At 43.6% G+C, this 72089-nt stretch overlaps 2 protein-coding genes and 1 pseudogene across 2 annotated transcripts; 2 read left to right on the forward strand and 1 right to left on the reverse strand.

Annotated features, from left to right (window-relative positions):
- Positions 1-34195: 34195 nt before the first annotated feature.
- On the reverse strand, positions 34196-34585 carry LOC136510784 (uncharacterized mitochondrial protein AtMg00810-like). Its single transcript, XM_066505123.1, has one exon. The coding sequence runs from the start codon at positions 34583-34585 to the stop codon at positions 34196-34198; it is 390 nt and encodes a 129-aa protein (XP_066361220.1).
- A 3427-nt stretch (positions 34586-38012) lies between these two features.
- LOC136510785 (scarecrow-like protein 3) lies at positions 38013-38902 on the forward strand. Its single transcript, XM_066505124.1, has 2 exons — positions 38013-38037; positions 38256-38902. Exons 1-2 carry the CDS (start codon positions 38013-38015, stop codon positions 38900-38902), a joined length of 672 nt encoding a protein of 223 aa, XP_066361221.1.
- Positions 38903-42021: 3119 nt separating this feature from the next.
- LOC136513270 (uncharacterized) lies at positions 42022-45309 on the forward strand (annotated as a pseudogene).
- Positions 45310-72089: the final 26780 nt, after the last annotated feature.

Genomic DNA, 72089 nt, shown 5'->3' on the forward strand with positions numbered 1-72089 from the left:
AAGACCCCTCACAATCACCAGAGTCGGCCACGAACAATCACCAACACGTGTCGAAGCTCCTCCGCTGCTCCAAGCCATCTAGGTGGCGGCAACCACCAAGAAAAACAAGAAATACGCAGCCACAACGAATCCCAAGTGCCACTAGATGCAATCACTCACGCAAATGCACTAGGAATCACTCTCAATCCAACTATAATGATGAATTCAATGATGGAGATGAGTGGAAGGTATTTGCTTAGGCTCATAAAGGTGTTAAGTATGTCAAAGTGCTAAGAGCCTGAGCCCTAAGCCGGTACCTTTCTATTTATAAAGCCCCAAGACTCAAAGAGTCGTTGGGCACTCTCAGGTTGACCGGACGCACTAATCGGACACAGCCCAGCATCCGGACGGCCATCGTTCGGTCGCTCCGATGGCCGCCATGTGCCCCTGTTTAAACCTCAGTGATTGGATGCCAATGGTCACTTAACATTCAACGCACAGTCAAACAACCGCCTGGACACACTGTTCCAACGCACCTGATGCAGAGCCACGTCATGTCCGTTCGATTCTAGTAAGAGTCCAGAGATGTTTTTCGTCGACCAGACGTGTCAGGTCACGAGTGACCGGATGTGCCAAGGAGTCCGGTCAGCTCCCCGCGTCTCTGCATGTGAGAACCCTATCGACATCAGCGTACGTCAGCCATGACTTGATGCGGCCACTATGTGTCCGGCCACACGCTGACCCCTGCGTCCAGTGCCGGTCCTAGGATTTCGAGGGTCCTCTGGCAAACTCGTCGCTACGGCCCCTCTAGATCATGTATACAATCTGATCTTAAAATATATATATAGATGCTAATTGTACTTGCAAAACAAAAACAAATCCATTGATATGTACAGGCACAACACTGCTAGAAGCAAAACAACTTATGTATAGCCACGACAATTGTTTCTTAGGTAACATTCCAAAATTCTACACCACATCAGAGTACTAGAAGTCTGAAATACAATACAAATAATTAATTTAGATTAAAACAAACAAGGAAAAACTACCTAGGGCCTAGACTCTAATGAACTAATTGGCTGAAATTCAATAAAAATAATTAATTTGGATTAAAAGTGAACAAGGAAAAAAATACCTAGGGTCTGGACTCTAATGAACTGATCGACTGATCAGGATCACAAAACCGCAAGAAGTCATTGTTGATGAGCCTGGAGCAGTGGAGCCTAGCCGCCGTCGGCCCACCACCGTGTCCGTGTCTCCATTGCGGCATGACTCTTCCTCTCCGAGTTGCGGTCTCGCGGACGTACGTCACGGTTTCTCGGCTACTCGCGTGGCCACATGGGGAAGCTGCAAAGAAGAGAAAGGCCAACGTTTGCTAATGGATTCTGGACTATAGGGTTTGGGGGATTGTATACCTAGGCTTAGGCCCCTCCCTTGCCTGGGCCCTCGGCCGTCGCACCCCATGCCCCTCCCTTAGGGCCGGCACTGCCTATGTCCGCTTGCCTAAAGAAGTGACCTGACGCGCCGATGGCAGCGTCCGGTCGCTCCTCGCCCTTCTCGGCCGTAGCGCCCCACTTCTCTATAATTGACCGGACGTGCCAGGATGAGTCCGGTCACCCCAAAGCCAGCGTTCGGTCATGGAATATCTCCTCCTTTTCTTTTTCTAAGTTCACAACCACTTAGCCCTTGCTTTTAACTTGCTAACCACAAAGTGTAGAATTTGTGTGCACGTGTGTTAGCATTTTTTAAAGCATTTTTACAAGGGTCAAAGTTAGCACACTAGGTTCCTAAATGCATATGCAAGAATCATGTCACCTAGTGGCACTCGATAAACCATTTAGCCAAAGATCTCTCTTCTTTATAGTACAGCTATCGATCCTAAGTCACGCACACCCTCTATGGTGTCTTGAGTGCAAAACAAAAACATATCTTATACCTTTGCCTTGATTTTCATGGTTTTTGTTTTTCTCTTTCTTCTTTTTCAAGTTGAAGCTTGATCATTTTTATTTCATGTCCACCTTCATCACCATGGACCTCTCACTTGCTTCACCACTTGGATTGAACCACCTTATCTAATTCATACACTTAGATCAAAGGTTAGTCCTAGGTTTCATCAATTATCCAAAACCAAACTAGGGCTTTCACCAGGGTCCGGTCCTAGACCGATGTCTCCTTTTCTTTTTCTATCTCCTCAAACACTATACCCTTGCTTCCAAGTTACTAACCACAAAGTGTACCACTTATGTGCCCGTGTGTTAGCAATTTTTAAAATATTTTTCAAGGGTTAATTTTTAGCACACTAGGTCCCTAAATGCATATGCAAGAATCATGACACCTAGTGGCTATTGATCCTTTATAGTATGGCTATTGATCCTAAACACACTCATATCCTCTATAGTGTCTTGAGTGCCAAAACAAAAACCTATTTGATACATTTGCCTTGATCAACACTTGGTTTTTGTTTTTCTCTTTCTTCTTTCCAAGTTGGAGCACTTGATCTTCTCTTTTAGTCACCACCATCACCATGACCATTATCTAGCTCCACCACTTGGTGTGTACAACCCTATCTCAATCACAACACTAGATGACAAGGGTTAGTACACTAGGTTTCATCAATTATCCAAAACCAAACTAGGGCTTTCAACAGGAGTGCTCCAACATCGTGCGCCTCTGGTTGATTCTTCTGCAGTGCGTGCACTTTCTGTTTGCTGAACAAGCACAGGCAGGCTACTCCTTCTTGACCTGCAGCAAGTGCTTTGCATGTTCCTGATTTGGTTTTCCAAATTCTTGAATTGTCACCTTCAAGCTACAGAGCCTAATTGTTGCTTGCTCTTTTAGCTAGTCTCATTCATGTACAAGTGATTTTTGGTGCTGTGTTGCTACTTGATTTTCTAGGTGAATTTTCTATCCAAGCTGCTTGAATTTCTGACTCGAATTTCGGGTACCTAATTCATGTACCGTTTGCGTGTTTGAGCTCCGATTTGAGTTTTGCTTTGTGCATTGGTCTTCCACCGATTCAAGGAACCTATCTAGGTACTCTCGTCACCAGTTGGCTTAGGTCTTTTAGATTCGGGAACTTGTTTCTTCTCTATAGGAGTGGGGTATCTCATTTTCTGTCCTTTCGATCAGCAACTGTGTCTTGATCTGTATGGTTGTTTGTGGTGTATCGTTGTGTTCTTAGGGAACATCCACTCAATCATTTGGATCATGGACATCACGGTGTTTGACTCATGTGTTTGGCAGTGATTTTGGGACAGCGGCCAAAAGTTTCACGAGAAATTTTATGTCTCCCATTCAATCCCCCCTGGTCGCCGTTTTCGGTCCTTCATGTTCACCAGCAAGTTGAAGCCCATGACGCCAACGAAGGAGGTGGCTAGGGAGACGTTCATCATACTAGAAAAGGAAGCGCCCTTTCGGGCACCCTACAAGCGTCCTATCGGGAAGCATTAATATAAAATACATGGAAAAACTCGTATAGATATATATATATATTATTGATAATAATTTATGGTCTTTGTAGACCATATATGATTTCTGTCTATCCATACAAATTTTTTTTCATAACTCCTAAACTACAGAGACTAAAAAAACAGCAAAAGCCACACTAAAAAACATAACTCCTAAACTACAGAGCCTAAAATCATGAAATTTCATGAGCAGAAGGATAAAGGAAATATCTATGACTTTGGTAATCAAGGGTTTCGCAAACTCGACCTCTAACAAAGCCAAAAGGCATGACCTATCTATACTGCTCAGTCTGAAAATCCAGATTTGTGTGCTGCGCTTGATCTGACTTAATAACGACTTAGATCTTCGATTATCCAAATATAAACTTTTCAAAAACCTTGGATGAGGAGGGGAAAAGGGTAGGGATACTCACCTAGGGTTTTCTCGTGGGACTAACAGCCAGGAAGCAGAGGGGAAAAGTGAATCTATCACCCCTTGTTGATCATCTCTCCACATGCCCGTTCCATTCAAGCAACTAAGAGGGGCCATTGAGGAGAGAGAGAGTATGTAAGAGAGGAAGCGTATAGGATAGAGAGGGGTGGCCAAGGGAGGCTGAACCATGAGGGAAGGGGAAAAAGGGAAGAAGAAGAAGAGTCATGGTTGATTACACTTCACAAAGACCAAGGAGGTTTATGCATTCATGATCCAAATATCAAGAACATTGTTGTACTCAGTAAATGGCTTGGTAAACTCCACACAACTGATGGCACTTGGCAAAAGTTAAACCACAACGACAAATATCTAGGGTCGAAGTCTTTGGCCTAATTAGAGTGAAAATTAGTGGATTCCACTTATCAATATCCATGCCACCATAGTGCTACAAGACCTAAACATGCCACCATTGCACAAGTGCTCAATTGCTCCCCACCAAATTAACCTCTCTTGGTGTAGGGATCTCATAGGTCCCAAGTTAGCAACATGAAACCAACTGTTACCATACATCACTAGTATAGAATTAAGACAAGAGCAGGCCACATATGTTTCATTGAAATTTAAACCTAAGTGGAGAGTTCTCCGATAAATCACATTACTTAGCATTACTGCATGCAGACATACCTAATATCAACAAGTGAATATGGAAATTGAAAACCCCACTGAAGATCAAAATCTTTCTCTAGTATCTATCTGGTATCTACGCTAGGGAATAGTGTTGTTGAAAGGAAATCTAGCCAAACATAATTGACAAGAGAGTCAAAAATATTGCTTTTGCCAAAAATATTAAACAATTAGGCACAGTGCTAACATATGTAGTCTTGGGTCTATCTAAACCTCATAAAGTGTCACATATCTAAACCTCATAAAGTGTCACATATATGTCATGTGTTTTTTCATGCAAAATACACATGGTGCGTTCTCAAAGGTTCAAACCCATGACCTCTTGTCTTGCATGAGCCCTATTAACCATAATGTCACACAGTTACTTGTGATAAAGTATCAGATGCTATTCATTTGTAATAACTTCTATGAATTTTTTTATTGAATATTTAGGGCATATACAATCTAAAAATCAACTATAAAGTTTTAGATCACATCAAGTCCTACAACTTTGGTATGGACATATCTCCGTTCGATGTCACTTGAAAAAATTCAAAACTTTTAATTTAAAACCCAAGAACTTATATTCGTTGGGCCCCTAAATGATCTCAGATAAAAAAAGATTCTGTTGTAAAGTTCAAAACCTCGTTCGCTTCTACAATTTTGGTATAATTTTGTTTCTGCCACGAGCGCTTGGCAACACCAACTTCCCCCTAGAAAACGATTTTGATCACAGGTGGTCCGTTAGCTGTGTCCCTCAAATAGTATTTCTAGGGGCGGTCAAGTGGCATTCATCTATGAAAACAAACACCTCTAAAAGTTTTTTTTTGTAGAAGTGAATCGACATACAATCATTGCACATGTATTTTGCATAGGTGCATATACCCATTTATGGACAACTAAACAGCATTACTAAAAGCATCCCTCTGGTCTTGAGCCAACGCCTTTCAACTAATATTTGTATGCTAGGAGGTCTAAATACACAACAGTGTACAATACCTCACTTTGGTCACAGTAGCACTCCTGCAACAACACATACAGCACAAGTGCACACCAAATAAAGTACACATGTATATATAGATGATCAGTTATAGCCGAAAGAAAACTAAGGACAAACCTTTTTATTAGGCTTGAATCCAATCTAGTTGACGGCATCAACCACACAAAAAGACATGCTCTAAAAACCACGGTCAACTAAGGGCCGGTTTGGTAAAGCTCTTCCTGCTTTAGATTCTCTGTGAAGCTGATTCTCTGTGAGAAGTGATTCTCTAACTGAAATTGATTCTCTAAGATAAACTATGTGTACAGTGACTTTGTGCATGAAGTGAATCTAGAGAAAATATTTTTTTCAGCTCTCAGTCCCCTACTTCATTTCAGAGTAGGGCTGGGTAACGAGCCGGCTCGGCTCGGCTTGGCTCGTTAAGATAACGAGCCAGCTTGGCCCGGCTCGGCTCATTTACGATCTCGAGCTGGCCCATTTGGCTCGCGAGCTAGATATAAAAAGTACACAAAATATAATATATATATATTTATTTAGATCTTGGTAATAGCAATAATACAATAGCAACCCGTCCATAAGCCTTAAATCTAAGGTATAAAAATTAATATGTGCTAATATATATACAAGTATAATAATATGATACTATAGTACTACATCACACATTCATACTATACATAATGCTTCCATAATAATCTATTATTGTTTATCCATACATCCATTTAAAATAAAGTGATAGAGTCATAGAAATCCTAAGTTTACAGGGTCTAGGTTGAACAATCAATCAATTGTAGAGTGTAAGGCATTGTCATAAAAAAATTAATATAAGTTTAAGGCTAATATCTCTAGCTCGTTAGGCTCGTGAGCTAGCTCATTAACTATACGAGCTGAAATGATGGCTCAGCTTGTTGAAAAATATAAACGAGCCGAGCCGAGCCACTAATGAGCCGAGTAAAGCGAGCTACAAGCTTTTCGTCCATCCCTATTTCAAAGAATCACTTTATAAAACTAATAAAGACTCACTTTTCAGTAAAAAAACTACTTGACAGAACTTATCCTAGATTCAGCCTCAAAGCTACTCTGGGAGCTCTACCAAACTAGGCTTAGTTTTTAGGGTCAAGATAGCAAGAAAAGAAATGGTAGTATGAATGGGCGTAAAATAAAATTCCTCATATCAACGGTCCGTGGGCCATCTGCAGATTTTTTTTTCCGAAAACCGCCATCTGCAGAAATTAATACAGGCAAATCTGATGCTCCTGCCAGGCTGCCAGCATATCTAAACCAATTACATGCTGCCAGTTTTAGCACTAGAAATTTTGGTGTGACTTTCACTACGTCAAAAAGGGTTTTTAGGGGCAGTTGTAGACCATTTATAGGGGCGGTTTGCTCAGCCGTCCCTACACAAGGGTCTCTACAAATCATGCATTTGTAGGGGCGGTTCCCAGGCCGCCCCTACAAATCGATTTGTAGGGGCGACTGGTGTTTTCAGCCGCCCCTACAAATTGATTTGTAGGGGCGGCTCGTATTACCAGCCGCCCCTACAAATAGATTTGTAAGGGCGGCTTGTATTACCAGCCGCCCCTACAAACAGGTATTTGTAGGGGCGGTTCAATCTAGAACCGCCCCTAAGTACATTTTCCCGCAAAAAAAATCAAATTTACAATTCAAAATCGCTTTGCCGAACATGCCACGACCAACGTTCCGAACCGCGTCGCGTTGCCGAACGCCCCACGACGAACATTTCGAACCGCGTTCGCATTGCCGAACGCCCCGCGACCAGCGTTCCGAACCGCGTTCGCGTTGCCGAACGCCCCGTGACCAGCGTTCGCGTTGTCGAACGCCCCACGACCGCGACTACAAGCACAAGAGTATTCTATAAACTACAATTACAAGTCCAATTCACAAGAATATATATAATCCATCATTAAATATATAAACTCCATACACATTGTTATCAACGTCCTAGAGCTAGTCTTTCAGTCTCACGAAGGTGTTGGTACTGAGGATTTGTACCTAACTCAGACTCTCGATCATGGTAGGCGCCTCTGATGTGTACAATTTGGTCCAATATGAAGTTGCAAAGGTCACCGACGAGCTCTAAGAGTTGGTCATCCTTGTATGGGTCTCTTTTCATTCCTTTCTCTTCTCTCCACTACAAGAGAACAAGTTTTGGTTTAGTATTTCATACCATTTATGAAGTTTTTATAATACAGGTGAAGAGGTTCAAACTTACCCTTAAGGAGTGTCTCCTGTAGGCACCGATGTTACTCATTATAGAACATATATAGTATCCACAATGTACACTCCCATGCTTCTGCTTAGGGCACTGTGTGTCTTGCATATGAAAATGTTAAGTAATGCTTTTGACAGCCATGTAATAGAGTACTGAAGAAGTAAGTTGCATTTACCGCACATAGTGTTTTTATAGCCAGCTTTTCCTTCCTTGCTGGATCATGCCTTCTATGATGATTAGTGACATAGAACCTAAATGCCCTGTTCGAATTATTTTAGCAAATACAACTTGTTAGTATCCAAAAGTGAACGTTACAAGTATGTATACAAACATATGAGCTAATGAGGATTGTCGATATGTATACATCTTGAGAATCGATATGAAGTCTTTGTATGTCGCCGGGTCCTTATCTAATGAATCAAAGACCCATGCCATGCTCCCCCCGACATCGATGGCTATACAAATCTAGTGGTTGCTGCATGGATTTAATCATAGAACTAGATAAGCTCTTTTGCATCGAATAAAATATATCGAACAAAGCTTTAAGTATAGAGTTGAGCTTACTCGAAGTTGTATGGTAGCCATATAGTAGAGTTTTGTTGGAGATTTTTGAAAGCCAGGGCAATGTATGCCATAACCTTAAGGGACTCTTCCCTTAGTTTTGCCGTACGGATGTGCTCTTTCTCCCGAAGAGTCTTTGCAGCAACTAGCTCTTTGGCATCAAGTGTCCACCGTTTAGGGTAATTGAAATTTGTTTGGACTATAGCTTGAGGGTCCACATACCCGACTTTTACACTTGGCATTTGTTTGACAATGTGCACTTGCATTCTACAAATCACGGCGTGGGTTAGTTACAACAAAATTCAAAGATTACATTCATATCATATCGAGAGGACAAGGACTTACAGGCACCACGTGCGAATTAGATTCATCTCCATTTCTCCTAGGTGAAAGCATGTTTGCATGTCGTTGAAGTCAAAGGCAATTTTCCTAGCTGGGCTTCCAAATGTGCCGGTGGGAAAGCATGCTTGTATGATATTTATGCTCGTTGGGAGAACACGCAAGTACCAATCATGGAACCTTCTCATTCCAAGTGGTAGGCGCTGGATGTCCTGGTTTGGTAGGAAGGGCTTGCCTCTTTCATATGTTTTCAGGCAATCCTTTGACCATTTGATGGCATCAACATTTGGATACTGCTTTGTAATTTGGTGGAGTTTGCTAGTGACGGCCTCCTTAGAACCCCGTGATGGGACTTTTTTAACTTGGTTCTTAGGCTTGAACTGGTCATGGGAATACCACTTGGACACCGACGAGACATCTTTGATCAGAACATAAACTGGCCTTATGGTGATTGGATGCTTCTTTCGAAGTTCCCATTTAGGCACGTCCTCATCTTCTTGTGCTGCAGCTTCTTCAGGAGGCACTCATTTGTTCATGTATCGGCTGTGCTTGTTGAGAAGACTGTGGTATCTCATGATGCACTTGCTTGGTATGAGCTGGAGAAGGTTGTGGCATCTCATCAGGCACATGCTCGCTAGGAGGCGGGGAAGAATGTGGCATCTCAGGAATGTGGGGGTCATGAGACGGTGAAAATATCTCCCCGACCTCAACAACTCGCTCCAAATTTGGGAGAGGGGGAGGCGGCGAAGAAGCAGTAAATATAATGTCCTGTTTGTGCCAGAGGATGAACTGCCCCATAACGTCTCCGAGTAACACCAGCCCCTCGGGAGTTGCGTAGTCTATCCTCGACTGCATGAACTCAGGCTTCACTTTATGCACCTCGACCCTAGTGTAGTCCGGAGGTATCTTATTATTGTGGTGTAAGCCACCGGGAGGATGTGCCACACCCATTGCCACCTCCATCACAGTGTTCTGCTGGCCACTGAGAAACACCAAGGTGCAACTAGTTGGTTCCCGTATGTGATCGACTGGGGTTGTGGCTGCAGTGGAACCTTGGCTGCTAGGAACTTTCAGAGGGCTGTCAACTAATGCCAGTTCTCCCGGTGGCGTCTCTAATATCCGTGGCTCTATAGACAGTCCTTGCTCCTCCAGCGGCTTTGCAACTAGAGCCTTCACTTGGAGCTCAAGACTAGTCTCCTGGTCTTAGCCATGTTTATTGTACATGTGCCTGTCCTCTTCGAATCCTTGCTTCCAGGTTGTCCTTTTCCCTAGCCCCCTAGTGCGGCCTATGTGCTCCTTGTTTCCCAAGCCAAGGCTAAGCTCGTCCCTCTCTCTGGAAGGATTGAATGAGCCCTTCTCCTTGTCTTCAGCATATTTCAGTATCGTTGATACCGCCTCTTGGGTCTCTGGCTTATCAAACTTAAGATTACTACCGGATGATTATGTACTCCTCGCATATATCCAGTTCCTTGAGCGTACCTTCAAATTTGTCACATCAATATTCCCAGCAGCTGTGGCCTCTTCGTCCATCTTCCTAAACTATTCTTCCTTGGCATAGTAGCCACCAGGGCCTAGATGATGGTGGTGTTTGTTCCTCTTCGCCAGCTCAGTGTTACGGGCACTGAGCTCCAATGCCTCTAGTGAAGTCTTCTGAGCCATGAGCTCCTCCCATTGACTAGGAGTTATTTTGTTGAACTCGTTGAAGGGAGTTAACCCCTTTTGGATATACTTCATGTTGAGCTCTGACCTCCAACGTTGGAATGACTCTCCCATCATCCTGATAGCATTTTTTTACCAATTCGTGCTTACCCTCTGAAAATCTAAAATTAACCTTCAGCTGCCTATCCCATAGTGCATTCTTTGTGTTCTCTGGTACCTCTTTCCAGTTAGGGATTGCTGGGTTCAATTTATCTCTTACTAGGGCCCCGATCGTATTACGGAATTTTCCTCTTAATTCCTTCGGCTCAAGGATCTCCCGTGCTGACCCGACCTCCGTTATCACATAGCATACCTTATCTGGATATAGATTTCCTTTTCTATCTCCTCGTTTCCTCTTAGGCTTGGTAGTCATGGTTGTGTCTTGAGTTTGTGGAGTAGAGGCGTCGTGATCCATCTCAATGGCTGTTGCCTCCGCTCTCCTTTCCTCTAATCCATCTTGTCCAGCGAGATGTCGCAGACGTCGATGTCGTCTTTTCCGAGTTTCAGGAGGGACCTATATATACAACATGTCAAAGTGTTAGCAGAGGTAACACAGCCAAAGCTTTAGCAAAATTTACAAGCTAAGGCTTTTTCCCTACCTCCTCGTTCGGGTCAAAAATCCTTGTCCAAATCTTCCTCCGTTGGCCTCCTTCTGGCTTCACGTGGGAAAGGATCCTCAGGACTTTCATATCCCTCTTCTGAGTCATCCTCTTCTTCTTCGCCTTCAGCAGACTCTCCTGCTCTTCTTTCTGCTCCCCCTTCCTCCTTGTCACACTGCTCCTGAGTAAGCATCACTTCTAGATCCTTTTCTAACTCGTTATCGAACTACTCCTGAGTTAGCTAGTCCTCTAGTGCTTGCTCCTCATTGGTTGGGTGCTCATCATGCTCGGGGCATCGGGCTGCACTGTCTGGTGTCTGTGACATTATTTCACGCTTTGTTCTAATAGATGCAAGAAAGTGTGCTTTAGGTACGCGAGAAGGTATAAGAAATAAAAAAAGGGCTATAAACCAAAGTAGTCCTATAAAACAATAATATATAAAAAAAGAGAGTAGTAGCAGTGGTAGAGGCCTCAGAAACATATCAATCATCATCTGATCTTGAACTTGGAGCATCAAGGCATCATAACAGAGAAGAGAGGAGAAGGTAATGTAGGGGCGGCTACTAATGATGCCAAGTTCCTCACAAGTTCTTGATCATCAGCTCATATTCCATATAATGTATGGACTTGGACAATTTCATCATTGACAAAACAAAGGAGAGAGGAGAGGGGAGATTTGGCAAAAAAACCAACAGCTGCTTAGCAAACAAAGTGCAGCAGCTGATGGCAAAAGACAGGACAATAAGTCCTGGGCGAGTCCTGGGAGATTTGGCAAAAAAAAAGCAACAGCAGCCAATAGTTAGTAGCTAGAAGTAGCCACTTAGGAGTAGTAAGTAGAAAGTAGTTGAGTAGAGTAAGTGTAGCAGTAGAGTGGTAGTAGTAGAGTAAGAGTAGCAACCACTTAGGAGTAGTAGTAGGAGCATCACTGAAAGAAGAGCAGCAGTAGGAGTAACAAGTATAGGGAGGAGTAATAGGAGTAGTAAGAGGAGTAGTAGGAGTAGTAAGAGGAGTAGGAGTAGTAGTAGGAGGAGTGGTAGGAGTAGTAGTAGTAGTAGCAGCAACAGCAACAGCCACTACACACTAGCAGTATATAAGCAAAAAACAGAGAAGGAGTAGTAGTAGGAGCAGGAGGAGTACTAGTAGGAGTAGTGGTAGGAGTAGGAGTAGTAGTAGTAGCAACAGCCACTACACACCAGCAGTATATAAGCAAAAAAATAGAGAAGGAGTAGTAGTAGGAGTAGGAGGAGTACTAGTAGGAGTAGTAGTAGGAGCATCACTGAAAGAAGAGCAGCAGTAGGAGTAGAAAGTATAGGGAGGAGTAATAGGAGTAGTAAGAGGAGTAGTAGGAGTAGTAGGAGGAGTAGGAGGAGGAGGAGGAGTGGTAGGAGGAGGAGGAGGAGTAGTAGTAGCAGCAACAACAGCCACTACACACCACTAGTATATAAGCAAAAAAATAGGGAAGGAATAGTAGTAGGAGCAGGAGGAGTACTAGTAGGAGTAGTGGTAGGAGTAGGAGTAGTAGCAGTAGTAGCAACAGCCACTACACACTAGCAATATATATGCAAAAAACAGAGGAGTGGTAGTAGTAGAGTAAGAGCAGCAACCACTTAGGAGTAGCAAGTAGTAGTAGTGAGTAGAAAGTAGTAGAGTAGAGTAAGTGTAGCAGTAGAGTGGTAGTAGTAGAGTAAGAGCAGCAGCCACTTAGCAGTAGAGTGGTAGTAGTAGGTGCTATAATGACAGATTATATATATAAAAAAGAGTAGTAGCAGTGGTAGAGACATCAGAAACATGTCAATCATCATCTGATCTTGAACTTGGAGCATCAAGACATCATAACAGAGAAGAGAGGAGAAGGTAATGTAGGGGCGGCTGCTAATGATGCCAAGTTCCTCACAAGTTCTTGATCGTCAGCTCATATTCCATATAATGTATGGACTTGGACAATTTCATCATCGGCAAAATAAAGGAGAGGAGAGGAGAGGGGAGATTTGGCAAAAAAGCAACAGCTGCTTAACAAACATAGAGAGGAAAAGGTGTAAAAAAAGCAGCTGCTGCTTCCCAAAAAATAGCTGACTGCTGCCACATGGTTGGAAGACCCCTGCAGATAATAGAGTAGAGTAGAGTAGAGTAGTAGTAGTAGTAGTAGTTTAGTATAGTAGTAGTCGTTGTCTTGCCACTTGCACTTAATAATAGCCACAACACTTGAGAAAGAAAGGAAATACTAAAATAATAGCCAGCAACAAAGCAATAATATAAGCAAGCATGTTCTAGCTTCACAAAAAAACATAGTCAGCCTAGGCAAGATCAACAAACCAGAAAGAAAAGCCTTTACTAGATTAAATTTGTAGGTGATCACTTAATAGTTTCATAAGCTGAACCTCTACACAACAAGTTTAGTGTATTAACTTAACTCTATGCTAACCATTAAAATATTTGGATGGACATAACAAAGCAAGGATCACTGAAAGCAACAGCCACTTAGGAGTAGTAAGTAGAAAGTAGTTAGTAGCTAGAAGTAGCCACTTAGGAGTAGTAAGTAGAAAGTAGTTGAGTAGAGTAAGTGTAGCAATAGAGTGGTAGTAGTAGAGTAAGAGCAACAGCCACTTAGGAGGAGTAGTAGGAGCATCACTGAAAGAAGAGCAGCAGTAGGAGGAACAAGTACAGGGAGGAGTAATAGGAGTAGTAGTAGTAAGAGGAAGAGTAGTAGGAGGAGGAGTAGTAGTAGGAGTAGTAGGAGGAGGAGTGATAGGAGGAGGAGGAGTAGTAGTAGTAGCAGCAACAACAGCCACTATACACCAGCAGTATATAAGCAAAAAAAACAGAGAAGGAGTAGTAGTATGAGCAGGAGGAGTACTAGTAGGAGTAGTGGTAGGAGTAGGAGTAGTAGTAGTAGTAGCAACAGCCACTACACACCAGCAGTATATAAGCAAAAAATAGAGAAGGAGTAGTAGTAGGAGCAGGAGGAGTACTAGTAGGAGTAGTGGTAGGAGTAGGAGTAGTAGTAGGAGCATCACTGAAAGAAGAGCAGCAGTAGGAGTAGCAAGTACAGGGAGGAGTAATAGGAGTAGTAAGAGGAGTAGTAGGAGTAGTAAGAGGAGGAGTAGGAGGAGGAGTAGGAGGAGGAGGAGTGGTAGGAGGAGGAGGAGGAGGAGTAGTAGCAGCAGCAACAGCCACTACACACCAGCAGTATATAAGCAAAAAAATAGAGGAGTAGTAGTAGGAGCAGGAGGAGTACTAGTAGGAGTAGTGGTAGGAGTAGGAGTAGTAGTAGTAGCAATAGCCACTACACACTAGTAGTATATAAGCAAAAAACAGAGAAGGAGTAGTAGTAGGAGCAGGAGGAGTACTAGTACGAGTAGTGGTAGGAGTAGGAGGAGGAGTAGTAGTAGCATCGACTTGTAAACCTAAAATATTGTTGTTCGGTGTTGCATAGGCTTGTAAACCTGAAACAGTAAATGATTTCAGATGAAAAGCTCATGAATATCAAAGTTGTAGAACTCATCAATATGTACAACTTTTATTTTGATCATATTTTCATTTGACCAATTTGAACAGTTGAAATTTTGAATTTCACTAAATGGCAACTTCAAACAAGATTTTGAAACCTTAAATGATTTCAACAATAAAAGTCGTGAACATAAAAGTTGTTGAAATCCTCACTATCTACAACTTTTATTTTGGCCACTTCTTCATGTGACAAAGTATTAGTAAACATTGTTCATAAATTCACATATGACTCATAGTTTCATGAACTATACGAGAAACATGTTGATTTGTGAACAAAGTTTACTATCACTTTGTCCGATGAAGAAATGATCAAAATAAAAGTTGTAGATCTTGATGAGTTATACAACTTTGGTATTCATCACTTTTTTAACTGAAATCATTTATTGGTTGAAAATCTCATTCGAACTTATCATTTTTTTAAATTTAAAAATTTGAAGTGCTCAAACTTTGTCAAATGAAAAGAATGACCAAATCAACACACTAACTTGATAGGGCAAGATTTTAGAAAATTTTAGGAAAAAAATCATTTGGAGTTAGTATGAGGGAGAAAGACTAGTTATAAATTTTAACCAGAGATTAAAAAGAAAAATCACAACTGTTCATGATGATCAATGATGAACAAGTGTGATTTCTTTTTTAATCTGTGGCTGAAACTTGTAAATAGTTTTTCTCCCTCATACTAACTCCAAATATGATGGTTTTTTCCCTAAAATTTTCTAAAATCATGCTCTATCATTTTAGTCTAGTCATCTATCTTTGTCACTAATTTTGAACAATTCAAATTTTAAATTTTAGAAAATGACAACTTCAAACCTGATTTTCAAACACTAAATGATTTCAGCTGTAAAGGTGATGAATATAAAAGTTGTATAACTCATCAAGATCTCCTACTTTTATTTTGGTCATTTCTTCATTTCATAAAGTGTTAAGTGATTTCATAAAGTTTTAGTAGTAATAGAGTGGATGTTCAAATAGAGTCATCTGAATATTGCAAAGGGTAGTCTCACACACATGCATAAAATGTAGTCTCACACACATACAAAAATATATAGTCTTAAACACATACATAAATATATAGTCTCACACGCATGCATAAATAAAGTATTACAAACACACACTTACACAAACACTACACGTTCAACAACTAGCTAGCCCGCTGTAACGACTTCCCCCTTGACACCTTTTTGTTCCCATGGCATTATGTCTTTGGGGAGGTTCTTTTCCACAACACTGATCTTTTTAGGAAAGTCTGTGAATAGCGGCATCTCATTGTAGTTATTGTAAGCTTCAACATCGTCCACGCCATCAACTCCAATAATGTGTTGTTTTTCGGAGGCAACCATGTGCTTTGTCTTCTTCTTCAGGGGGAGGTTACTTTGTGGGTCAGACATATAGAAAACTTGTGCGACACGTGAAGCGAGCACCCAAGGGTCATCTTGGTAGCCTAGATTCTCGAGGTCCAGGACTCTCAATCCGATCTCATTCAGTTGATGTTGTTTGATCCAGCGACATCGAAACAGGGCCACTGTTATATCCCTTCCATAGTCAAGTTCCCATATCTCTTCAATGATGCCAAAGTATAGGATCTTTCGCCCCAATCCATCGATAGCCTCTATTCGAATGCCATTGTTTTGGTTCACATATTTACTATCCTTTGCGTGGGTATAGTACGTATACCCATTGATGTCATAAGCATTCCAAGATGTCACTTGTCTCGATGGCCCCTCCGCTAACCTACTGATGGTAATAGTCTATGGTTTCTCCAAGCAGTATGTTTTGGTCCTTCAACCATGTAGTTAGTCGTTGCTTGTGTTGTTTCATGACCCAATCATCCAAACGGCTATTTCTCTCCACCATAATGATAGACAAGTGTTCATCAATGTACGGTTGCATCAGTTGTGTACTTTGCAAGACACTGTAATGCGCCCAACTCACCTCTTTGTAATCATGGTCGATGAACACTTTTCTACCACTGGTGCCGTTCCTAGGCAGCCTACCCTTGTGACGAGAATCAGGTTTACCAATCCCTTTCTATACTTTTAGGTACTCTTGACAGCACTCGATGACTTCTTCAGTACTGTAACCCTCTATCATAGAGTCCTCTAGGTATGCTCGATTATGCACATATCGACTTAGAACCAACATGAACTGCCCGTAGGACCACATTTCATGCAAGTAGCAAGGGCCCAGCGCCTGTATCTGATGAACCATGTGAATCATGAGATGTGGCATTATATCAAAAAAGCAGGAGGTAAACACATCTCCAGTTGATTTTGTGTCTCCACCACAAATTCATGTAGGTCACTCAGCTCTTGCTTGCCAATCGTCTTCTGTGAGATCTTTGAAAAGAAGTAGCACATACGGGTGATGGCCATTTTCAAGAACTCTAGCTTTATAGCCCTGATTGCAATAGGTAGAAACACTATCAGCATCACATGGCAATCATGAGCCTTACAGTGTGTTATTGACAAGTCCTTCATCGACACTAGCTTCTTCACATTTGCTGAAAACCCAGTCGGGACTTTGATCCCCCTCAGGAAAGTGCATATAGCTCTCTTCTCGTCGGGTGTTAGGTTGAAGCACGCCGCGAGCAGAGTGTATTTTCCATTAGCCTCAGGTACCGGGTGAAGCTGTGGCATCATGTTTAGCTACACCATGTCTTTCCATGCTTTTAGACCTTCCTTTGACTTGCCTATGTCCATCAAGGTAGCAATGAGACTCTCAAAGACATTCTTCTACATGTGCATAGCATCAATGGCATGGGGGACCTCCAAGTCTGTCCAATAAGGCAAATACTGAAAGAAGATCGATTGTTTCTTGAAAGGTACTCCTTCGACAGGAGGTGTGCTTCTATCTCTATTCATCCCATCTAGATTCTTCTTTCCATAGACGACGCGTATGTTTTTCACCATTCTGTACACGTGTTCTCTATTATGACGTCTCTCCAGAGGGGGTTCAATCTCTAGAGCGTTGTCATAAAATCTAAAGAACAATTTGCTATGGTACTTGTGACTTGTCTTTAAGAAGCATCAGTTCCTTAGGTAAACTATCTTCTTGGATGCATCTAGGTACACCCATGTAGTACCATCCAAGCAAACCAAGCATCTCATCTTCCCTTTGATCTGTCCAGACAAAGCAAATAGCACGGGGTAATCATTGGTAGTAACAAATATTATTGCTCTACATATGAAGTCCTCCTTTTGGAACGCATCATACATCTGCTCCCCATGCCTCCATAGCATCTCCATTTCTTGCATCAAAGGCTCGAGGAACACATCTATATCAATGCCTAGTTGTTTAGGGCCAGAAATAAGAATAGTGAGGAGAAGGTACTTTCTCTTCTAACACAACCATGTTGGGATGTTGTACATGGTTAAGATCACTGGCCATGTGCTGTGGTTGCTCATCCTCTCATTGAAGGGATTCATTCCATCGGTGCTCAAGCCAAACCATACATTCCTTGGGTCATCGCTGAATTCTTTATGCTTCTCATCAAACCTTTGCCACTGACTATAATCAGTCGGGTGTGCAATCTTATCATCATCCACCTTGCACTCATTATCCCACCATGTCATGAGTGTGGCTTCTTTAGGGTTTAGGAAGATACGTCTAAAGTGGTCAGTCATTAGCAGGTACCACGTTACCAAGGCAGGAATTCTTCTCTGCTTTGCATCGTTGCCTAATGGAGTGTCCTCTGGGGGCTGAGATTCTTGTACCACCTTTTTTGTACCCTTCTTATTCCTCTTTTTCCCCATGGAGGCTTCGTCCCCACCGTAAAGGCCATTGTTCTTGTACCGGCTGGCCCCACACCGGGGACATTTATCCAGTGACTTGAACGTTTCGCCACAAAAAAGTATACAGTGGTTGGAGCATGCATGGATTTTTTTCAACCCCCATTGTCAATGGACTTATGACCTTCTTTGCTTGGTATGTGTTGGTGGGAACTGAGTTTGGTTGTGGTAGCACCCATGACAGGAGATGCAATAGATCATTAAAACTATAGTCTGACCAACCATACTTAGCCTTCAGGATGAGCAGCTCAAGCACAAAACGTAGCAATATCCAATGTGTCGGACAACCCTTTTCAACACCATACACAGTCTCCTTCGATGCTTTTGTCACCCTTTCCAAATTTTCTAAACCTTTCGGGCTATTTAGTAAAATCTCTGGTCTAAGGGCTCAAATCATGTCCTCCAAATCATCTTCATCCCCAACACATGCTCCACCATCATTATTGGCACCACCTTCGTCATTACCATCCCAACCACCAGCATCACCTCCTTGTTCATTGCCAAACTCGAAATCCATTCGTGCATCAAGCTCTGCTGAATATTGGGACAAGGATTCTATGGTTTCGTCGTCGTATTCCTCCTCATCCTCGTCGTTAACAATAACCGTTTCACCATGATGAATCCACACTATGTAGTCCTCAACAAATCCTCACATAATCAAATGTGATATGATGATAGTCACATCTGTCCATGCCATACAGTTCTTGCAATCTTTACATAGGCAAATAATTGTATCCTTATTCTCTTTCAATATCGTTGCATGCTTCTTTGCGGCTTCAATAAATTTATCCACCTCTTCACGGAAACCTGCCTTGAACCTTAACGAACCATACATCCAAGAGTTCCTGTACTCCATCTTTTACAACAACAACAAAACAAACATTAAAGGACTACTTATTCAAATATATATAAAAATGAAACAAATTAATAATTACTTGAGAATAATTGCATATACTTTAGATATATATGAATATAAATCTAATATAATTACATGAAGCATACAAACACACCATGGTAAAGGAAAATTAATTAATGGCCCATTTATCCATAAATAATTAAAATACATATTTATTGATTATAATAAACAATTTCAAAGACAACAATTAGCAACAATTATACTTTACCCAATATCTTTCATACAAACCCTAGTCCAATTTCATCAAACATAAATTTACAAAAATGAAATTAATAAAAAAACCAAACCCTAGATCTAGATCCACATGCACATGCACATGAAACATCCATAAAACTAACTAATTGTTCACTAAAATCAAGAAACATGGACCAAATAAGGGTATGATCTTGTTCACCTCCCTAATTTACCCTAGTACATTTAAAACTTGGGTCTAATTTGCTTCATAAGTAGCTCAAGCGCCATAGAAGAGAGAGAAAAACAAATGTCTAATTACTCACTAACCAACCATTAAAACTTCAAAAAAAGTATGGAATAGCATTTTCTTACCTTCTACCTCTCCACCAAAGGATTTGAGACCAAAACCTTCCCCCCTTAGTAGAGCAATTTTTGGGAGGTGCCCAAGGCCTCCCCACCTTTTTTTCATAGGTTGGAGTGAGTGACCCGAGGAGGAAGAATGTGTTGCATCTGTTTTATATGGGGGGCATTTGTAGGGGCGGCTGGTGATTGAGCCACCCCTACAAATCGGAGCTATAAATACGGGGTCATTTGTAGGGGCGGCTCGATCACCAGCCGCCCCTACAAATAGAATTTCCAGGGGTGACTGGTGATTGAGCCGCCCCTATAAATCAGACCCCATTTGTAGGGGCGGCTCGTAACACCAGCTGCCCCTGCTGTTCCATTTGTAGGGGCGGCTGGTGTCTAGGCACCCGAGCACGCCACTATAGGGGCGGCTCCATCACCAACCGCCCCTACAAAAAAATCGAACTGTTGCTAAAAATTGTTTTTTACATAGTGTTTATATCTATCCCTCTCCAGTGCAGACCTAGAGCCCATGGGCCATGTATATAAACACTACCACCCCCGCGCCCCCATCACACATTCTAATCCTAAGAGCTCAGACAGCAAAACCCTCCCAGCAGAGCCCCCCATGCATCTCTATGAGATAAGCAACATCTTTTCATTTCTGACTTTCAGAGGAGGAACGTGTTTTTTCATCTCTGAATAATCTATTCAAATTGAATCATTGAATAGAAGATATATAGAGATATGAATAGAAGACATATAGAGATATATTCCTAACTAGCCTTAGCTTCTTCATTTAGATATAGATAGCTAGAGAAGAGAGATCATGTCTCTTGGTTGTGAGCAAGAACCTATGTCGTCGTTCATAGGCTGCACACACTATGTCAGAATTACACTTCACTGCCGGTTTAAAATACCCCATCACTGTCAGATTTTGAACCGGCACAACCATACCGGCAGTGATGAGGGTAAGTTATCAATGTCGGTTCCTACAAACCGGCAGTGTTCTTCAACTTCACTACCGGTTCTTTACACAACCGGTAGAGTTCAGTTCCGCCAACACTGCCGGTTCATAAGACCACCCGGTATAGTTCATTTTCACCAACACTATCGGTTTGTGTTTGAACCGGCAGTGTTATCGTACGAATCACTGCCGGTTTGTGACAAGAACCGGTGGTGATGTCTAAGCCAATGCTGTCGGTTTGTGGCTCTAGTCAACAGTGCCATCACTGCCGGTTTGTTGCTAACCGGCAGTGATGTTTACGACAACACTGTCGGTTTTCTACTAACCGACAATGATGTTTTATAATTTATTTTAATTTATATTTTTTCGTGGAATCGGTTTTCGCTTTATATACGCCACTTAGACGATAGATCCATCAATATTAAACATTACAAATGTTACGGTTACAGTTCAAATGTTCTTATCAAGATCTCGATCCCTCAAAATAAAAAAGAAATATTCTCGGACTTCACAAATTGTGCAACGCTTCTCGGACTTTCTTACAATAATCTGGCGAGCCGCTCTGGGCCATACTAGTCCTTGAACTTCACGGATTGTGCAATGGAAAATACTCCATCTTTTTCCAATACCTCGGCTAAGATGAATTTTGCCAGCTCCGATTGCAGCGCGACGATCTCCATGTCTAACAGCCTTTCGTGGTTATATTTCTTACACTGTCGTTCAAAAAAGATGATATCCAAAGAGGAATTAGTAAATCATTTTGTTGAATGATTAATAGACATAAATGAAATGGGAATTATACACACCAACTTATTGGCTTCTTCCAATTTCCCGCCGATGTAGCGAAGTATTGCCCACATTACATAAAATCTGCATTCATTGTTTCCCGCCGGCTGTTTTAGGTACTTCCCCTCCATTTCGATAACCTTGAATGGGACCTGTGTCCCACCGATATGTCTTCTTTGGACACTGAGCAACATTAAAAGGAGAAATGTTAGAATGCGGTATGTGTGATTAGAAAATAATATGTTATTAGGATCGCTTACTAATTCAGCACTACCACCAGTGCATCTAGATGATGAAATAGTTTTTTCTTCGAGTCCCACACCTCGATCAGATTTTTGGCAAGATTAACACAAATGAAGACAAAATGGTGGCTGCAATCACAGAACCCTAATTATCGAATAATATTAACAAAAAAGAAGCATAAAATTAAAAGTTGAGAACACATATTCGTAGTTGTAGGCTAGAAGTATGTGGGTTTTGTTCTTTATCTTGAATTCGTCGAAAACAGCAATCAATCTTTGTTTTAGGTCTTTGATGTCACATCCATGGAGGCCTAGACATGTCTTCTTATTGACTCACAAGGGGTCCAAGAAGCCTATGTTGTCCCATTTGCTTTTTAGAATGCAAAATTTTGCTATACACCTACATAAAATCATGGGAAGTGCTCAAAAGTTAACAATTTGTGTCCCGAGAGAGTAGTTAATTGTAATATCGTGCGTGTAGGGTACTTATATAGTCCATAGTGTCAACATTTGTGTATTGAGAGAGCATTTCTAGTATAGCTGAAACAAGCACTCCCACTCGACATCGAATTTCTCTTCTTCGGGATAATTAAAAACATGTGGCGAACGGATAATAACCTCAAAACCAAAGTCCTCCATCTCTATTGTTTGAGCCATGTAATATTCATGCAACTGACGTATATATGTTGTCAAATTTGTATACTCGTGATCGGGAACCAAAAGATTGCCCCTTTTATACTTCATTGCTGGCGTTGTCGTCCCTTGTACATCATAATAGATGGTCGCAGCCTCTTCCATGGTTAATTCAGGGTTGTCTTCGATGAACTTCTGTATCTTCCTTACATCTTCATTGTGTATTTCATCGGCTCTTGTTGTAGCGTACTGATTCTTTGTTTGCCTTTCGAATTCGGACTTCAACAAAAACGGAGGCAATGAGGCATAGAGATTGAAGAAACTAATACAATCTTCCTTCGAGATATGTGCTGTAAATTTTCCTTCCATCAAGTTTGTAACGCTGCCACTTAATGGCCTTTTTATTTTTTGTTGGTCCACTTTGGGAGCATTAGCGATCGAATCCAAGGACCTTTTCTGCAACTACGAGGATGCCTTTGATCTTGTTTTGGACTGAGGTGGAGGAGGAGGAGGATGATGAGAATTCTATTTTCCTAGGGCTGATGAAGATGGAGGAGGAGGAGGAGGAGTCTTCTCTTTTCTCGGGGCTAATAAAGATGGAGTCAGACAAGGAGGAATAGAAGGAGACCTCTGTCTTCTTGGGGGTGATGGCAAGGGATGAGGAGGGGAGTGATCTCTATTGGGAGATGGTGAGTGATCATCGTGGGTGGGCGAAGACTCGCAATCGTCCTCATCATCAGAGGATAATTGGTGGTCAAGCTTAATGAAACGCTTGCACCAAGCCACTTGAGAGCCCTTGTTATAACCAAGTTTCGGCCTATCTTCTGCTACGAGGTACTCAATGTATATCTTATTATACTTCTTATCAAGTATTCTGTCAATGGTGACACGAGCGTACCCCTATGGAATTGGGCGGCCATTAATGGTCCTGTCTCCCATAGGCTAGGCCTAGCCGAGCGCCACCTTGTCCTTTGTCCATTCCTGACGGATGTACAACTTGACATTGACGGGTTCAGTGATGCCATCCACCAGATGAGGCATATTTGCAACTTCTTCATTGAGTGGGGTCGATCCGCAGCTGCTACGACCCCTAAACTGTGGGCTAAAGGCAGGAGAAGTAGGGTTTTGTGGTACTCCTGACCCCTTGGACAGCAAAATTTGTTGGACTCATGCTTCAACAATCGCCTCAATCCAAGCGTCCATTCTTTCTTCCATCTCTTTTAGTTGCCTCAAATACTCTTCCTCCTGGTCCACTCTACCCCTCAAGCAGCTCTGGTAAGTGTTAGATTCTTAGGAGAATGCTAGTTTCCAAGGAACAACACCGGTTCCTCTAGTGCGACCAGGGTGCTCCTTGGTTCTGAGTGCTTGGGTGAGCATGTCTTTCTCCCTATTATATTTTATTTAGATAGAACAATGGGAAAGTTTTGAAAGGATCAAGATGCCCAAGAGGGGGGTGAATTAGGCTAATTACAAATTTCTTTGCAATAATCAAATCCTATGGTTATCCCAATTAACCCCTTGTGCCTAGAAAGTGTTTCTATTGATCTAACGCACAAAAGTTTAGCACCCTAAGTTCCAATCCTACTCTAGCATGACAATTCTAGGAATGTAAAAGACAAGTATTGAATTGCTCAAAGTAAATGCTTAAAGTAAAGAGAAGAGAAGGAACGCGGCGATGTTTTGCCAAGGTATTGGAGAGTCGCCACTCTCCACTAGTCCTCGTTGGAGCACCCGCGCAAGGGTGTAGCTCCCCCTTGATCCGCGCAAGGATCAAGTGCTCTCTACGGGTTGATTCTTTGATACTCCATCATGGTGAATCACCCATAACCGCTCACAACTTGAGTTGGGTCACCCACAAGCTCTGCCGAATGATCACCAAACTCCCAATCACCACCAAGCCGTCTAGGTGATGGCGATCACCAAGAGTAATAAGCACGAACTCTCACTTGACCATGACAAGCCTAATGAGAAGGGTGGATGCACACTTTGCTACTCTTGCTTCACTAATGAGGGCTCTCTTTGGGATTCTCAAATCTCAATCACCTCACTAGGACCTTGCTCTTCTTTGCACTCTCTAAGGTGGTTCTCAGCTGTTGGAATGAGCAAAAGTACCCCCACACATGAATGGAGGTGGTATTTATAACATGGGCTCAAAACGAACCGTTATGTGCCTCTGCAGGGTGACTAGATGCTCCGGTCATGTTGACCGGATGCCCCAGTCAGTTCACCCTGAAACCCAGTGTTTATAGTGTGACCAAACGCTGGCCAACATCCGGTCAGCACTGACCGGACGCGTCCGGTCACAATTTACCCTCACTAGAACCTTACTGATGTCGACCGGACGCTGGACCTCATCGTTCGGTCACTTCACTTCTCAGCGTCCGGTCACTTCCAGACGACTTCACCTTGATCAAATGAACTGACCAGACTCTGATCTAGCATCCGGTCACACCGAAGCCAGCGTCCGGTCAGTATTTGACCCTCCATTCACTTCCAACTCTCAATCATATGTGAATGAAGTTTGCTCCATTAGATCTAAGGGCTATTTTGGAGCTACCTAGCGCTAGTTTAAGCAAGTGTGCACCACACCAAACCCACTAGACTCACCTAGGTCAAGCTACCCATCTGTACCCCCCTTAATAGTACGGCCAAAGGAAAACAAAGTCATAAACTACTCTAAGTGTCACTCCAACTCCAATCAACACTTAGAACTAGTCCATTCTTAACCTTGTCGTCGATCCTTTGAAAACCGAAATGATTTCCATCGTAGGGGCATGACCATCATGATAGCCCAATTGATCTCCATTACCGTGACCTAACTTAATTTGCCTCTGCAAAACACACGTTAGTCACAGTAATCACGTATTGTCATTAATCACCAAAACCCAACCCGAAACCCAACTAGGGGCCTAGATGCTTTCAAGTTTTAACAACAACGATATATTTATTTAGATAGTAATGAAATACATCAAAAAATAACAAAAATATTAGAAATAAATTACATATATGATAACAAAGACCTAACACTAAAATTCCATATACGATAACAAAGACCTATTTGCGTACAGGTCAATGTTACAATCAATGTGTATCAACACATTATAATGTAACCACCTCAGTAGCATTCTTCTAGCACCAACTAGGGGCAAACAGCAGCACCGAGGTGGTCTACGAGCTATACCGGTTGAAGATAACAAGGTGGCATCAATGAATCCGCCTTGTCTGTACATGGCCTTTTTCCAGATGTGCACCACAGCGGATGGCTCTATGAACCTCGTGGCATCTCTAATCTTTGGCGTTGCTCTATCTTCAGTAGCATTCTTCTAGTACCTCTTGTGTGCACCATTTTGGTGGACTATGACGCATAACGATATTTGTGGTTTGTTGTGAGAGGAAAACATTGTATCATGACTGATAAGGCCTGTTTGAAACCAATATGCATGGAGAGGCTAGCTCCTAGCTGAGGGCCATTTTATAGGGGCTAGCAGTCGTGGTACATTTTTATTTCTGAACTAAAGTTGTCGGGGTAGGTGGGAGCAGTGTTCTAACTATTGTGGTCAGTGGGAGCACTGTTGGCATATGACGAGCATCTACACATCACTGTCGGTTTTAGTTTAAAACCGATAGTGAATGGTACATTTTTTGTTTCAATTTTATAAATTATTAAATGACTTTGGAAAATTGCTCATCACTGCCAGTTGTAATTCTAAACCGACAGTGATGAGGAAATATCACTGCCGGTTGAATTCTCAAACCGACAGTGATGTGGGTGTAGCAGTAAGGGGTTAAGTAGGATAACTTTTCCATTTCTTTCGAATGCCTCTGACTAGCTCAACGGTTAAGACCCCGTACCTTAGCCCCCGAGACCTGTGTTCGAGTCCTAGGAGGCCCAAATTTTTTGTTTCAATTTTATAAATTATTAAATGACTTTGGGAAATTATTCATCACTACTGGTTCTAATAATAAACCGACAGTGATGAGTAACCATCACTGCCGAGCCATTCCTCGAACCGGCAGTGATGGGGTTGTACCAATTAGGGGTTAAGTAGTATAACTTTTCCATTCCTTTTGAATTCCTCTGACTGCCTCAATGGTTAAGACTCCGCAACTTAGCCCCCGAGACCCGTGTTCGAGTCCTAGGCGACTAAATTTTTTGTTTCAATTTTATAAATTATTAAATAAATTTTTTCTGTGCACCTTCTTTCTCTGTGGCCTTCTTAGCGTTCCTCTTCATCTCGACCTAATCTGGAGACTGGAACAGTACACGCATCAAGTAAATGGATCACTCAATAGTCAACACACAAGCCACAGGCATTCCCATTCACATCTCCAGGAGCACATACATCAATGATCAATGAAGGTTGGTGGAGGAATGGAGCTACTACACCTTTGCTCAATGTCGACTATGGGCTGGGCTCCTTCGAGTATTGCGAGCAGGGACTACAAACTGGTTGGGGACTAGAGGCGCCGAGGAGCTATGGATCCCTCACTACTACTAGTAGCTCAGAAGAGAATGGCCGCCCCAATATCCTTCTATTGGAAGTCTAGACATATATATTTATATTTATATTTAGCTGGTCTCAATGGTAGTTTTAAATAACGTCGGCATATTTGCTGAGTTGGCAGAGTATTAACGAGGAGATGAGAGTTTCATCAGGACCAAACATCCTTCATGGTTATGTGCATAATGATTACATAGTTAATAATAATCTAACTATCTTTAGGTGCATCAACAATGAGGGCCTCATTGTGATCAAGCCATACGTAAGCAGGTTCATCACCCGCTTGAAGGATAGGTAGGGGTACGTTCGCCCCGAATGGAGGCATTTTCTGATAGCCCCTATAGTCTTCTTCGTCCGTCACTCCATCGACACCGACAATCTTCCTTTTCCCTTCTAGGACTACTTTTAGCCTTTCTTTTGTCTTGTTGTCCCTTGCATAACATCTCTTGCAAGGACAAAGGGGTCATCTTTGTATGTGGTCTTAGTGAGATCAACGCTAGTGAACCCTTCGCTGTCAGTGTTGATTTCCTTGAGCCGGACCCACTAGCAGTGAAAAAGAGCTGCCTTCAATGGACCATAGGCTAGCTCCCATATCGCCTCTATGAAACCAAAGTATGTCGCCTGCACGTTGTCGTTTTCATCGTGAGCATCAAAACGAACACCACAATTTTGGTATGTGCTCTTTCCATCTTGCTTTTTTGTGTAAAATGTGAATCCATTGATCTCATACCCTTAGTACTTAAGATATGTACTTGAAGGTCCCTTGGCTAAGGTATCCAGTTGATTACCCAACTTTATTCCAAGCAAGCGACGTCGCAACCAGTTGACAAATTCCTCCTTATGATTTTTATCCAGCCAAGCCTGTGACCTGCTCGGATACAGAGTTTGCAGCGATTGCCTGTGCTCGTCAATGTCTAGCATCACACCCTCGGCTTGCTGGAGAATAGCGAACTGTGCCTGTCTAAAAAAATAGGGTCATCTACTGTAACATATTTCTCCCCAATTATTCCTTTACCACGTAGGCTTCCCTCGTGACAAGATTCTGGAACTCTGACCCTTTTGATATCCAGATAATATGTGCAGAACTCAATGGCCTCCTCCGTTGACCATCCTTCAACCATGCCCCCTTCTGGCCTGAATCTGCTCCTAACATACCTCCTGAAAACTTTCATCAATCTTTCAAAAGGGAACATCTGATACAGGTATATTGGGCCAAGGACTCTAATTTGGTCAACAAGATGAATAAGCAGATGCAATGAGATATCAAAGTAAGTCGGCAGGAAATGCATCTCAAGCCTAACGAGAGTTTTGGCTATGTCCCTCTACAGCTGCTCTAGCATGGACATATCAATGACCTTTTTTGAGATCGCGTTGAAGAACGAGCAAAGCTTTATGATTGGGGCGTAGAACTTTGGAGGGAGGATACCATGCAGGTCAACAGAGAGCAGCTGAGTCATAATGACATGACAGTCATGGGCCTTCATAGGGCCATAGTTGAACTTGAGTTCTCTCATGTTCATTAGCCTCTTCGGGTTCGCACAGTAGCTCATCGGGACTTTGAGTTTATTGAAGAAAGAAATAAGTGCACGCTTTTCTTCCTTCTTTAATGTCTATGACGTAACCGAAAGTTCGAACTGGCCATTCTCTAGCTCCACACGATGCAGCTCCTTCCTAATTCCCAAATGTTGCATGTCTAGGCGTGTGGCTAGTGAATCATTCGATGTCCCCTTGGTGTCCATCAAGGTGTCAAGAGTGTTAGCGCACACATTTTTAGTGATGTGCATGGGATCAAGACAGTGGCGTACACTCAGAAATAGCCAGTAAGGTAGTTTCTTCCAAACACTCCCATTAGGCACTGCTACTGCATTATCCCCCATCCCAAGGACAACCTTTAGTTTATTGAGTTCTCGAAGTATCGTAGGCCCGTCTCGATATTTTGGAGCTAAGCATTTCTCAATAGTACCATTGAAATCTTTTCTGTTCCTGCAGTAAGGGTGATCCTTAGGTAGGAACCTACGGTGTCCCATATAAACGATCTTTGAGTTATTTGGTAGATTTACCGTATCGGTGTCGTTCAAGCACTCGACACATCCAGTATAGCCTTTTGTCTTCTCTCCGGACAACGAACCCAAGGTGGAAGGTTGTATATACAGAGTGTCACTGGCCAGGTGCTATAATTGCTTCTAACCTGGTCGAAAGGATTCATCCCATCTGTGCTCAAAGCAAACCAAAGGTGCCTTACCTCTCCACCGATGTCCTTATAGAACATAGTATTGATAGTCCTCCAGTCATGCCCATCGGCGGGGTGCATCATCATTGTATCTTTCTTACGCTCTTCGCCATGCCAGCGCAACAGCTTGGCTGACTTTGCACATGCAAACAGCCTATGCACCCGGGGAGCTATAGGAAAATATCAAACGACCTTTACGGGACCTCCTCTGGTCTTGGTACCGTCATCTGACGGCCCTTCCTTGTACCATAGAGCTTCACACTTGGGGCACTTATCCAAGTCTTTGTATTTTTTACCATGGTACAATATGCAATCATTGGAACACGCGTGGATTTTTTCAACCTCGAGGCTAATGGGGCAGATCATTTGCTTGGCCAAGTATGTCTTTTCTGGCAACTCATTTTTTCTAGAAGCATTTTCCTTATTATACCTAACAACTGATCGAAGCCTTTATCGCTCAATCCGTTTGTCGATTTGAACTCTAACAACATGATGCCGGCTTCCAGTTTGCTCATTGGACAATTCCTATATAATGGTGTTTTGCCATCTTATCTCATTTTCTCTAGCTTTCTCAGCTGTCTTTCACTAAGACATCCAGTCTCTATATTACATAGCAGCTGAGAAATGCCATCATTATCCTCGGTGTCGTCAGCTAGCATGTTCCTAAACACATTATTAACTGTGGCCATAGGTTCCGTATTGACATCGGGTTTCTCGTCAGCATCGTGGATGGCTACGTCAGGCACGTCCACATCATCATCGTTTTCCTACAGAACATTCACACCAATCTCACCATGCATAGTCCATATCATATAGTTTGGCATGAACCCTTGGTAATTAAGTGCGATCGTATAGACTCAATTTGACGAAAGTTCCTATGATTCTTGCAATCTTTGCATGGGCAGAAGATAGGGTTCACATTCTCAGCATGGGCTTTGGCATCGGTGATAAACTGGCCGACGCCATGTATGTACCGCTTGTCCGTTCGGGACAGATGCATCCACTCTCGATCCATCTCTACACAAAAAATACTGAGATAGTAATTACAAATAATTAATAAGAAATCGAGCTTCGTGAACAACAATTGTAGCTCGAAAGTATCATTTTTGGAAAGCATTATTGTACACTAATTATTAGAAAATTGAAATTGGTAGCCCCGGCCCTGTAAATTGAAAATCGTAGTAAAAAATAATTATTGCGCAATAATGAAGAACATCTATTCTACTCTGCTTCTAAGAACTAATTATAGCATCACATACTAACAATGATGATCTTGACCACCATGGAATAATTAGCTAGGAATTTAAATGTGTTCATAGACACCAACCGTTTGGATGATGGATTCACCATAATTTAAGCCTTACACAAATATTTTATTAGAAAAGTGCTCTCTAGAATAGAGAAAGAACTAGAATGAGAATCAAGCAATGTAGCCATCAAACCGAAGCTATTTAAGCAATAAAATCAAAGGAGTGGATGTTTGTTACTAACCTTAAAGCAAAAAGATCAAGTCATTCTTCAAAATACAAGCACTAGTTTCATGGTGAAGAGCAGCCGCAACAATGGAGGGAAGGGTCCAAACGCGCGCCTTAGTTCTCGGGATGGAAGAGAGGAGGAAGGAGAGGACGGCTGCAGCCTTTTTGTGTTGTAGGCATATCACCGTCGGTTCTTAGCTAGAACCGACAGTGATAGAGCCTAATCACTGTCGGCTCTTGGCTTAAACCGGTAGTGATGAGTGGCCGTCAAAACACTGCCGGTTCAAGCCAGTGATGTATTCCTTTACTGCTGGTTTTAGCTCAGACCCAATCATTTTTTCATTTTTAAGCTCATAACCGACAGTGAAGGTACATCACTGTCGGTTCTCACAAATTCGGCAATGATGATGCCGGTAGTAGTGGTGTGCAAATCTGGCGTAGTGACAAGATCTTGCTTTTGATTACTTCAATTAATTTGTTCTTCACGATTAGTTTGTATATGGCAGCCATCGCTAGCATATATAGCACAGATCTCTCCATCTGTTTCCATTGTTCATCTCTGATTATTTTGTTCATCTCCCACAGGAGAGGGAAAAAGAAGCAATCTATACGTCTTGGATTTTTAATCTGGTATATTTTTGTAGAAGATCAGGGATCGGAGTGCTTGAGGATCCAAAGGTATAGCGAGACGACCAAGATCTATTGTCTATATACTTGTATGCATGCTCTTCCATTCCATTTCATGATAGTGTATAGATCTTAATAAGCAGTCTGGTCGTTTAATTTCTCGTATGTTTTATTATCTATTGTGTACTCGAAATGCGATCTTTCTGAGTTTATGTTCTTCCTTCATAGGATGATAAAGCTGGTTCTGTCGCTTGTTCGTTCTTTTCTAAACCCATTAATAGCCATAACAATTCTCTAGCTATACTGCGCTATTTCTCGAATACTGTGTACAATTTCATTTTGCTTGGTTGTAGACACATGACATGAAATCCAGTAGGTATAGTTGTCTGTAATAAGGTCCATTCTCTAGCTCACGCTTAAGAAAAATACAGAAATTATGTGTTTAGCAGTCTCTAGCTCACGCTTTTCTCCACTGTATGTATATCTAGGGCTTTTGGGGAGACTAAAGGCTTCCTGTTGTTTTCCCTATTTGCTGTTGTGAACTTGGATCATGATAAATCTGAATTCTTTCTACGGGATCACAAATTCACAACACCTGCGATTTATTGCTTTTACTGAAGCTCATTTGCAGTCGCATTCTCTCATTAAGTCATGTAGTGTACATCTCATTTGTTTACTTTAATTTCTCATGATTTGTTTGTTTCATTTTGTAGTCATCATGGCTTCGGGAAATCTGGATAACAAGGGCAAGGGGCTGTGCTGAATGATGACATCTCTGCGCCAATGGCAGTGGATGCTGTTCCTCTGATGGCGGCTGGCTAATCCGGAGGACAGTCAGTGAGGTGGCGATCCATCCCGGATCCCAGTCCCAGCAACTTGACAAGAGCCTCATCCTCCTCGTCAAATGCGTCATGTAGCAGTGCGTCAGGGCGATGGAGGCAGGGAACACCGAGGCGGCGAACAGTGCTCTGGTAGCCCTGTCGTCCGTCTTATCCCTCGACGGCGACCCCGTTAAAGATGGCAACGGGCCCGATACCAGATACCTAACGGGTATTTGATCTATTAGAGAACAGAGATGGGATTATATATTTAACTGCGGGCATCTAAATAGGCAAGAATTCATCCCCGACGGGTATAGCGGGTACTGGAACGTTCCATGTTTACCCGTCCCCGTTACCTGTTGGGGAACCCGACTATTTGAGCTGTCATGCGAGTATTAGGCCCAAAGAAGCTCAACATAGGTATTTTGGCCCAAATCTGAACAATCATATATATAGTATGTGTGTTTTAGGAACCCTAGTTTAATTTTTCCTCACCATCTCCGCCAGCAACACAAGCACGCCTGCCTTACGAGCGCTCGTGCCCCTCGCTTCCTCAGTTCGGTCTCTCTGTCACCTTTGCTCGTCCTCCTCGCAACCTCGCTCCTTCTCCTCGGCATCTCCGAGACTCCGACACTTATACCAGGGTGAAGAAGAAACGTCTCTGATTGCAAAGCTGCGACCACAAGTGTCTTTGTTTATCGGGTATGCAGTACCCGTCGGGTATCTGTTACCCGACCGATGCCCGACGGGTACGGAGATGGGCAAGAATCTATACCCGAGACAGTTAACGGGGACAGGGACAAGATGAATTCTCCGTAGCGGGGAAGACAACGTTCCGACGATACCCGACGGGTACGTCCCTGTTGCCATCCTTAGACCCCATCCAGCGCCTGACATCCGCCTTCACCGAGGCGCTCGCACGGTGCGCGCTAGCACCGCTGCAGGGCCTGTCCTGGTCGGTCCAGGAGCAGCTTCGTATGCCTCCGCCGCCGGCGTACGCCGGCGTGGCGCGCCAGTGGTTCCACTCGCTGAGCCCGCTCCTCCGCGCCACCAGCTTGGCCGCCAACCACGCCATCGTCAAGGCGGTGGAGGGCGAGCAGGACGTGCACGTCGTCGACCTCGGCGGCACCAACCCAAGGCAGTGGATCGAGCTGCTCCGCCTCCTGGCTGGGCGCGCCATCGTCGCTGCGCCTGACCATCGTCAGTGACCACGCCTTCTTCCTGACCAGCGCCACCGAGCTGCTCACCGCGGAGGCCACGCGCCTGCACGTCCCCATGGCGCTCAACCCGGTGCAAGCCCACATCGACAACTTCTCGGCTACCGTCATCGCGTCCCTCGGAATGCAGCGCGTGTCAGAATCTCGAACCAGCGAGAGGGAGAAGACGATGAACACACACGAACACAGTGGACACACGATGATCTTTGTTGCTGCAAAGTGGCAACGTTTCTGATTGTATTACCATGCTTAAATAAGCTATTACAAGGAAACTAATCAAAATCTTTAAACACAATCACAATCAGTGATCATGCGCCTAAATAGCTACTGGAAAATATGGTAAGCTAATCTAGCACACAAGGATTACAATCAACAATCTCCTCCTAAGCCTTGTTGTGCTTACTATTTACATCAAGCATGCCAATCTTTCCTCGAAGCTCTTGAAACCGAACGCGCCCGAGCGCTTTAGTGAGATGTCGCCCAGCTGCAGTTTAGTACCAACGAACTCGACGTCGATCAGCTTCCTGTCGTAGCATTCTCGGATGAAGTGGAACTTCACATCAATATGCTTACTCCGGTCATGATGCATAGGATTTCTCATCAAGGCGATGGCGGACTTATTGTCCACCTTGAGATTGGGTGCGAGGACGGCTCCTCTGACGAGCTTAGCCAGCAACCGTGCTAGCCAAACTGCCTCGCACGCAGCTCCAGCAGCCGTGATGTATTCCACCTCGCAGGACGACAGCGCAACCACCTTTTGTTTCGCCGGCTACCATGCAATCGGCCCACCAGAAAGGAAGAAGATGAGACCGCTTGTGCTTTTCCGATCGTTAACGTCGCCTGCTAGGTCACTGTCGGAGTAGCCCAATAGCCGAGGCACTGCTCCCTTCTTTCCTCCCGGATGGTAGTGCACACCCCGTGCACCATGCCTGCCACGTAGCGAAGGACGCGCTTCACAGCTGCCAGATGCTCTTGCCACGGCGCCTCCTTGAACCGGATGAGGTAGCCCACCATTTACGCCAGGTCTGGCCTGGAATTGCACAAATACCTCAAGCTGCCAATGAGGCTGCGATACTCGGTGGCGTCCACACTTGGCGTTGAGCCTTCCTTCAGAAGCTTCAGCTTCATCTCCATGGGCGTGGCGCTCGCATTACAACCTGCCAGCCCAGCCTTCTCGAGGATCTTGGTGGCGTAGGCACTTTGGCGCAGCGTGATCCCATGAGCTCCTTGGGTGACCTCGAGGCCAAGGTAGTAGGAGAGGAGCCCAAGATCACTCATGCGGAAGGTGCTCAGCATCTGCTTCTTGAACCTCCCCACGACATCTGTGTTACCTCCAGTGATGATAAGATCGTCGACGTATACGCCCACGATCAGGCGCCCTTCACCTTTGCCACGGGTGTACATCCTATGTTCATCGACACAGCGCGTGAACCCAAGCGATAGTAGCTCGGCATCCAGCTTCTGGTTCCATGCGTGTGGAGCCTAATGGAGGCCATAGAGTGCCTTGTGAAGTCAAAGCACCTTGTGCTTGTGCTTGTCGTCGACGAAGCCAGGACGTTGCTGGACGTAGACTTCCTCCTGGAGCTCTCCATTCAAGAATGACGACTTGACGTCCATGTGATGGACGCCCCAGCCGTAGTGCGCTGCAATGGCGAGGAGCAGGTGCACTGACTCCAGTCGAGCGACGGGAGCGAACACCTCTTCAAAATCGATGCCGGGACGTTGCACATAGCCCTTGGCGACAAGGCGGGCTTTGTACTTGACGATGCTCCTGTTCTCATCGCGCTTCACTTTGTACACCCATTTCAACCCAATGGCTCGATGTCCGCGCGGAAGTTCTACCAGCGACCATGTTTCATTGTCGCGGATCGACTTCATCTCCTCCTCCATCGCAGCAACCCAGTTGGGGTCGCTGTCAGCTTCTTTCAGCGACCTAGGTTCCTCCACGCTCACGGCGTGGCTCACTGCGTGCAGCTCAGCCTCCACGACGTCGTGGTGTGCCAGTCTAGGTGCTGCATTCGTGCCAAGGATGTTGTCCAGCATCCGGTACCGGTGCTCCCCCTCCTCATCATCATCAGCATCAAGGTTTGGGTCAGCAGTGAGTGGTGTCGCGAACTCTACCTGCGTCCCAGCCATCAATGGTGTCGAGACCAGCGACGCATGTGCGCGGTGAGCTCGGTGCGCTAGGTGACGACGACGAGCACGACGCGGTCGGTGGTGAGGAAGCCGGCGAGCACTGCTTAGGAGACGTCGGCTCTTGGGCCGTCGCCTCGGCATGTTGGCGCCGCAGCTCATAATCGTCCGCGATGGTGAAGGGGTGCTCATTGATGGCGACCGAGGCGACTTCCCAGTCCCAGCGTGCGCCCTCATCGAAGGTGGCATCGTGGGAGACATGAACGCGCTCGGTGACAGGGTCGAAGAAATGGTACGCCTTTGACCCGTCCTGGTACCCGATGAAGACAACCTTCTACCTGTGGTCGTCGAGCTTGCTGAGATGCGGGCGCAGGCGCTTGATGTAGGCGACGCACCCAAACACTTTGAAGAAGTGCACGGACGGCTTCTTCCCATACCACGCCTGGTATGGGGTCATCCCGTCGAGCGTGCTGGTGGGCGCCTGGTTGAGGAGGAACACGGCGGTGTGCACCGCCTCGCCCCAGAAGTGGCTCGGCATGCCCCGCGCGCGTAGGATGCTTCTCGCCATCGCCACGACCATTTGGTTTCGACGTTCCACCACGCCGTTCTGCTGTGGCGCGTATGGGGCCGAGTGGTGACGCTGGACGCCCTCTCCTGCACAGTACTCACCGAACTCAACTGAGGTGAACTCACCACCGCTGTCGGTGTGGAGCACCTTCAATTTCTTGCCGGTTTCGCGCTCAACGCGTGCTTGAAACGTCATGATCGTTGCTGGTGCATCCACCTTTGAGCGCAAAAGAGTGAGCCACATATAGCGGCTCATGTCATCGACAAGCAGCAAGAAGTAGGCGTTCCCGGACGGTGTTGATGGCGAGATCGAGCCGCAAAGATCTCCATGGACCAGTTCAAGCTCCTCCTGAGCCCGGTACTTGGCGGCCTTGGGGAACGACATCCTCTTCTGCTTTGCCAGGACGTAGTCCTCGTAGACTTGATCTATGTGGTCGATCCCCGGTAGTCCTCGCACCATGTCCGCACGCCCGAGCTTGCGCAGCGCCTGGAAGTAGAGCCTAGAAGTTGAGGTGACCATACCGACACGCGCGGTGAGGCACACTGGAGCGGCGATGTTCATGTCGAGGAAGTAGAGCCGGCTCGGTGATCGGTGCACCTTCGCCAGCAGTTTCTGCTCCAGGTCGAAGAGGCGCAGTATGCCGGACTCGATGTCGACCTTGTAGCCGTCCTCGTCCATCTGCCCCAGGCTGACGATGTTCGTGGTGAGGCGTGGGATGTAGTATACCCCGTCAAAGCGACAATGTTCACCCGATCTGCAGGCGAAGAGGACGGTACCCTTGCCCTGGATGTCGACCACCGATCCGTCCCCAAACTTGACAGTGCCGGTGACGTCGGTGTTCAGCTCGGCGAAGACAGTGCGTGTGCCTATCATGTGGTTCGTGGCCCCGGTGTCCAGTACCCAGCGGCGAGACACCACGGCCTCCTTCTCTTCCTCACTGAGGTGGAGGAGCACCTTCGGTTCGACAAGGTGGACACGCGCCTGTGGCTCAATGACGGGCGGCGGCGACCTGGGGTGGTAGCATGATACGGACGGCGTGATTACCTCGGTGTCCGCGGCGATGTACATCAGCGCGTGCTCATGCTCCTCAGCCTGCGCGACATGTGCCGTGCCCTTCTTCTTCCCGTGGCAATCCTTGGCCCAATGGCCGAGCTTGCCACAGTTGTTGCAGAGGGTACCAGGTGGTGGCCTCCCGCCACCGGTGTTCCCGGCGCCTGCATTCTGGCCATCACGGCCGTCACGCGTCGAGGATCCGCCGCCGCGACTGCGTCCGCGCCCTCGGCGCTTCCCGCGGCTGCTGGGGCCACCGCTGCCACTAGAGTTCTCCTGCTCACGGCGCGCTTTACGGCGGGCCTCCCAGTCCTCCTCGCAGAGCATCAGGCGCCCCATGGCGTCCATGACCTCCTTGGGCTTGGCGCGCTCCTGAACACGCACAGCCGTCCGACCACCTCCTCGATGGTGACCTTGTTCAGGTCAAGAAACATCTCGAGGGAGACAGCGGCTTGGTTCAGCCTTTCAGGGACCACCTGTAGCAATTTCTTCACTACCTCAGCGTTAGTGATGTTGTCGCCGAGGGAGCGGAGGTTGGTGGCGAGCGCGGTGATGCGGATGCCGAACTCGTTGACGCTCTCCCCTTCCTTGATGGAGAGGTTACCGAATTCCCGGCAAAGCTGCTGCACGCTGGCGTTGCGCACGCGTTCGTCGCTGATCCGCAAGTTCTAGACCGCGTCCCACGCCTCTTTCACCATGCGCTTGACGACGAGGGTGCTCCAAAGCTCGGAGGGTACCGAGCGCAAGAGTCCGGCCATCGCTTGTCGGTCGTCGTGGTACTCATCTTCGTCGGGGTCCTCGGCGATGCCATGGTGGACAACATCCCAGACTCTGAGGGTCTAGAAGTTTACCTCCATGACCAGGGCCCATTCCGGATAATTGGTCCGGGTCAACATCAGCCACACGATGTTCGCTGATGGTCGCTCAATGATGCGCTCGACGACGCGCGACCCGGCGTCCCGGCTGCGCAGGCGGCGACTGTGAGAGCGGCCACGGCGATGTGGCGGCGAGTTCGACGGCTGGACCTTCTTCTCGCCGGAGGCATCACCAGTCAGCAGCTTCTTGGATGGTGACTGCGACATGGCGACGTCAGGATCTGGCTCTGGTACCAAATGTCATAATCCCGAAACAGCAAGAGGGAGAAGACGATGAACACACACGAACACAGTGGACACACGATGATCTTTGTTGTTGCAAAGTGGCAATGTTTCTGATTGTATTACCATGCTTAAATAAGCTATTACAAGGAAACTAATCAAGATCTTTAAACACAATCACAATCAGTGATCATGCGCCTAAATAGCTACTGGAAAATATGGTAAGCTAATCTAGCACACAAGGATTATAATCAACAGCGCGGACCGGCCCTGGTGCTCTCGTCGACGCTGCAGCTCCACCGCCTGATCGCCGACGCGACCATCGTCAGGCACGCCGATCGGGAGCACGAGACGATGACTAGGGCGGACGCGCTCCTCCACGTGCTCCGCGACCTGTCCCCGAAGCTGCTGGAGCTGACGGAGCAGGAGGCCGATCACAACAACGACGGCGAGGGGCGGGGCGGGCTCTGGGACCGCGTCAACAGCGCCTTCGACCACTACGCGGTCCTGTTCAACGACCTGGAGGTGTCCCGCGTGCCGCGCGAGTCGCTGGACCGCGCGGTCGTGGAGCGGCTGCATCTCCGGGAGGAGATCGTGGACATCGTCGCCCGTGACGGCGCGGCGCGGCGGGAGCGCCACGAGAAGATGCTGCGCTGGGTGCCACGGATGGTGGCGGCCGGGTTCCAGCCCGCGCCGGTGACAATGGACGGATTCAAGGAGACGATGAGGCTGGCAAACCGGCTGTCCGACGGCGACAGGCAAAAGCCGCTGTATCGGGTAACCGCTGTGAAGGGGTGCTTCTTCGTCCACTCGTGCTGGGCCCCTATGTTCTCAGTTTCGTTGTGGCAGCCGGCGCCAGGCGACGATCAGTGAACGAATGATTATGCGCCAGCCGCCACCGCCAACCCATGGATTTGCATTCTCCGCGCGCCGTACCGCAGATCCTTAGCTTTGTCATGGACTCATGCATGATTCTCTAGTTAATTTCGTTTCGTTTCATCTCCTTTGGTTTGATCATCAGCTGAAACTTGATTGTTTGAACTAGTTGTGCTATACATATGCTTATTTTATTTCTACTCCTGTCCTGTCTACTGGTTGTTGTCATTGTCAATTTTATTGCATGTATTAAATTAAAAATGGACTAGTTATTAGCATCCAAAGCTGGTGGCTTGCGTGCGACCCCTTGGTTGGTGTTTTCCGAGTTTAGCTTCATGTTTGCATGTTTGAATGCTTTATTTCTGCAAAATTATACATGCTTATTATACATTGCTGGAATGGCTGCACAGTAAGTAGACTCTTCGGCATAACGACAACTAACTGATTATTATATTTGGTCGTCGACATTATATATTTACACAGCATTTATGTTAGTTTCATATGTACTAACATACTGTTACAAATAAAAAGTTTTCACAATGAAACCATAAGTCTAGATACTTGAAGAAAAAGGTCACAACGATGACAACTATACATACTATAGACTAGTAGAGAAGAGAACCTCTCTCAATACAATCGGTTCCAAACTCGTGATAGTGGTTTTAAAACTGGTAGCCATGTGTCAAATGCCAACTGCGAGTGATATGTGTTTAAAAATATCAGGACTAAAACACATCTTTATTAGTTTCACTCTCGTCTGTTGACACCAACTGATAGTGGTACTTTGGAGCGTCACTACTAGTTTTCCTCAACAATTGGGAGTGTTACCAAGAGAGCATCACACAACTGGTTGTTGCAACTTGCAACCAACCTGTTACGGATTTAAATTCATTATTTTCAAATTGCATTCAAATTTACAATACATACACTAAACATTGTAGTCCACAATTCATTCATGATACATTGTTATCCACTATTGGTTCCTTCTATGCACACTAGTTCTAGTCAACCAGTGCAAACACAAGGATAGTTGTGTACCCTCCAAGTCATCTATCATCTTCATCGTCCTCCATTTGGCTAGCACTTGTGGACTACATGCTCATGTCGCCAGCCTCTCTTGCACCACCCTAGTGCCAGTGCATGCCAACACTACTGGTGTCATCCTTATCGCCCTCCTCCTCCTCCTCCTCCTTAAAGTAGACCAACACTTTGCTCTATAGTAGTAGCCCATACAATGCGATGTGCAAGGTCTCGTCTTCTTCCTCCTCTACATGAAATATGTTGAAGTTGCCCTCCAGCAATTCCATATCCCCTCCACCTCCTACTACTCTGACAAAAACTCTTACTCTATTCGGATAAGGGAGAGGGACTAGAACAGTACCTTTTGAAGTCCATTTTGGTGTGAAGGAGGAATAATGTTCGCATTTATGGTGGTGGCAGGGCAGGAGGTTAGAGGATATATATGGGGAATGCGATGGTTGTTGGGTTCCATAAGGCAATGGCGGGGATGGGTAATGGGGCTTTCTTTGCAATGGATTGAGGCTTGGTGGGAAATGTATTGATCCATGCACACCAGGCAAAGCATTTAATCAATTAATGGTGTTGTGTGGAAACTGTGCATGATACTAATCTAATACGTGATGGACAAGATTCCAAAGATAATTGTTTCCAAAGCATTCCTCTTTGCACCTCTAAATTGATGGCTCACACAATTACTTATACATAAAATCAAGACAAATAGTCTATCAGTGCCATGAAGGTTGTCCCAAACTATTAAAGATAACCCAACCAGAAGAGATTTATGACATGATAAAATTTATCCCACACGATTGTTGTTGCCAACCATGGAAAAGAAACTCCTTTAATGGATCTAGAAAAGTTATGACAAACAAGATATCCTAAAAGAGAATTTTTTTCTAAGCGTGCAGTGGTGTCTAGTACTATGTGGAAAGGGTTTTTCTAGTATTCCAAATGCGGGTCAAAATAACTTCGGATTTATTGCATGAACTAGTTATTGTGAAAGTAAGATACCGCTAGTTATTCTTTGTTTCATTAGTTTTATTGTATATTGTTAATTTAACTGTATGCATCAACTACAGTGGACTTTCGCACAAAATGAACGATGATGGAAATAAGGCCATATGTGAAAGGAAATAGGGGGGGCTCAATGTGACCCAAGAGGGAGGAAGGAGGTGAATTAAATCGGCTGAAAAAGAACTATGTATCAAGAAGTATATATCTATATGTTTCTCTAGTGTCTTTATTTACCCACCCACAAAAGAGATTTGCAATATGTAGCCAAGACGAAGGTACACTAGAAAATATGAAGGTATTTATAGCCCAAAACCAATGAACCATTGGATGATGATCATGTGGGGTGTGACTAGCCATTACTAACTGGTTGCCAACTAATCCAATACCAAATCCTGCATCACCAAATGATCTAGAAAGTACCCTCCTCCTTCATTGGGTGGCTCCAACATCTTTGTTGCACTTTTTATTCTTTATTCTATAATCCAATGGCCTTGTTTTTCCATCACTTGAACCCATCCAACCCCACCGTATGATGTGGTGACCATTCTCCTCTTCATCAGGTGCTCTGGTGATCCTATGCGTTGTATTTTTTTTTATATTTGTCCTATTATATAGTGTTCTATTATAGTGTTCGGATGAGAGCCATGCAGATCTTCATATCTAGATGATCTTTTAGTTAATGTCTTGGATTTTAATTTCGAACCTATAACTAGTTTAAATCCTGGGTGCTTGTGTTTGTGATAAATGTGGGTTGATATACTTCTTTAAAAAAGCTGAAGTTTTTCCAAAATAAAAATAAATAGTAAGCTATACTGTACTGTACATATCCCCGTAGTGGGCCTTTTTGGGCTCCAATGGCCGTGTGAAATGGAAAGAACTTTCACTTTCAGCCCGTACGTGAATCACGTGGCCGTGGAGTATCCTAGCCGTGGAACGGCATATTTGTCAGGTGAAGGAAAGTGAGAGACAAGCTCAAGTTACCTACTTTAATTAAGCTTGAAAATTGCGGTTTTAGCAGCTCCACAGTTAAAGCCTCGCGCTGGTATAGTACAGTAGCAGCCGCAAAAGGGGAATCGCGCGAAATGGAACTCTCACCGGCGGGGAGGTGGGACGACCTCCCGAGGACATCGCCCTAGCCGTCGCCGCCCATCTCCAGGTCGGTGCCCTCCCTCTCACTCGCTCCACGGAAGATACTACAGGGTTCTCTCGTTGACTCCGCTGGCTCCAACCGCGGGCAGGAGGCCGACGTGTGCGCGCTCGGCGGCTGCTCGCGCTCCTGGCTCAGAGCCTGCGACGCCGACTGCATCTGGGAGCGCCTCTTCCGCTGCCGCTGGCCAGCTGCCGTGGCGGAGGCGTTGGCGTCGTCGTCCCGTGTGCAGGTACGCAAAGAGGGGTAAAGTTAAGTGCTTGCGGTAGCCATACTCTGATCTTGTGGTTATCCTAGTTCAATTTGACCGAAATTCGATCTTCTAGGCATATATCTCCGGATTTCTAGTGTTAATGTATCATCCTGCCTTAGGCTGTTATTATGCCATAATTGGTAACTGGTACGGAGGAAATTTTGCATAACCTTGACCTGAGGTCAATGTTAATACGTTTTCTTTCTTGTAGCATCAGAAAACTATTGTTCATTGCTATACAGGTACTTATTGATTTTTTTTTTTACTGAAAAGATGATGCTCACCCAATGATCTGAGCAGAATGGACTATGGATGATCGTCAAGTAATCTAACCTTTGGACTGTGCTAGTGGATTGCCCAAAATGTGAAATCTAGAATCGTTATATGGAAAAATAACACGCATGTCCTGCTATCATCGTGTTTTATTCTTTGCTTAACCCAGTGCCATGTTCCCTCGGACCTCATTGTTCATGATGTGCTGATTATAAATGTTACCATCTCTTTTGTCATGTATACCCCCTTCTTCATTTTATTATATGAAACCTTATTCATTTGTATCTGGTGGAATCACCAAATTGGTTCAGCTAGTTAATGTGAAGTCTTTTTTTCTCGAAAACGTAAGAGAGTTGCGTACAGAGAAGAGAGTGGGTGGGGTGGCGGGGGGGGGGGGGGGGGGGGTCTGAGGGACTAAGTCCTCCAAAACACACACCCGAAACTAGCACTTGCACTGCTACAGTACAAACAAAGAAAAACTAGAAACGAAAAGGTCCTTCTGAACAATTAGGCGACCATCAATCTACCAATGCCAGGGGTATTCACCCTGTTCACTGATGCTGAAATTTGGCATGCTTATGCTGAAATGTTGTGAGAGGAAAAATATTGTTCCATGCCTGAAAAGTAGTTCAAAATAAGCTCAAGCGAACAGGGGGATTATACCCTAGCAAACGACCTGACCAACAACTCCTTAACGCTTTTGCTCCAACGGAGTGAGCACCATAAGACACTCGGACTCGTGCCATTAAAGACACAATCATTCCAATGTTAAGTCTTGATATTTGGTTCAAAAAAATTACCTATTTAACTGATTCCATGAATAATCAATTCTCTATTTGACCATAAATATACAATAATTCAGATATAGTCCATTTTAAAGCTCAACTCTTCGGTGAACACCTTTTGTACTCTCCTTTAAAGCTTAACTTTTTCTAGCCCTCCATGTTTCCTCTCCTTCAGTTTCTATGAGGTCTCTTAGAAAGGAAGAAGTAGAGCACTGACTGGTTCCATCTGCTAGTATATAACAGACTAGCAGAACCAAGTTACTCAGCCTGGCGAGGGAAAGACCGCCCCCACTGGTATTGTTTGGAAGAAGAAACCCAGTCTTCAGCTGACTGAGAAACCCCCAAACCATGACAGTGCACACCATTTTATGGGTTGTCAGCGAGGGAGGTTTTTTATCCAGCACTGAAATCCCACATGAGTTGAACCCAGGTGCTGGAGGTGCTACTCAGGAGTCACAACCACTAGGCTCTGAACCCTTTCGCTAGCAGAACCAAAGTTATTGGACCAGAACTGAACCTGCCTGCCTACTGCAAATCTATGATTATCTTTAGGGGACATTTTTTGCATTTTTGAAGTACTACTTTGTTCTTTTTAGAGAGTGAGATATACAAGTTAAAAAGACGAGTTGACCCCAAAGTTGAATATCTGATGTACCATTTCCCTTTGTATTTTTTTTTCCACATATACATGCTCCCATGATACTGAACGAATGGCTGATCAAGCTTTCAACCTTTCTGCTAATTATGCTGCAGGGATGGAAAGCTCTCTACATCAGCCAACACAGAAGAATGGCTGTTGCAATATCTAATGTGGTTGAATTTGTGGGAAGCAGCTTAAATAATGGGTCACTTGAATCCGAATACTATCTGAAAGCTATTGCTGATTTGGCCTTGATACCTGATATAGGATTTCTCGATGTCCAGTTTTTCTTGTTTTCAAGGAATCATAGTGCGATAATAAACCTAATTGGACTGCACTACTCGATCGCATCTTTGCATGTGCTGGTGAGTTATGTATTGCTGATGATTCTATTATGGCTGAACATGCTTCGTGTCGAAAGAACTCAAGACTGCTTCATTTCTAAATTGCTAAAGTAACTGTTCTTCATGCTTTACTTGTAACTCCATATTCTGGCAACCTCTATTTTATTTTGTTTTGAATCAGTCTTTTTAATACCATAATGTGTAATTTGTAGTCACTGCTTATAGGCATGCCACTCTATTTTGTCATGCACATATGCCTGATGTCCTCTGTATCATCTACCAAAAATCAAAGTATGGAAATACCCAAAGTGAACATTAAGATAGTATAAACATTTAAAGCTTTGGAAGCATGAGTTATCAAATCGTCTGAAGGTTTCTCTTGTGCTTTGACTGATATCAGATGTTTTGACTAGAATGGTCTAAGCAAGCTTTTGGCTACTCATAAATTGTAGTTTTGACACACACTATCTTTTTTTTTCAGCCAACTGAAGTCAGTAAAGCACTCCAAGCTCACCAGTGTATCAGAAAGGATAGTTTGTGTGAACTTGCTCAAGCTTGGTAGGTGGTTCTATGGTTTCCGGTTGCCTGACGAATATGAGTCCCGCAAAATCTCAGTAGGTGAGCTCACCATGGCTGAGGGAGCAGAGATTCTTGCCATTCTTAACCGTGGAGCTGTTCACGAGGTATTTCGTCTCCGGATCAGTTTGGTGAACGTAGATAAGTGATCTAAAGTACAAAAAAGTACACACCATAAGTACTTGGCTTGTTTTGCCCATTGTAAATATGTATAACCTTTGTCATCTGATGCCCTCGGGCCTCTTCTTTGTTGTAAATGCAACCGTGGGGATGGATCGAAGTATGGATCCATTTAAACTTGTGTTGCATCATAGTCTTTTATAAATAAATAATAAAGGCTTGTCATGTGTAATTAATGCTACACATTTTCACCGTTTCTGTGATAACCTCTGTTGAATGTTTTCCATATTTTATTTTCCATCATTACTTCCTACTGTCTTATGCACTAATGATACATCATTTTCTGTAGCAATAGATATGGTGACTTTGTCAATCTCGAGATTTGTCGGTCCAACTCAGTTTTTTTTGGAGATGCTCATAGGCATAGGGTGCGTATGTGTGTTTATAGGGGTGAGTCTACGCTCGTATATGTGAGCGTCTCCCTGTATATGGGTCTCGCAAAAAAAAGAATATCCTCCTCCGTCTTTTATTACATGTCGTATTAGCATTGTTTGAAATCCACTATTTGTATTTTTGACCATTAATTTCAAAAAATATATATAGGTTCATGTCATACGATTTATGTTTTTAGATTCACTATAAGAAATATTTTCATAATATATAATTCATTTTGTTGTGAAATTATAAGAATTTTTTAAATGGTTGGTCAAAGATAGATAATTCTAATGTGATATGTAAAAAGGAACGGAGGAAGTACAATATGGGTATATATTACTTATATGTCACAGTGGGTACATGCAGTTACAGAATTATGGCACCTCGTAGCAACATAGGATTGGTGTGGCGATGGAGCACAAATAACTGATTTTTTTAAAAAAAATGGAACATCTGATCAGAAACAAATTATGATACCAAGTGTAGAGGACCAAAATTGGCAGATATTGGGCAGTCTAGGAAAACTGGACCATCCACATTCCCTAAAGCAAACTGTCCGAAGATGAGCTCTATTGACAAAATGGACTTCGCCATTGTATAGCTCTCGTGGATACAATCAAAATGCATGGATCCTTCGATTTTGCGTAGCTTAGATCCATCCAGCTTTTAAGATTTTACATTGGTTCAGACAGACTCCGCCAACAGTCAGCCTCAAGAGATTCATCGAGCGAGTCACGAAAGCGAGGACAGCCGCCACTCCTAGAGCTGTTCGGAGATGATTTGGCCCTCGATAGACGTCCACCGCCCGCGCTCCCTAAGAGGAGCAGGCGGATAGCGGCACAGAGCCTATCCCACATCCCGATAGGCCAAGCGAGGCGAGCACCTTGTCTTGAAATGCCTGGGACTAACCAGAGAGATGTCGACTCCGTCCACATCGGCCACAAAGGCATACAGAGAAATCTATGGTGGTGACCCCAGTCACATGGAGGCGCTTCGTGAGCTGTTCCCGCCGGACGACGACAGTGGGTGTGCGCAAGCAGCGCTGCTGCTGCTCGGCTTGCGCGGGCATAGGCCTCCTAGCCGGTGTCTCTTTTCGGGTTGATCAGTTCCCAATGTAACACCATTGATTTCAGTATACTAGGGTGGGTCTGAGCGTCTATGTACAATTCTTCCGACCCCTTAGGGTATCGCTAAAACGTGTTGTATTAAACTTTTTCTCTACATTAATATAAAGACGAGCAAATCTTTTGCGTGATCGAGAAAAAAGATTTTACATTGGTTTAGAGAAAATAGATCTCACTGTTACTGCAGAATGAGATTCGTAGATTCTTCACGGAGCAATTAAGAGTCTTGGGAGAAAAGAAAGAGAACCATGGATTTAATTGCAGAAAAGCATCAGGAATCCCTCCTCTTATGGAACGGTAAGCACAAAATAATTAAATTAGACAAATAGTGGTTTTTGTTAAAGTTCTGAGAAGATCCTTTCATAAGAAAATAATATTATCTGCCAAAAAGTGGAGGATCTTTGAGTTAAACCGCTGTGGTATTTTGATATTTTTGTAACCTTGTTTCTGTAGTGCTTCCCTCGTGGATGCCACTAGTACATCCAGATTCACTGAAGATAGTGAAGATCCACCGTACCTAACAACGAAAGAAGGTCGCAGAAGAACCACCTTGCCTAATTGCATTCTAATAACAGCATGAAGTGACAACGATCCGGTCCACTTCTTTCTGATCAGATGTATATTCTCCTAAACAACTCTAATCTGATCAGATGAAAACACAAAGAATCAGAGAAGTGGAATGGAGGTCGTAAGAGAGAGTGTGTGTGTGTGTATCTGTGTGTGTGTGTGTGTTATACCTTCTTTCAGGCTACCAAAAGCTACGAATTCAGGGCAGAGATGAAGCCTGATTCGCCAAAATGTACGGATTACATGACTTGCAGTAGGATGGATATTACAGTTGAATAGAAATTATTGGTGGATCAAAAGATGAGGAACCAATGCCTGGCCTGCTCTGCTCCCCAAGAACCTGAACCTCCCCTGCACGGCGGCACTGAAACCTGTTGGTTGGATTCAGAAGCACCTGCGATCCTCCCTGGCAGTGGGCAGTGGGAGAACGAGGCGTGAGCAGTGAGGAGCAGTCAGCAGCACGGGTAGACGGCGACGCAGCGCCTCCTGGGCGGCGTGCAGAGGAGGATGAAGACGAGGGCGATGACGGCGGCGACCAGCAGCCCCAGGAGGTTGAACCCGGCCTCCTCCGCCTCGTTGCTGCAGCACATCTTGCCCATGCCGATGGATGGCTGATTGGCTGTGGGCGATGGCCGATGGATGGATGGATGGAAAGAAGAGCAAAGGGGGCTTGCTTCTTGGTACTGGCTGGTATATAGTATAGTGCTCCTACGTTATGATCCTTGGCTTTGAAGGCATGGCAGCAGGGTAGGCAGTGGTAGGGGCATCGCTATCGCGTCTCCCTCCTATCAGTGATGGTGATGCCATCATCCCCCCTTGGTTGTTCCCCACCTCACCTCACCTCCATCCTCCCAGTCCCAGGATGGATGCTCAGCACGGCTACCAATCGCACGCACCCACCGGCGGCACTAACATAACACCGGTGGCGTTGGAGACTGTTAGGCAGATCAGATCAACTGCCGTGCTCGGCTCGTTTCGGATACACAGCACAGCACAGCACAGGAGTGTATTTTACCTATACAAGCCCGCGGTGGTTTCCCGAAGGAACCACCGTCCACGTCACCCTGAATGTTTCCAACCGTCCGATCCGCGATCGTGTGGCCCAGATTTGTTGAAACGGATTCTTCTTGGATCAGCTTCACATGCTTCTCGTTGGCTTCTACTGCTTCTCCTCTGCTTCTCCCGCTTCTCTTCAGAATCTAGATAAACAAATATATACATCGGCTTCCGCTTCTCCTTTCAACCAAAAAAACGGCATCTCTCCCGTCCTCTCTCCCGCGTTCTCTCTCCCGAGGCAGCGGCGACCAGGCCCACGGCGCCCCGACGGCGACGGCGACGGCCACCGGTCCTCGGGCCAACGGAGGCCACCCTCCTCCCTCTTCCCTCCTCCCTCTCCCCCGCCCTCTCCCTCTCTCCCAACGTGGTGGCGTGCCAGCCAGCCCCAGCGACGCCGGATGGCCGCACGGCGCGCTGCCGGGACGACGGCTCCCCGGCCTGTGGCCGCAGCACCGCGCATGGGCCCCAATGGTGGCCGTCGCCACGGAGTGCCGCGACCCAGCCACGCCGGTGGCCGTCGGCGCGGCTTCCCCCAACGCTGCCTTCTCCCACCGGTAAGAAACCCTAGCTGCCTCTTCGGCGGCGGCGCTGAAGCTCGCCGCAGCGAACGGCAGCAGCCACGCGGTAAGAAACCCTAGCCGATGGGGGCTCCACTGGTCACCGATTCCCAAACCCTAATTTTTAGGACGCTGCTGTTATTGTTTTGTTTCCCTTTATCAAGATTTCCCGTATATATTCATATCCAGCAAAATTTTTGTCGTGCAGTATGGAAGGATAAGAGATGTTTAGTGTTGTAGTTGGGATTTCGAAAAGCAAACCTATTTTTCAGTGAGCTTGATACTTGATTCAATCCATTTTTCAATTTGTCCTGCCTAGGAAGGTACAGCTTTTAGGTTCAATTTGACAGTTCTCTAATGACAAAGAAAGGCGAGCACGACAACATATGTGAACATGGATGATAAGAGATGATTAGTGCTGTAGTTGGGATTTCGAAAAGCAAACCTATTTTTCAGTGAGCTTGATAGTTGATAGCTTGGTACTGAGGTTTTACCATTTCAAAGTTACTTCTGTATTGAGTAGAGTTACTAATGTCAGACCAGTTTCCTGTAAAAAATGGAAGCAGGTACTGCCTTCCATGGCAGGGAACATGAAGTGCCAGTTATTTTAAGGGTTTCCAACTCATATGTTACTTAATCAGGATATCTATCTATAGTATGAATCCAAATGCACGGGTGTTTAACTCTACAATAGCACGACCATGATTTATTTAGACTACCAAACATTGGTACTGCATGTTAGCCAATTTGTGAAATTTGATGCTTTGGAATTACCTTTGAGAAATACACCTATATGTTAAATTGAAACGAGATAAATTTCATGTTCATAAGTTCTATTATACTGTGCGCTCTAACTGTCTAAAGGAAACCTCAGTACTAAACAACAATTATTTTTTTTGGCGTGCTAATTCATAGCTGTGATTTTTACCTGATCAAGAGTTATGTACTATATTATGTTTTTACAGTTCAGGAAAAAAATGTATGGGTTTGTAAATCTTTTCTTTTAATCCAAGAAACCTATGTTGGTTAATCCAATACCCATTTGTTTTACTCCACCTCCATTATGTTTGCTTCTGACTTACAGCATGTAGCTCCATCCATAGTAATGTTTTATAGTGCTTGATGTATTGGTTTCCTTGCTTGGTCCTTCCAAGATTTACATAACCATGGAAAGTTCCTTTCTCCCGGTATTCAGCAACCTCAGCACCGTCTCTTAGGTACTCCCGTTTCTATGTTGGTCCTATATAAGTTACTTTTCTCATCCTTACTTACCAGTTCCTAACGAAATTTATTCACTGAATATCCATGTTGAGGATTGGTGCTACATATGCTGGTGTCTGCTGAGTTTTTGTGTCTGTATATTTTTCTCTCAAAAAATTAAACTGGATATATATGTGATGCACTACAACTCAATGCGTGGATCCTTATATTCTGGATTGGTTTACTTGGTGTCCATGGAAATGTTTTTTTGTGTAGGATTTTTTTGAAGGGGATTGTGTAGGATTTATCTAATTTCATTTTTCTCATGGTCAGTGATTTTTATGGTACAAAGCCCAATTTGATTAAATTTGATTTCATCTGTTGCTGTCTCCAGGTGGGACACTGATGCCAATGTGTTTGTTGTCACCATGTTATAATTTAAATATTACTGCGTTCGTAATTGTTTTAGTCTACCTATTGCTACTTGCGTGAATATACTTTCTTTTAAAGAAAAATGTGAACTACATTATCCCATTTCTTAATTTCTGATATCCAGGTTCACTTTAATGTCATTACCATGCTTTACAAAATCTACTACTGTCCACTTGCTGCCTCTATGATTTATGTATCTCATGTCCTGCTTGTTAGTTTCACACCTGCTACAAACATAGATGCACAGATAGTTATCTAGCCCATTAGTACCATTTTCTGTTTCAGCAAATTAAGACATGAGATGGCCACACATATTTATCTGGCCTATTAGAGCCATCTTCATATTTATCTGGCCTCTAACATGGGGTTGCCTCATGACAATTTCGGCACTATAGTTTCTGCTTGCCCCCTTCGTCAATCTAGCGGTTGCTTAGTGTGATGGCTGTATTTTCCCCATTTACATGCGTGCACTTTTGCAGCAGAAAATGGGCTGTCGGTTCCATGTTTCCCTTGCATGATTTCATTGCTCTTCAAACTTGGCACAGCAAGAAGCTCATTGGAAAATCTAGAGGTCTTTCTTCAGATCAAGGTTGTCAGCTTTGGCATTGAACATTTAGCATATGCTCCACATTGGCCTAAAACTTCGTCAAATGTTTTCACCTTTTTTTGTCATTTAAGTTACTAAAGATGGCATTCCTGCCTTTGTTTAGGACCTGACTCCTGGGTCCCTTTGCATTTGTGAAATGGCGAGTGTAGGTACTATGCTAATCCATGTCAATGGTTTATATAGCATGCTATAAATTGAACTGCAGTTACTGCATTTTACATTTTTGTTGGAATGAGGATACCTGGTTTCAGGTGGCAAAGTTGTTATTTTTTAATCTTAGGTTCGTTATTTTCCTGGGGCCCTTCTACCTTGGCACCATCTTATCTAAGAACGTTTTCCATGTAAACATTCTATGGAAAGTACAGTGCCGGGCACTCATTTTAAGGAACCTGAGCTTGACCTAGACTGCTGGGGTTTCAATTGAGATGTCCTAAAATGGAGATGATCTTTTAGTAATCCAACTGGACCTTACATAGTTAAGTGCCCCACTGGCCTTACCATGTTTCTAATTTAGACCTCCAACCAGCTGTGCTGCATATTTATCTGTTTGTGAAAATTGAGGAATTGCAGACAATCACCTTTGAGAAATGCATCGCAGTGTTGTTAAACAAAAAATTGTCGGCAATTCTGCGGTAGGCTCTAATTTGCCATCTCGTGTCTTATCTAATATGCCATCGATCAAACATTCTATATCGACAAAAGCATGGAGCGCAACTTCAAGCTTAGATAACAATGACAATGTGGAGGTCATTCTGGAGGTATGTTTATCACATTCAATACTTATTATTACATTGCTATTGTCCCCGTGTGAATAAGTTCATTGGTTATGTTAGAGTTTCCTCATTACTTTTTCTACAATTTAGAGATATAACCAAAGCCAATCGGTTATCTACATTATGTATCTCTACACTATGATGTTCAGCATGCTTTCGCTGCCAACCTTTATATAATCCTTTATGATCTTTACAATGTTATCAGGTCGGCCGACTAAGCGCGAGCGCGATTGGTCGTGACTAATCCAGCTGCTCGGTGCCACAGCTATCAGCTATGCAATACGATTAGTCACGATTAATCATGGCCAATCATGGTTAGTTGAGATAATTTAAGCTACGGATAATTTAAGCTTGCTACTTTTAGCTGGCACGATTTCTTGTAGTAGATTGTAGGTTATATAGATTAGTCCTCTATACATGGATTGCCTATGCAGTGCTTTCGGTACCAGCTAGGGCTGCCAAATTAGATGATGATGTTGCATCTGCTACATAATATGGCCTATCATTTTCTTACGCCGTACCAGCAACAAATCAATTCTTTCTTGAGTAAAGTCCATTGCTTATTTTGTTTAGCCACCTTGTGAGAATTGTGTATTCCTCGCGTGGTGCAAAATAAAACGAGTTGCTTATGTGTGCCTTATGTGTGTACCTAATTGTCTTTTCTCCTCTTTCTATCCTGTACCCTGCAGGTCATAATGTTACGTTGAAGGGAAATGCAGCTAGCATACGCATTTATATTGAAGATGAAAGGAAGCAAAGTTGCAATATATTTTCAGAAGACATCCGCGAAGCAATCCAGCAAAACTGTTCTCGTGTGTTTACCATCGGCAAAAGTAGAAACTTTCTTTTCCCATTTAGATACCTTTCTCGGTTGTATAACAGTTTAGCACAATATTAACTGAATATTCTTGACGTTGTCATTCAAACTAACGTTCCAGCTTCTCTATATAACATATGTACATATCAGCTCGATGGATACACTTCCGCCTAACTTGCGACGCGCGCAAAGGCGCGCGCAACATACTAGTATGATATATTTGGCAAGTAGGCGAGGCCTTTTCTTTCGTCAGGATGGAATGTTGGGAGGTTCCGGTCGATGCCGACGGCGATGGCGACGAAATGAAAACTACAGAAATAGGCTCAGCTCAGCCTAGGACGTACTGCTGGTGTAACTAACCACAATTCAGTTATCTGTCAATCCGGTCTAGCACACCGACCGAATGAATGAATGAATCTCTGAAAGGTGATGACACCCAGGGGCGGATTCAGAACGGGGGCTGCGCTCCGGGCTGAGCTGTTGATTCACGTTCAAAACAGTCTGATCTTGCTTCCTAGGCCTTCTTTTATCTAATTAAGATCATAGTTTTTAGGCTAAACACCACATATGTTACAGGGGCTACATGGACTCGCCCCGGGCTACAGCCCGGGCCCTGGATCCGCCCCTGATGACACCCCTCACCTCAGTGGTGATGGCTAGCCCACAGACTGATGTCGACGCTGCCTCATGTACTGTACTACGCAGGTAACGTAGTTAAGATGACATTTTCTGGGCCACGTTCGCTTCGCTCACAAGACAATCTAAAAAGTACGGTTAGTTGATTCGTTGCGAAAGAAAAATATTATTTCTTCGTCGAAGAAGTATGGCTTGAGACAAGCGAACAGGGCCATAGCCCAATCAGTGGTGGCACATGAGTCGGTGACACATGTTGTGTGCCAGCTACATGGAGGTCTCCCGGTCCCATCTCTCGGGACGTGACACGTTCTCTTTTTTCTTCTTCCTGGTTTTTTGGCATACAATTGTGAGGTAAATTTTTTTTGACTTGCTAGCGCCCGGACGTCCGATCAGGGTGCTAGCGTTTGGACCCTGCCCGCATAGAGAGCGAGCGAGCCCACCAATAGTGGGCTCATGTGATGAGGACATGACCTCCATACATATGACCATGCTTGGAGAACCATATGAAGACCAAGGAGATCAGCGAGGGTGTCCTAAGCATGAAGGAGGCCCGAAGCTCATCAGGTTCGAGTCACCAAGGTGGAGGCCCAAATCAAGTTCGAGTCAATCTTGGCCTCCAGGACCAGTCTGTCTTAAACTGGTCACCCAGAACGCATCTGGACTCCGTTTTCGATGATCCACATATGGATGGAAAGCTAATTAGATAAGGAAGCCAACCTAATTGGTCTCACGTCAAAAACCCTTCGGAATCAACTGGAATCGTCAAAACAAGTCAGCGTCCAGAATCTGTCAGGGTGCTGCGACACCCTCTTTTGGTCCGTTGGACCGTGTATCATGTTTGGGCCCATTAGGGGGCGCGTCCCGGGAGGTGACGCCCAAGACTCTATAAATACCAGCCGTCGCTCTCCTTAGGGTTTGAGTTTTGTTTAGTTCTTGATTTTCTTGTGAAACAGACGTCGTTTTGCTGCAACTGTCGTCGCCAAGGCTGCTTGCTGTGAACCAGGACCCCAGTTATTGATCTTGTTCGCCTGTGGCGATTAGTCCTTTTGAATAAAGACTTGAACTCTTTCTCATTATCATAAGCATCATATTTATTTGCAATTTCATATTGCGTTTATCTTGTTCTTGCTTGTGTTCTCGATTCGTTTGCAGGAAAGCCTTCTCGGCGAGGTCAATCGCATTCGCGTGGTTGATAACCAACGGAGCAGTGGTGTAACGGTTGCGGGGATTCGAATCAGTCTTAGTTCGAAGCTTAGATCGTGAACGTCGAGTCTTCACCAATCGACGCTATCATACCTTTCGGAAGATCTGGTCTAGTCTACATCAAATGGTATCAGAGACCTTGTTGCCTGTTAGGTATAACTTTGTTTTTCCTTTTAGATTGTCACTGTTTTTGCATTACCTATAGTCCACAAAAAGCAAAAAACAAAATATATACATCATCACATATTTCCTGTCCTATAGCCTCATTGTGCCGTGCAATTTCGTCTCTGTTTCGCGTTGTTGAGTTTGTGCCCTAGGTCAAGTTCTTGTTGCTGGTTTTAGATCGTTTTTTAGTCTAGTTTGTGTTTTCCCCTTTGTTTTTCATCATAATCCGTGAAGATCTCCAAGTCTTGTTGAGTTTCCTTTGTATTCATCAAACCCTAGTCCACGCCATCTTATTTGTTACACTTGTCTTCACTGTTTTCATCAAATCATTGCTATCGTGACCAATTTTGCGCGCATCATTTCCGTTTTGTCCTCTAATTCGGAGTGCGTTCATAAAACTGGTCTAGTTTTCGCATACGAACTCGGATTTCAACGTTCCATATATCAAAATCGATCAGGAAAAAATTTTGGATCCGTCCATCCCCTGTTTCCTCAGGGTCAAAGATTTTTATTTTGATCAAAAAGTGGTCACAAGATCATCTTCTCGTGGTCACAAAGTCTTTGTCGATTTCGAGCACGTCTTCTGGAAATTCCACGGGCCACGTCTTTCACTTGTTTAAGCTCATATTTTCTGTGGTTACTTCTTTTGTGCTCCTAAGTGAAGAAAAAATATCAAAAAAATAAAAAGAAAAAGTCAAAGAATCCAAAAAAAAACAACGGCAGCCCAAAAATAGTGAAAAAAGAGAGGAGCAAAAGTGGAATAACATTTAGAGGAGCACATAGAGAGCGCCATTTGAGCTATGTTTGCGTGCGCTGATTTCTACCTTGTTCCTAATCATATTCTTGCTGTTCACATCACTTGATACATCTGGTACTTGGAATGTGAGTAGGCCAGCAACTAAGACAAGTACTTGGGATACTTATCTTGATGTAGACTAGGCCCGATCTTCTGAAAGGTATGATAGCGTCGATTGGTGGAGACTCGATGTTCATGATCTAGGCTTCGAACCAAGACTGATTCGGACCCCCACAACCGTTACACTACTGCTCTGTTGGTTATCAACCACGCGAACACGATTGACCTCGCCGAGAAGGCTTTTCTACAAGCAAATCGAGAACACAAGCAAGAACGAGATAAACGTAATCTGAAATTGTAAATAAATATGAGGCTTATGATAATGAGAAAAAGTTCAAGTCTTTATTCGAAAGGACTAATCGCCACAGGCGAACAAGATCAAGAACTGGGGCCCTGATTCACAGCAAGCGGCCTTGGCGGCGACAGTTGTAGCAAAACGACGTCTGTTTCACAAGGAAATCAAGAACTAAACAAAACTTAAACCCTAAGGAGAGCAACGGCTGGTATTTATAGAGTCTTGGGCGTCACCCTCCTGGACGCGCCCCCTAATAGGCCCAAACACGATACACGGTTCAACAGACCAAAAGAGGGTGTCGCAGCACACTGACAGATTCTGGACACTGACTTGTTTCGACGATTCCCGTTGATTCCGAAGGGTTTTTGATGTGAGACCAATTGGGTTGGCTTCCTTATCCAATTAGCTTTCCATCCATATGTGGATCATTGAAAACGGAGTCCGGATGCGTCCTGGGTGACCAGTTTAAGGCAGACTGGTCCTGGAGACCGAGATGGACTCGAACTTGATTTGGGCCTCCACCTCGGTGACTCGAACCGGATGAGCTTCGGGCCTCCTTCATGCTTAGGACACCCTCGCTGATCTCCTTGGTCTCCATATGGTTTTCCAAGCATGGTCATATGTATGGAGGTCATGTCCTCATCACCATGTCACCCCAGATGTCGTCCACTTCCACATGCATCCTATGTGCAATACTCCGATCTACTTTTAAAATATCCAGATGCAACAGTTGCCACATGCAAAGAGAAAATATAGATGAAACACTTGAAACAAGCATCTGAAACACTTGCGAAAACACCTAAAAAACATTTAAAAATCATTACAAACATATGCAACATTAGATGAAACACTTGCAAACATATGTATGAAACACATGAATACTCTTGAAACATATGCTTACAACATGCATGTATATGTAACATCCAAATCTACTTTTGCAACATTTGGATAAAACACTTGCAACAATCATCTGGAACAAATGAAATATTTGGAACATACACTTGAAACATACGTGTATAGCCACAACATGTGTAGCACCCTGATCTACTTTTGCAACATTCGTATGAAACACTTTAAACATACATATAAAACAATTGAAACACCTGAAACATAGGTTTGCAACATGTCTGAAAACGCCTAAAACCACTTGAAAAACACAGCATTACTGGCGGCGATGGCGTACCTAGTGGGGAACTACAGTGGTGCAAGCCTTCCCTTTCTGCCGACGGCGTGGGGTGGATGGAGGCGCAGGCGCAGGCCTCCCCTTCCGCGACGGGCAAGGTGGATGGGGGTGCGGCACTGGATGGTGGTGCGGCGCGGGCGCGTGGAGCAGCGAGGGAAGGGGCCGGTGCCTCGCGGGAAGGAGCAGCGTGGGAAGGGCCAGCCACGCGGAAAAGACGTCGGAGCAGGCGCTTCATGCTAGGGAGGGAGGAGGGAAGAGAGATTGCGGCGGCGGGGTCGGCCGGAGGTGCGGTGCAGTTAGCGAGGCCTAGAGCAGCTGAGGGGAACACCACACACCGAGTGGAGAATTTTTATTTTTTAGAGGTTAGTCCGCTGACATTGCAAGAGGGAGGCAAGACTGAGAGCTACGTCTGACAGGACGAATGCCCCTGGATGATCGTCTCCGTTTTTTTAATAATGGAGAAGAATTGTGAGGCAAATGCCCATGAACCTTCTTGTTTCGCTTGAGTTGACAAACAGGACAAACGACCCGGAACAGGCAGCTTCTCCTTGACTTGTGTTGTGATCCAGCTTTCTGATCCGAGGCAGTTTGGGATCAGTTCATCAGATCAGAGGGGTTCCTTTTTCCATGATCAGGAAAAGAGGATCGGTTTGGAAAACTGGTTGGGCTCACTTGTGCATTATTAGGAAGTACGTATTGTTTAGGATCGCTCCCGAGCTGCATTATATTGTTGGAAGAGGATGAATGCTCTAGGAAATTTTAGCGAGTTTGAACTAGTGTAGTAAATTAATGGGTCCTAGGGATTTTAGACCATGAACCTTCCTTTCCAAACACGGACTATTCCTAACCCGAGCTGGTGCATATATACTTACTACTGTACTACAGTATTTTGTCCGTCGTTTTGATGGCAGATTGCGCCTAGCCCGCATGCTTGCAACAAACGCCAGGAACGTGCAATATTCGATTGACCAAAGCATAATATAGAAGAGTACTATTTGGTTGGTGACCAAAACTTACCGCATCTAACCTTCGGCAAACTATGGCTATCAAAGAAAGTATGGCGATCAAAATTGAAGCCAAACTTATGGCAAGGTTGGGCACGAAAATGAGCCTATGACATATGGGGCAGGATGTTAAGCGTCCAATTTGCTTGGCTTATAAGCAGTATTTTTTCAGCTAACGAATAGTATTTTTCTCTCACAACAAAGTTCTTTAACCATTGCTTCCCTGAGGATAAATATGATCACTATTACAAAAAAACGTTTGTAGCAACGAGACAATTTTTTTTGTAGGGGCGACTGGTGATAGAGCCGCCCCTACAGTGGACATGCTCGGAACCCATGAGACCAGTCGCCTCTACAAATAGCATAGTAGAGGTGACTGATGATACGAGTCGCCCCCTACAAATAGGTTGATTTATAGGGGCAGCTCACTCACCAGCCACCCCTGGTATTGCTATCTGTGTGGACGGCTCAATCATCAGCCGCCCCTATAAATTATTGGACAGTTCGATCCATATGTAATGTGAGAACGTCGGACATGCTGACTCTGGAGTATTTTTTTGTATCTTTAAAATGACCACCAACTTCAGCGCTGAGTATCTGTGTCCGTGCAAGACATCAGCAACACTGTGGGATCTTTTCACACCGAGCTTGATAGTCTTTCTAACTGATGGGATCTTGACAGATATTTGCATCCCATTGGTTACATATAGGTTCTGATATAGCTTTATGGTGCCATTGTTCCTGATGCCTTGATTCTCCAGTGTTTCAGTGTCTTTGAGTGCTGCTTTAGCACCACCAGGTTGAGTGTGCATGAGTATTTGTGTGCTTGCAGGTAAACCCTCCAAGGTGTCGATCATCAACTTGACATCAGCAAACAGTATACCAACTTTTGACATCGAGATTCACGGTTCTTTCACCATCAACATCCACAGAGATACGCAGCCTGTCAGTGGGGCAGACCAAAACATGCAGGGTGTGGCCATTGCTCAAACCACACCAAATGACCGGCCGCCCCTAGAAATCACACTTGTTCATCATTAATTATCATGAACAGTTGTGATTTTTCTTTTTAATCTCTGGGTAAAATTTATAATTAGTCTTTCTCCCTCATACTAACTCCAAATGTGATGATTTTTTCATAAAATTTTCTAAAATCATGCCATATCAAGTTATTGTGTTGATTTGGTCATTCTTTTCGTTTAACAAAGTTTGAACAATTCACATTTTCAAATTTTAAAAAAATGATAAGTTCTAACGAGATTTTAAAACACCAAATGATTTCAGCTGAAAAAGTGATGAATACCAAAGATGTATAACTCATCAAGATCTATAACTTTTATTTTGGTTATTTCTACATCTGACAAAGTGATAGTAAACATTGTTCACAAATCAACCTGTCTCTCATATAGTTTATGAAAATATGAGTGATATGTGAATTTGTGAACAATGTTTACTAACACTTTATAAAATAAAGAAGTGGCCAAAATAAAAGTTATAGATAGTGATGAGTTCAACAACTTTTATGTTCATGACTATTGTAGTTGAAATCATTTAAGGTTTCAAAATATTGTTTGAAGTTGTTATTTATTGAAATTCAAAATTTGAACTCTTCAAATTTTGTCAAATAAAAAGATGATCATAATAAAAGTTGTAGATAGTGATATGTTCAACAACTTTTATATTCATCACCTTTACAGCTGAAATCATTTAGTGGTTGAAAATCAGGTTTGAAGTTGTTATTTTCTGAAATTCAAAATTTGAATTATCCAAAATTAATGACAAAGATAGATGACTAGACTAAAATGATAGACAATGATTTTAGAAAATTTTAGGAAAAAAACCATCACATTTGGAGTTAGTACGTGGGAGAAAAACTAATTACAAGTTTCAACCACAAATTAAAAAGAGAGATCACACTTGTTCGTCATTGATCATCATAAACAGTTGTGATTTTTCTTTTTAATATCTGGGTAAAATTTGTAACTAATCTTTCTCCCCCATACTAACTTCAAATGTGATGATTTTTTTCCTAAGTTTTTCTAAAATCATGCCTTATCAAGTTACTGTGTTGATTTGGTCATTCTTTTCGTTTTATAAATTTTGAGCAATTTAAATTTTTAAATTTAAAAAAATAACAAGTTCTAACAAGATTTTGAAACACCAAATGATTTCAGCTGAAAAAGTGATGAATACCAAAGATGTATAACTCATCAAGATCTACAACTTTTATTTTGGTTATTTCTTTATCTAACAAAATGATAGTAAACATTATTTACAAATCAACATGTCTCTCGTATAGTTCATGAAACTATGAATGATACGTGAATTTGTGAACAATGTTTACTAACACTTTGTCACATTAAGAAGTGACCAAAATAAAAGTTGTAGATAGTGATGAGTTCAACAACTTTTATGTTCATGACTTTTGTAGTTGAAATCATTTAAGGTTTCAAAATCTTGTTTGAAGTTGCCATTTATTAAAATTCAAAATTTAAACTTTTCAAATTTTATCAAATGAAAAGATGAACAAAATAAAAGTTATAGATAGTGATGTGCTCAACAACTTTTATGTTCATGACTTTCTTATTTGAAATCATTTAAGGTTTTAAAATCTTGTTTGAAGTTGCTATTTATTGAATTTCAAATTTTGAACTGTTTAAATTTTATCAAATGAAAAGATGATCAAAATAAAAGTTGTAGATAGTGATGTGTTCAACAACTTTTATGTTCATAACTTTCTTATTTGAAATCATTTAAGTTTTCAAAATTTTATTTTCAATCACCAGCCACCCCTACAAATGATGCACGTTATAAGCAGTTATGGGCCTAAAATATGAAATTGGCCCATCGTAGCAGGAACCTGGTCAGACCAGTCTTTTATAGCCATCCAATCTAATGAACGGCTGAGATCAATGCTCCGATCTATAAAATAACACCCAAACCCTAGCACGATCCCACACCGACGCCTCTTCTAGACACCCCTCAGCCACTCCTCTCAGCAGCCGCCTCCCGTCCCCTCCACTCTCGTCTTCCTCATCTCCCCCACGGGACAGATCCAGCAAAGGATCCGACGCTCCTCATTCGTGCGCCCCTCATGGTCGTAGATCAGGCCATCTCCTATCGCCGCTGGCTTGCGAAGGCTGCGAGTCACCATGGCCGGCCCCGATCGTCTCCGACCAAGTACTGTTCCTAGGGCCGGCCTCCTCTCCGTTCCTCGTCAAGTCCAAGCCAGCTTGGGGTCTACCGCATGGCTTGGTGTAGCAGTTTTGGCGTGGTCCCGCGTGTGACCCGGCGTGACCGGTGGAGATCCACCCACGGCGAAGCTCGTGCTGCTGTCGATGGCGGCCGGTGGGAGTGGCGACCACGGTGGAGGTGGAGCAGCAAGCACCACCGGAGACGCCAGCTCAACGTTGGGACCAACCGTGTCATTTTCAGCAGTGCGCAAGGGCCGCTCCGGCCAGCTTAGGCACGGGCCTGTTCTCGCAGAGGGTGCTACTCACGCTGGAGGAGAAGAAGGTCCCCTACGAGATGAAGCTCGTCGACCTTGGCAACAAGCCCGAATGGTCCGTCTCTCTTCCTAACTCTTCTCTTTTCCCCCGCTATAGATGATTTTTAGTGGATTCGTTGGTGGTAGATTTTCTTGATCTGACTGACTTTTAGCCTGTAAGCTGTAACTAGCACTGGAAAATCCACACAGCTTAGTGCTTTAGTCATGAATTATGTACTATTCAGCCCCCATGTGTCCTGGTGAATTGATCTCTCCGGTGATTTTTTTCTAGTTTTCAGGGAACGAGCTGTAGCTGTAGGTTAATACTGCCTCCTAATTTTACTATATGACACTGGTTAGTAGATTTACCTGGGAATTCTTATGTGTCTTTTCACTGTAGATGCCATCAATTTGTCAAAATATTGGAATTGGCAAAACGTGCCTCTCAAATTTGTTCTGTCAATGACACTCTTGCAGTTATGCACCCCTTTCATATGAGTTCACTTGCCTTGTTGCATTTATATGAGCTGAAACACATATATCACTTGCCTTGCCTTGTTGCTAATAGTAGGCTGACAATTGTAGCCAGGTAGTCTAGGTATTCAGTACATGCAAGCTCTGCTCTTTTGCAGCTCCATTCAGCAATTAGTCATTGTGTTGTCTGAATTTTGTAGCACGTCGGTGCATAGCTTGGCTCTGGTTTCAGGTTTGCCTAGTGTAGATCGAGTGAGAGGAACTGCAGTGCATGAACTTATTTGTATGCATTGTCATTTCCATGACACAATGATCACTAGTTAAATAATTATTGCATGCCTTGTCTTAAGTGCTTATTTACTCAAATGAGCAAGGTCTTGTCCTTGTTCATTCACCGGCCTTTTTAGCTAGCTCATGTGATGTCTCGGTGTGCATGCATATATGTACTGTATTGATCTCAATTGATCACTAGCATATGAGCAGTACTTTTGCAAATTTTAAGTTAATCTCTGTACTGATCCTTGTTTGCTCTTGCCCATTAAAAATATATGCATGTGTTTCAGCTCATATATGTGAAACTATATAGCAGCTGCAGATCGATTCAGTTCAGTTCGGTTTTGAGTATTGTTTCACTCTTCCAATTAGCAAGTATTGAAAATAATCATTTCCCTTGTTGCCTTGCTTGTGCAGATGTGCAGGAAAGTAAATAAAGAGCAGAAAAATATGATGGTGGTGGTCACCTAGATGCGATCACTGCTTGGATGAGCAGAAAGTATTTTTATGCATAGTTCTATACATAGTTGCAATCTGAGATGTTAGACCTTTGTTGCATAATGGTAGGTGATACAAGCATATAGACTACGATTTGAATTATATAACGCTCTTGTGATTGTGGTCAGATTTGAATTATATATATATATATATGTGTGTGTGTTGTGGTCGAATTTAAATTGTTAATTTGAATTTTTTTTATAAAAAATGTACTGTAGGGGCGGTTCTAGATTGAACCAACCCTACAAATCAATTTGTAGGGGCGGCTGGTACCACGGTTGCCCCTACAAATCGATATGTAGGGGCGATTGATAACACCAGCTGCCCCTATAAATCTGTTACGAAACATTGCCTGCCAACAGACACCTATTCATCAGTGATCTCATCCAATTAGATGTGTAGTTAGAGATAGGATTAGAGATTAGATTTACATTAACTGTGTCACCGAAGGGGCATGTCTCTTGGTGATGAGATGTAACTCTCCCATCAGTTGTGTCCTTTGGAGGCACCCCTTCACTTGTATATATATCTCACTACGTAAAAAATGATTTTTAGCAATGGGATGAATTTTTTGTAGGGCCGGCTGGTGATGGAGCCGCCCCTACAGTGGCATGCTCGGGAGCCTAGACACTAGCCGTCCCTACAAATGGAACAGTAGGGGCGGCTGGTGATACGAGCCACCTCTATAAATGGGTCTGATTTGTAGGGGTGGCTCACTCACCAGCCGCCCAGATGTTTTTATTTGTAGGGGCGGCTAGTGATTGAGCTGCCCCTACAAATGCCCCCGTATAAAATACTTCTGATTTGTAGGGGCAGCTCAATCATCAGCTGCCCCTACAAATGACCCACATATAGCACAACTGCAACACCTTCTTTCTCCTCGGGTCACTCACTTCAACCCATGAAAGAAAGGTGGGGAGGCCTTGGGCACCTCCCAAAATTTGTTCCACTAAAGGAGGAAGGTTTTGGTCTCAAATCCTTTGGTGGAGAAGTTGTAGAAGGTAAGAAAATGCTATTCCACACTTTTTTTTTAAAGTTTTAATGGTTGGTTAGTGAGTAATTAAAGTTTTATTTTTCTCTCTCTTCTATGGTGCTTGAACTACTTATGAAGCAAATTAGATCCAAGTTTTAAATGTACTAGGGTAAATTAGGGAGGAGAACAAGATCATACCCTTATTTGGTCCATGTTTCTTGATTTTAGTGAACAATTAGTTAGTTTTATGCATGTTTCATGTGCATGTAGATCTAGATCTAGGGTTTGGTTTTTTTATTAATTTTGTTTTTGTAAATTTATGTTTGATAAAATTGGACTAGGGTTTGTATGAAAGATATTGGGTAAAGTATAATTGTTGCTAATTGTTGTCTTTGAATTTGTTTATTGTAATCAATAAATATGTATTTTAATTATTTATAGATAAATGGGCCATTAATTAATTTTCCTCTACTATGGTGTGTTTGTATGCTTCATGTAATTATATTAGATTTATATTCATATATATCTGAAGTATATACAATTATTCTCAAGTAATTATTAATTTGATTCATTTTTATATATATCTGAATAAGTAGTCCTTTATTGTTTGTTTTATTGTTGTTGTAAAAGATGGAGTATAGGAACTCTTGGATGTATGGTTCGTTAAGGTTTAAGGCAGGTTTTCGTAAAGAGGTGGATAAATTTATTGAAGCCACAAAGAAACATGCAACGATATTGAAAGAGAATAATGATACAATTATTTGCCCCTGTAAAGATTGCAAGAACCGTATGGCATGAACAGATGCGACTATCATCAGATCATATTTGATTATGCGAGGATTTATTGAGGACTACACAGTGTGGATTCATCATGGTGAAACGGTTATTGTTAACGACGAGGATGAGGAGGAATACGACGACGAAACCATAGAATCCCTATCCCAATATTCAGCAGAGCTTGATGCACGAATGGATTTCGAGTTTAACAATGAACAAGGTGGTGATGCTGATGGTTGGGATGGTAACGATGAAGGTGGTGCCAATAATAATGGTGGAGCACGTGTCGGGGATAAAGATAATTTGGAGGACATGATTCGAGCCCTTGGACCAGAGATTTTACTAAATAGTCCGAAAGGTTTAGAAAATTTGGAAAGGGTGATAAAAGCATTGAAGGAGACTGTGTATGGTGTTGAAAAGGGTTGTCCGACACATTGGATATTGCTACGTTTTGTGCTTGAGCTGCTCATCCTGAAGGCTAAGTACGGCTGGTCAGACTATAATTTTAATGATCTATTGCATCTCCTGTCATGGGTGCTACCACAACCAAACTCAGTTCCCGCCAACACATACCAAGCGAAGAAGGTCATAAGTCCATTGATAATGGGGGTTAAAAAAATCCATGCATGCCCCAACCACTGAATATTTTTTCGTGGCAAAACATTCAAGTCACTGGATAAATGTCCCTGGTGTGGGGCCAGCCAGTACAAGAACAATGACCTTTACGATGGGGACGAAGCCTCCATAGGGAAAAAGAGGAATAAGAAGTGTACAAAAAAGGTGGTACAAGAATCTCAGCCCCCAGAGGACACTCCATTAGGCAATGATGCAAAGCAGAGAAGAATTCCTGCCTTGGTAATGTGGTACTTGCCAGTGATCGACCGCTTGAGACGTATCTTCCTAAACCCTAAAGAAGCCGCACTCATGACATGGTGGGATGATGAGCGCAAGGTGGATGATGATAAGATTGCACACCTGGCTGATTGTAGTCAGTGGCAAAGGTTTGATGAGAAGCACAAAGAATTCAGCAATGACCCAAGGAATGTATGGTTTGGCTTAAGCACCGATGGAATGAATCCCTTCAATGAAAGGATGAGCGACCACAACACTTGGCTAGTGATCTTGACCATGTACAACATCCCAACATGGTTGTGTCAGAAGAGAAAGTACCTTCTCCTCACTATTCTTATTTCTGGCCCTAAACAACCAGTCATTGATATAGACGTGTTCCTCAAGCCTTTGATGCAAGAAATGGAGAGGCTATGGAGGCATGGGGAGCAGATGTACGATGCGTTCTGAAAGGAGGACTTCATATGTAGAGCAATAATATTTGTTACTACCAATTATTACCCCGCGCTATTTGCTTTGTCTGGACAGATCAAAGGGAAGACGGGATGCTTGGTTTGCTTGGATGGTACTACATGGGTGTACCTGGATGCATCCAAGAAGATAGTTTACCTAAGGAACCGACACTTCTTAAAGACAAGTCACAAGTACCGCAGCAAATTATTCTTTAGATTTTATGACAACGCCTCGGAGATTGAACCCCCTCCGGAGAGACGTCATAACGGAGAACACGTGTACAGAATGGTGAAAAACATACGCATCGTCTATGGAAAGAAGAATCCAGATGGGACTAACAGAGATAGAAGCACACCTCCTGTCAAAGGCGTACCTTTCAAGAAACAATCGATCTTCTTTCAGTATCTGCCTTATTGGCCAGACTTGGAGGTCCCCCATGTCATTGATGCTATGCACGTGCAGAAGAATGTCTTTGAGAGTCTCATTGCTACCTTGATGGACACAGGCAAGTCAAAGGATGGTCTAAAAGCACAGAAAGACATGGTGCAGCTAAATGTGATGCCATAGCTTCACCCGATACCTAAGGCTAATGTAAAATACACTCTACCTGCGACGTGCTTCAACCTAACACCAGACGAGAAGAGAGCTATATGCACTTTCCTGAGGGGGGTCAAAGTCCCGACTGGGTTTTTAGCAAATGTGAAGAAGTTAGTGTCGATGAAGGACTTGTCAATAACACACTGCAAGGCTCATGATTGTCATGTGATGCTGACAGTGTTTCTACCTATTGCAATCAGGGCTATAAAGCCAGAGTTCTTGAAAATGGCCATCACCCGCATGTGCTACTTCTTTTCAAAGATCTCACAGAAGACGATTGGCAAGCAAGAGCTGAGTGACCTACATGAATTTGTGGTGGAGACACAAAACCAACTAGAGATGTGTTTACCTCCTGCTTTTTTTATATAATGCCACATCTCATGATTCACATGGTTCATCAGATGCAGGCGCTGGGCCCTTGCTACTTGCATGAAATGTGATCCTACGAGCGATTCATGTCGGTTCTAAGTCGATACGTACATAATCGAGCATACCTAGAGGGCTCCATGATAGAGGGTTACAGTACTAAAGAAGTCGTCGAGTGCTATCAAGTGTACCTAAAAGTACATAAAGGAATTGATAAACCTGATTCTCATCACAAGGGTAGGCTGGCTGGGAAGGGCACTAGTGGTAGAAAAGTGTTTATCGACCATGATTATAAAGAGGTGAGTCGGGTGCATTATAGTGTCTTGCAGAGTACACAACTGATGCAACCGTACATTGATGAACACTTGACTATCATTATGGCAGAGAGAATTGGTCGTTTGAATGATTGGGTCATGAAACAACACAAGCAACGACTAACTACATGGTTGAAGGACCAAAACATACCGCCTGGAGAAATCATAGACTCTATTACCATCAGTAGGTTAGCGGAGGGCCATCGAGACAAGTGACATCTTGGAATGCTTATGACATCAATGGATATATGTACTATACCCACACAAAGGATAGTAAATATGTGAATCAAAATAACGGCGTTCGAATAGAGGCTCTCGATGGATTGGGGCAAAAGATCCAATACTTTGGCATCATTGAAGAGATATGGGAACTTGACTATGGAAGGGATATAACGGTGGCCCTATTTTGATGTCGCTAAATCAAACAACACTAACTGAATGAGATCAGATTGAGAGTCCTGGACCTTGAGAATCTAGGCTACCAAGATGACCCTTGGGTGCTCGCTTCACGTGTCGCACAAGTTTTCTATATGTCTGACCTAGAAAGTAACCTCCTCCCGAAGAAGAAGACAAAGCACGTGGTTGCCTCTGGGAAACAACACATTATTAGAGTTGATGGCGTGGACGATGTTGAAGCTTACACTAACTACGATGAGATGCCACTATTCATAGACTTTCCTAAGAAGATCAGTGTTGTAGAAAAGAACCTCCCCAAAGACATTGCATGTGTGTGAGATTATATATTTATGTACGTGTGTAAGACTACATATTTTTGTATGTGTGTGAGACTACATTTATGCATGTGTGTGAGACTATCCTTTGCAACATCTAGATGACTCTATTTGAACATCCACTCTATTACTACTAAAACTTTATGAAATCACTTAACACTTTATGAAATGAAGAAATGACCAAAATGAAAGTAGGAGATCTTGATGAGTTATACAACTTTTATATTCATCACCTTTACAGCTGAAATCATTTAGTATTTGAAAATTAGGTTTGAAGCTGTCATTTTATTTCATTTAATGTCATAAAATTGTAGTTGAAGTTTTAAAATTCAAATTTTTAATTTTTGTTTTTTTGTTTTCTATATTATTTTGACTACAATTGTTTATATATATATATATATTTCTTCATATATAGAATAATACAAAATATTATATTTGTGCATATACACAATTGTTTTTATATTACTTTATGTTTTTATGATATAAAAAATACAGAATTAATTATTAAAAGATAGAAAATATGTGTAGGGGCGGTTGGATCAGAAACCGCCCCTACAAATTTATTTGTAGGGGCGGCTGGATCAGGAACCACCCCTAGAAATCATCCTGACTATAAATACAAGGGCGCACGGGTGTTAGTCTGTTGGGCACTCTCTTCTTCCTCTGAGGCCGTCAGGCTGCCCCGCCGACGCCGCCTCCTGGACTTGTCCCGATGCCCACGCCCCCTCCCCGCACCCGCGCGCCCCATCTCCGCACCCGCGCGCCCCCTCCCCGCCCTAGGGTTTCCGACTGGCCGGCGGCGCTAGGGTTTCTGACCTTGAGGTGCCACGGTGCACCCGGCCGGTGGTGCACCCATGCGCCCCATCTCCGCACCCGCGCACCCCTCCCTGCACCCGCGCCCCCTCCACCAGAGTCTACGCTCCTCCACCGGCGTCTGTGCACCTCCACCGGCGTCCGCGCCCCCTCCACCCGCACCCGCGCCCCCTCCACCGGCATCCGCGCCCCCTCCACTGGCCTCCGTGCACCTCCACCAGAGTCCGCACTCCTTCCCATGGTCTTCGGTGTCCGCGCACCTCCACCAGAATCCGCACTCCTCCACCGGTGTCCGCGCACCTCCACCGGCGTCGATCAGCAAACATCGGCTTTCCCGGTCAGTCTATCTATCTTATCTCTAACAGTTACCATCAGGGAAGACCATCCGTGATGGTTTTGGGTACTTTCATTGACTACTTTGGCCATCATGGAAAAATTTGGTTGACCGTTGGATGTTGGGAAGAAAGTCACTTACGTAGTCTCAAACTAAGTTCAAGAACTGCTCATGTATTTTTCCTTTTTACTTAATCTCAAACTAAGTTCAAGAACTGCTCAGTATTCACAACTTTGAGTTGCTGCATACATTGTGTTGAAAGCCAAACGTACTTGGCACAATGATATAGTTACAGTAGAATCATTTTGTTTGAATAATTAATTAGGTAACTCGATCATGAACTGTTGATGTCTAATTAGTTTAAATTACAAATAAAATAGCTGAAGTCATTAGTGCATGCTCACTAGTTCATGCATCTAATCAAGCCGACTAAATTAGTTCATCATGGCTGCTATTGAACTGATTAGTAAAAATGATTATGATACATTAATGATTTTTGACAGCTAATTAAATTTACCGAATTAGAGGTATGAATGATGTATGACGTGATGCCTTGGCCAAATGATTATGATACATTAATGCTTACTAGTTGATGCATCCTATGAATGACGTGATGTCTTGGCCAAATGGTTGACTATTCGATAAGATTTATTTTATTTGGCTGCTAAGGATCGCGGATTACGACTTGTGTGCTAAATTTTTAAATGGCAGAAATAACAACAGACAAAAAACCTAGGATGTGGAAAAATATAACCATGCTGCTAGGCAAACCTGACTAAACAACAAGATTGGTCAGTTTACATATTATGCTTGATGCCAAAGTCATAGGCAACCACCTATAGAAGAAATGAAGTGAATATCAGGTACAATATTTGTTTTGGATGTGTAGGAAAGTGTCCATACTGACATGAAAAGTTTCACTTGACTGATCCCTCTTGAACTCCTATTTTGAATCGGTCTTGTCCGGCCATTCATATGGACCATCACATGTGACACCACTAATCAAGTCAACTCCTGCGTAATATCAACATGAATGTTTCTTTCATTATTAGAGCCAAGAAAACTAACAACTTAAACACCATCCAAAGGTCATTTGCAATAGTAATAATAACTACTAACAATCTACTGAACATGGCAACCGAGGTGCCGAGTAAATATCAAATAACTTAATCACTCCCTTGAAATAGTAGGAAATCAAAGTATTCCAACAGATTCTACCAATTTTAGAAGTGGATATTTTAGTTGCTTCCTATAATCCCATATTTTCTTTTCTTTTCTGAACCCATTAAATATTTGAAGTGATAATTCACTGATTATATCCAACTGCACCTAATTCTTTCAAAGGTCAAAACGATTATGATATCAGAACGACAGCTCTACAATCCAATTAACATAATAAATCAAAAGCAAAAGAATAAACAGCTCAATACATATAAAGTTAGTTCTCACTGGAATATGTTTGGAAAAGAAATCTATTATATCTAAGCTGACCACTATGCAGTCATTTAGGTTCATCAGTCGAGATAGATACTAAAGTGTGCATAAAAAAGAAGAAAGTCAGTTCTTTCAAGGACATTGCTGATTGATGAAGTTTTAACATACCAACAATTTTCCACTTTTGGGCCATTTCCAACAACTCATTGTTTGTCTGAGACTGATCAACACTCAAGACACCAATAAGACTGATATTCACATGTTCTGGGCATGAATTGGTAGTGGCATGAATAACTGCATCTGGTCTAGTTGGAAATTAAGTTCTTCTTAATAGCCATTTTGTTCATATTCTTCCAGATGGCCCAAGCCAAACCTGCAAAAGAAAAAGAGAAACATATGCGCTTAGGGATTCCCAGCCTCCTTGGCAGCCAGCGATCGCCTCCTGTCTCCACAGCAAAAAGCCCTCTAAGCCAAAGGCATCGCTTATACAACACCAACTGTATTGGGCAAAAGCACACTCCAAGAGTATATGATTAACCATTTCTGGTTTTGGCAAACACAGCACAGCGGGCTGCCATGCCAACCCCTCTTGAGCAAGGCTATTGCTGTCTTTTTTTACCTGAAGTTCCTAGTACAGAAAACACAAAAGCAACCAAAAAAGAAATTAATCAAACAAGACACAACCATCTCTTATACAGTGCAAAGATGCCTGTGTAGTTTTATTTATTTATTAGTTGATTTCACTTGCATGTGTGTTGATACTGCTAGCTGCTGGCTACTACTACTACTCTACTGAACTACTACTACTACTCTACTCTACTGAACTACTACTACTACTCTATTTGCTACTGCTAGCTACTCCTACTCCTACTAGCTGCTTGCTATTCCTGCTGCTCTTCTCTCTACTCTGTACTACTAAGTGTTGTTCCTGCTGCTCTTCTCTCATTTTTCTACTCTCTGCAAATTTAAAATGCTTGAGGTGGTGGCTGCTTGCTGTGCTTGCTTGCCCACTACTTACTGAATTTTTTGACTCTACTTAACTACTGTTGTTGCTATGTCTCTACCTCACTCTGTTGACTCTACTTAACTACTGCTGCTGCTTACTGATTTTTTTACTCTTCTCTCTCATTTTTTGACTCTGTACTATGTCTCTACCTCTTTTGTGGTCTTCTAACTCTACTCTACTGAACTACTACTACTCTACTTGCTACTGCTAGCTACTCCTACTACTACTAGCTGGCTGCTACTCTACTCTCTTCCCTAGCTGCTGGCTGCTACTCTACTCACTTCCCTATACTACTAAGTAGTTGCTGCTCTATGTTTACCACATTTTAGTTACCAGATTTTGATCTATAGGGGTTTTCCAACCATGTGGCAGCAGTCAACTCCTATCCTCTATGATTGGGAAGCAGCAGCTGCTTTTTTACACATTTTCCTCTCTATGTTTGTTAAGCAGCTGTTGCTTTTTTTTTGCCAAATCTCCCCTCTCCTCTCCTCTCCTTTGTTATGGAATATGAGCTGATGATCAAGAACTTGTGAGGAACTTGGCATCATTAGCCGCCCCTACATTACCTTCTCTCTTCTCTGTTATGATGCCTTGATGCTCCAAGTTCAAGATCAGATGATGATTGACATGTTTCTGAGGCCTCTACTACTGCTACTTCTTGTTTTTTTGATATATTGTTGTTTTATAGGACTACTTTGATTTATAGACCTTTTTTATTTCTTA

Source organism: Miscanthus floridulus, chromosome 16, assembly GCF_019320115.1.
Source record: "Miscanthus floridulus cultivar M001 chromosome 16, ASM1932011v1, whole genome shotgun sequence".
NCBI lineage: Eukaryota > Viridiplantae > Streptophyta > Magnoliopsida > Poales > Poaceae > Miscanthus > Miscanthus floridulus.

Excerpts from the sequence above, each read along its gene's own strand:
- LOC136510785 (XM_066505124.1), top strand. The coding sequence starts at position 38,013 with ATGGCGACGTCAGGATCTGGCTCTG. Across the intron at positions 38,038-38,255 it reads GACGTCAGGATCTGGCTCTG|CTAATCTAGCACACAAGGAT; the intron begins GTACCAAATGTC and ends AAATATGGTAAG.
- LOC136510784 (XM_066505123.1), bottom strand. The coding sequence starts at position 34,585 with ATGTACACCCGTGGCAAAGGTGAAGGGCGCCTGATCGTGGGCGTATAC.